At 36.0% G+C, this 72,089-nt stretch overlaps 1 protein-coding gene and 4 pseudogenes across 1 annotated transcript; 3 read left to right on the top strand and 2 right to left on the bottom strand.

The window, feature by feature from the left end:
- Positions 1 to 7,153: 7,153 nt before the first annotated feature.
- LOC134477533 (olfactory receptor 8B3-like) lies at positions 7,154 to 8,079 on the top strand (annotated as a pseudogene).
- Positions 8,080 to 13,041: 4,962 nt separating this feature from the next.
- On the top strand, positions 13,042 to 16,754 carry LOC100731113 (olfactory receptor 8B8-like). The gene is made up of 2 exons (XM_003472738.3): positions 13,042 to 13,065; positions 15,825 to 16,754. Exons 1-2 carry the CDS (start codon positions 13,042 to 13,044, stop codon positions 16,752 to 16,754), a joined length of 954 nt encoding a protein of 317 aa, XP_003472786.3.
- Positions 16,755 to 23,519: 6,765 nt separating this feature from the next.
- On the top strand, positions 23,520 to 24,296 carry LOC101787106 (protein Jumonji-like; annotated as a pseudogene).
- Positions 24,297 to 31,636: 7,340 nt separating this feature from the next.
- Positions 31,637 to 36,073, bottom strand: LOC100726026 (olfactory receptor 8B3-like; annotated as a pseudogene).
- Positions 36,074 to 46,895: 10,822 nt separating this feature from the next.
- LOC100726304 (olfactory receptor 8B8-like) lies at positions 46,896 to 50,039 on the bottom strand (annotated as a pseudogene).
- Between the last annotated feature and the right edge of the window lie 22,050 nt (positions 50,040 to 72,089).

Here is a 72,089-nt window from a genome sequence, read left to right as displayed (position 1 = left end):
ATATGAATAACTAATATTTCATCCCCATGTTGGTTACTTTTCTCTTGTTTCTCAGAGAAAATAGTTGTCTCCCAAAATGAAGGAAGGAAAGGTTTATTGAGCTTACAGTTTATGAAGGTCTTTGACCTTACTTGCTGGCTCCAAGGCAGGGTGGCACGGCTGAGGGGAAACATTTTGGGGCAGTCACAAGGAACAAAGCGACAAGGACAGAAGAGAAAAGTGCACCTCCATCCCTCCCTTACACTTTAAACTGTGTCCCCAGGCCTGGGTGGGTGCAGCACTCACACTCACACTGCTAGACTCAGCAGCCTTCCAAACGCCTTGTCTCGTGACCATATGGGGCTTTGATGAGCATTTAAACACAAACCATAACAATCCCAAAAGCAAACTGAAAATTTTGGAACACTTTAGATAGTAGGGATTAATAAATTCCACAATTATTCAAAGACAGCCTAGCAGTAATGTCTTGTCATTGGTATCTGTTTTGGCCTTTTACTCAAGCTGCTATATTTCTACAAAATTATTCCTTCTATAGATTATGTGAGGCATATCAGTTGCCTGAAAATAATATATACAAACAATTCTGCCCTACTCAGCTTAAAAATTATTCGTGTAAAATAGAGAAGCCCAGAGAATGTACAACGCTTCTTTTGAATCCAAGGAAGCCAATAGCTCTTAGAACAGAAAGATGTAAAATTTACATGTCTGATCATAAGACTGGTGCTTATTATAAGTAACACATTTATGGACCTTTATAACAACTCTGCAAAGTATATAATATGAAGCAAAGGTACCATTTTTATATGATGACAACACTGGCTTGAGCTCAAAATATATCCTGCTTTCAAGAATTAGGATGTGTGTTTCGTATAAGATAAGATTTTTGAGATTTTATGACTCACACAACTTTAGAATTATTTTTTCTGTGCCAGGCCTCAGTCAATACTGTAAGAATTCCAGATGGAATACGTGATATTCAAATTAATCTCAGAGATTCTATGTTTCTGAAATTCTCTGGTAGGCTAAAGCAAATGTCTCTCAAATACATCCATGGTACTCAGGAAATCCACTTTATATGAAAGAGGGCAGAACTTTCCAAAAGTACTACAGTGAGGATCTTGATATAGAGAGATGTATGATCCAGATTGGCCCTTAATCCTAAATGTAGTCATGTGCATCCTTACAATTTTGCATAGTAAATTTCACTCAAAACTGTCTCTTCTTTTGAGATAGCAAAGGCAGAAAAAAGAGTGATACAACTACAACCTAAGCTGGAACAGACAAAGAATGAATGATCTGTAGGTCTTCCTGAAGGAATGAAAATGAATCAAAATTTTACTGTGGGCCCATTATCTCTATTGTAGGAGAATAAATATCTATTCGTTTAAAATACCTCATTAGTGGAAATTTGTTCCATAGAAAATTAATAAAGAGTCCAATATAATGGATTTTCATCAGCACCTGGAAGGAAGAATTTCCCACACACTGAGTTATAAGTTGTGTGGAGCTCATGACACTGCAGGCTAAGACTGGAAGCTGTATGTGATTTCATCCCAAATGCTTATGGTAGGAGAGATCACATATATGGGAAGTGGTTATAGGGTCCTAACGATAGAAAGCTCATCTGTGTTTGTCTACTTGAAGCAGTGAAACCAATCAACTAAAATACACTATTCCATACTTACAGTGAGGACCACTTTGCATTTTTGTTAATTGACTAGACTGATGCCTTAATGTTCTTTTAACATTTAATCTAAAACTTGCATTTTGAAGTTTTACAAATTTATCAAAACACTTTTAATCTCAAAAACTGAATCAATCAAAAGTGCATACATTCTTCAGGAGAAAAACTTGTATGAATATTTTAAAACTAAATTTATTTAGACATCATGAGATTAGTCAAAGTTATCCTTACACTATATATTTACAAAAGATGGTGACATGGTGGCCATTAGGTCCCAGACATTTATTTTCTTCTGAAGCATGTATACATTTTTTACACTCTGTGTACAGTATGATTACATTTTATCTTTTAAAAAGTGTACCTGAATTTTAATTAAGGACCTAATTCTGCTTAATTCAGAGGCTTTCCCAAGGAAGCCAAATCCCGTTCTTTTGTACAATGTTTTTTTTTTTTCAAATTGAATGAATCTATACAGCTCTCCATGGAAATTTAATAGTAACTCAAAGTGTATATAATTCATTCAAATACATTCTTGTCCCAATCCTCAGGAAAACCCTCCTATCCATTTAACTATATCAGCTCTGGTTTCAATCAGGAAAGAACAATATTGTCATTATAATAATAAAATCTGTGATATTTACTCAAATCTGGTATGTCTGATGGTATCACATCTGAGAGTATAGGTAACTACTCTGAAGATGATAAGATTCACTAGGATACCCATTCTGGTTTGACTATTACCTGCTTTTGAAGTCTTATAATGTCTCCAATGGTTTGTTTTTATTGATATTGTTATGTACTGTTTGTTCATTTATACTATGCCTTATGATATAGACAATTGCCTGTTATTGAAGACAACCAGAGACGTAATGATAACCATTGTAGATTATCTTGTATTGTGGTTTTAATATTGTGCTATGTCCATCCTTTTGTTTTTGAATGACACCATTTTCTTCTTTCTCATTTGATTTTATTCTTTTCAAAATAAAATTTTAAAAAATAAAGAACATTATGCCTGTTACTATTTTATGAATTTGAAAATTCAAATTTACTTTTAGTTAACATTTAAAGACATAAAATTGTATATGATTATGGAGAAATGTATGTAATATAATATTTCAGTCAGTGTGAATACACTGCTAAACCAGTTTGCATTTTTTTGTTGAGAATTGTAACATAAATTGATTTGTAGCTTCATCAAAATCAAAATATGTGTGCTTTTCCTGAATTTTATAGTCTGTTCACTGAGCTGTCTGTGCTGCTGCCAACCTTACATACTCCTCATTGTTATATCAGAGTTTTAAAACATTGTATATTGCTCTCCAATTTTGTTATGTTGGAAAATTATTCTCAATATCCCTGAACCTTTGGTTTTTAATATAAATATGAGAATCATTTTTCTTATAAAATAACCTACTTAGAATTTAATATAATTGTATGGATCATGATGGGCCAGTTACATAGTTTAGTGGCACAGTGCTTGCCTGGCAAGCTGGAGGTCATGAATTTGATTCCTATTATCAAAAAATCATATTGGATACATTGGTAAGATCAAGTACATTTAACCTATAAACATAGGATGTCTTTCTATCTCTGCAAGGTGTGGTAAAAATATTAATGTTTAAATGAAAAAAAAATTTACTCCAGTAAATGATGTATTGCCATTAATCTCCCTCAAAATATTCCCCCTTACTATGCCATCATTTCTAGAGCTTCCTAATGGAATTCTGGAGGCTCTCTTCCATGAGAATATCTTTTATATTTAAGTCATATCTTTATTTCATGGTATACATATTGCATATGCTACATTATTACATTTACTCCTAAAATTTTATAGTTGTAAATGGTATTGCTTTACAAATATTTAAATTTTCAATTGTTCATTGTTAATTAAAAGAAATAATACTGACCTATCTGGATTTTCTGTCTTCCCCAAAGCTCATGTTGAAACTTATCATAATAGTGTGAAGTTAGCACTTTAAGAAGTGGTTATTCCATAAGTGATGCCTTCATAAATGGATCCATGTAGGTAATATGGGAATGGGTTGCTTATAGGATTACTTGTTTGACTCCTCTTTTGATTTATTCTTAATCTTAATATTCATTCTTAATCTTCCTCACCCTTGTTCTCAGCTACTTTTGCTTTTTTTACTATGCGATACCAAATATTACTTTATTGTGCTGTAAGAAAGCTATTGACAATAGTTGATCTCTCATCATTGGATAGACTGAAGAACTTTCAAAGACTTTCAAAGACTGAAGAACAGAGCACTACTGAAATTCTTTTTCTTAAAAATTGCACATCTATATGATTCTATTTTTTAAACCAGAAGTGGACTGAGACAGATCTGATGTTCTGTAGCATTCTAAATTTATGTTTAACTTGGAGTAGAATCAATTTTTAGAGTACCTTGAATTTTTATGTGAACAATCAGATTAGTTTCTAAGAAAGTTATCTTGTTTTAGCCTTTGCAACATAACTGCCATTTATTTTTTCTTGCCATATTACACTATCATCCCTAATCATGATGTAGGTATAAGTATGGAAAACCATGCTTTCTTTTCTCATTGTGAGGTTAAAGAATGCATTCTTCATTGCTTTACATTCTTTCTCTCACTAAAATAATTTTAAAAGAATTATTTCCCTTGGTTCCTAACACTCAGGAACTCATGTGGTTCTCAAAGTGACAGCAGGAAATGCAAAATGAAAGGGCAAAATTTTTCTCAAAGTTTTCTTCCATGAAATCATAATTGGTATGACTGCATTCATGAATCCATACATGCCTTTTACTTAAAATGTTATAAAATATATAGTTTATAGAGAAACATAGTATTTAAAATTGAAATAGAATTGTGATGACTGTTAGAATATACTTGAGAAATGATCAGAACATAATTACAGATCGTCTCCAGGCCAGTGGTTCAGCTTAGAAGGCTCTGCCTGCACAATAGTGTGAGAGTAGCAAAGTGTGTAGGTGCTGCACTGTGATTCCTGAATTTCCACCTGTTCTTTGGGTAGTGAATTTTTTTGGCTCATTCCTATGAAATGCATTTTGATTCTCAAATGTTGACATTTTCTTTGGTGTGATACTATTACAATGCTTTAAGCTACTATAAGCAATCTGAGAACAGTTAGGAATGATTAGGCAAGTTAAATTGTTCAGTAGCTAGGATGTTTTCAATTTGTGATGAATTCATTTGAACATAAATTCTTTATACATGTAGGACATCTGCACTTGAATTGATATTTCACTGCTTTACATATGTACAAATTTATTTTGATTATTTCTTTATCTTCTTATATAATAATCCCAACAGTCCAGTGAAATACGTGTTACTTTTTATATTCCTATCTTGTGAAGGGGAAGCTATGGCACAGACATGCTGCTACTTGTCCAAGATATTGTAATTTGAAAATGTGGAGCAGGATTCCAACACAGAACTTTTAACTCTATATTTTCATTTTGTCTATGAGGAATTCAGAAATTTCTAATTTCTAACTACACTACTAGAATGTTATATTTAAGATCTTAGCAGGACACTCAGCAACCATTTCCACTAAGTGTATAAAGATCAAAACTCTAGTATGGATGCAACACATTAAAAGTCTTTTTGGAACTACTTCTGGAAAAACAAAACCTAAGGTGAACTACTGCAGTCCTTCACAACTTCACATAAAAGAATAAGGAAGCCTAGATATAAACTCCATGGAAGATAAATATTAAAAACACAAGAACAAACAGCAGTGAACCAAAATGATGAAATGACGCTGATGGGGAGATGAGAGTTTAATTTTTTCTCGCCAAGGGAGATGCACAGTCCCTGAAGAGAAAGAACAACCCGACTAAAATATTGAGTGTCTAGGGAATTAATACACATCATGCATAAGAAGTAAACACAATCCCCTCGTTTACTTTTTATATCTAGAATCTGTGTCTTAGGAAGAGACTGAACAAGCTATTTCCTTGTTCATAAACAAACTCATTATGTCATTAAATTCATGTTAAATCTTCTATTTCATCTAGTGACAATTGTAATAAGTAGGGCTATTTATTTTCTTCCAAAGCTGTTGCTTCACAGGAGATAACATTATCATTATAAATTATGACTGCTAATTCAGAAGGACCTTGTGTAAATGTAAAAAATTAAGCTTCTGTTGTATCTTATTAGAATGAAATCAGTCAGTGACAAAACTCCTACACTGTCCTTAAAGACCAGAGGATAAAATACGAGTGATCACCAAGGTTTTCTCTCCTAAGAAGGGTAAATTTGGAAATCCATTCATATTAATGTCTTCCAGCTTATTTAACACCTTTATTGAGTATCACAAACATGCCAAATTTTATATATATATATATATATATATATATATATATATATATATATTCCAAATTGATGTGATGTCATACACATTGTAAAATAATTTGAACAATGGAAATAGTTAACATATCCATTGCCTCTATATAGTTACCCTTTCATATTTGTGTGATACACATAAAGAGTATAAACATTAAAGATTTATTTTGTTATCAAATTATGAATATATGAACTAGTATTATTAACTATTTATATCATGATTTATATTGGTTCTCCCTGTTTTATATAGCCTGAATTTCTCACTGACTAGTAACAATCAATATCTTACTGTCTTATTATGTGAATGTACTGTTTTAGATTTACGCAGGCATACATGTGAGATCTTACATTATTTCTCTTTTTGTCTCTTATTTTACCAGAGTTATCATGATTACCATAGGTCTCACATTTTGAGGTGAAGTCCAGGAATCTGATATAGGTAATTTTCCTCCATTTTCTTGTATTCTAAAACTCAAGAAGAACACGCTTGAAAGGGAAGTAGATGATGTGTGTAGCATTGTTGAACACCGGCAGGGTGCAGTATTTTAATCATTAAGTATACCTTTCATGGATAAATTATCAGCCTTCTGACCATGTATTTTCCTGTGCTATTAGACAGTGACTGAACCATTTATTCCTAGAGTCTGGTTGCTGTGTTTAGATGAGAAGAGTTTTCATGGTTCCAAAACACCAAGAGTGTGATCTGCATTAAAATTTAATGGCAAGATAAAAGACTTCCGTCTCCAAGTTTACTAGTGGAGCAGATATCCAAACAAGGGAGAAAATGATGAGATGATGCTGTCTAGTCCTGTTATGTTCATTTTTTTTAATAGCAGCTTTGCTTTCATGTGGCAGCACTGGCCCTGGCTCTATTGGCTAAACTGAAGATGCTGATTTTTTTTAAACCATATTTAACTTTTAAAACTTCAGTAGGGGGAAGACAATGTCATGCAACACCAAATAATATTAGAGTCAAGCACTATGGCTTTAGGCTGGCCATGTTCTGACATTTCTGGCTTGTTCCTCACATTCATAAAAGAAGGGATTTTAAGACCACTTGTGTGTGGTGAGTGTAATTCTTCTTTCCTGTGTCCATAGACTCTACAGAGACGAATGGCTCCTGAAAATGGCTCTTTTGTGACTGAATTCATTCTGATGGGGTTAACAGAAAGACCAGACCTCCAGCTCCCACTGTTCTTCCTGTTTCTAGGAGTGTACGTGGTCACTGCGTTAGGAAATTTATGCTTAATAACTCTGACTGGGTTGAATTCACATCTTCACACTCTCATATACTTTCTCCTCTTTAACTTGTCCTTCATTGACCTTCACTATACTTCTGTATTTACACACAAAATGCTAATGAACTTCTTATCACAGAAGAATGTTATCTCCTACAGAGGCTGTAGGACCCAGCTCTACTTTTATTGTTTTTTCATTGTTTCTGAAATCTATGTGCTGACGTCAATGGCTTATGATCGTTATGTGGCCATCTGTGATCCCTTGTTGTATAACACTGTCATGTCCCCTAAAGTGTGTTGCAGCCTTATGCTTGGCTCCTACTTGATGGCATTCCTGGTGCCATGGCCCACATGGGATGCATGCTGAGACTGAACTTCTGTGATGCAAATGACATAAACCACTATTTCTGTGACATTCTACCTTTGCTGGAGCTCTCCTGCACCAGCACCTATGTCAATGAACTATTGATATCTATTGTGGGGGATATTAACATCATTGTGCCCAGTGTCACCATCTTTTTGTCTTATGTGTTTATTCTCTCTAGTATATGTAAAATACCCTCCATGGAGGGCAGGTCGAAAGCTTTCAGCACCTGTGTTTTCCACATAATTGCAGTTACTTTGTTTTTTGTATGATGTGCATTTATGTATCTGAAGCTGTCCTCTGCTGGGTCTATGAATCAGGGAAAAATCCCCTCCGTCTTTTACACCAACGTGATTCCTATGATGAACCCTGTGATCTATAGCTTGAGGAAGAAAGATGTGAAAGTTGCTCTGAGAAAATCTTTGGGCAGAAGATAGCTTTGATCAGAAACAATCTCTGTCGGTGCCTGTGCTTACAACAAAAATTAATTCTAAGATTTTATAAAATGTTTCTCTTCAAAACTTCATCACCATATTTCTTTTTTAGCTTGGAAGGCAAGGTCTTGTTTGCCAAAAAATTTGTAGCAGTATGTTTTCTCTTTTTCTTTATCATTTGCACCTCTCACCATTTTTCCTTTTATGGGTGACATGAAATGCAAATAAAAAAAATGAGGTTGACATTGTAATCTAGAAAGAGGGGAAGAACTGACATCAGAAGACTAACAGTTTGTTTTAGGTTTTTTCTTCTTTAAAGAGCTATGGGCGTTAAATTATTAACCTTTTGGAGTTTCACTAGCCTTTCTATTCAATAAAAACATTAATAATCTAATAAGTATAAGTTATAATTCACAATTTACAGTAAATAAAGCTGACTAAAAGTATAATGCATGGTGTTTACAAATGTGAAAGAGAGTGTACTTGATGGACTATACAGAAAAATCTATATTTATAAACTGCTAGCATAAGCAACACATATAGTCCTACCCAATGTAAGCCTAGCATACACATAACCTGTGGGATTCAAAATTCATTAAAAAGTGACAAATAAAAGTTGTCCTGTCCAAAAACACAATATCAGCATTGTGTCATTTTATTTATCATGTGAAGAATCATTCATTATTTTGGAAGAAAGCTCTCATACTGACAATGAAGAAGAGAAAGAAGGTAAGAAACAGAGAGAGAAGCAAAGAAGGAAGGAAAACAAGGAAGGAAAGAAGCAAGGAAGCAAGGAAAAGTTATAGAGTATATAGAACTTTTTCTAAGCACCCTTGTGTTAAGTTTTTGTACAAGTGAACACCTTGATGGCATTTTTTTGTGTGGCTGTGTAGATTAGACATGATTAGCGCAAGTTGGCAACAGAAATTTCTTGAGAAGGAGAAGTAGAGTTAGTTTTCATTCTTTAATGGAGACAGGCCAGGTACTAATGAAACACACTGTTAATTAGTAAGAGATCTCTGTTTGAAAAATGAAAATTACATATTTAAAAGCTTTTTAGAGTGATCCCATATCTTGCACTGTAGAGTACTCTAGCTATCCTCAACTCTTCATAAATGTTTGGAAAAATCTTTGAATCAGAATTGACATACATTAATATTGTTTTGAGGAATGAAACTTAGCATACTTGTGGGAAATCAGAAAGAAAAAGATAATTTCCAGAAATAAAATAGTGAATGTCAATTAAAATTCAAGTTTAAAGAAGGAATTTAAAAAGTCAAATAATGGGAAAATACAGTCTGTTATTCCCTTGTCTCTTCTTTGGAAACCCATAGAAAGTTAGAAGTAGATGTCTCTGGACATAACACAAATCTGGGAATTTTGGTTTTAAAGAAAGATTAACCAAGTGGGCAGGAGGACTTGGGAACAGCTAAATCACTCATGTTTTGGATGATTTTCATGTGCTATAATGCTTTGGAATATAAGGAATGAAAACCTGATATTTCAGCTGAGAGAGCCGTGAGAATTGGTAAACTCCTTTGTTGAGTGAATAAAATTGTCATAAATTATCTTCAAGAGAAGGATGATATGTAATTTTCCCTTTTTGAATCCAGAGTCAATGACTATTTAAAAATTCCTACCCTGATGCACAAGGTGACAATTTACATAATTTGTAAGATAACTGTAATAAGATATACTCTTTTCCCTTTTAAAGAACTGTCAATTCAGTGTTTGAGTACTGTAAAACTTAACATTACTGGTTTGCTGGATTGTATGCTTCATATTCATAGCTTTGCTGAGTTTTTCATTGAAGGCTTGAAGTAAACACTTCTCCCCATCTTTCACTGCAATGTCAACATATTTGTCATTTCTCCATAAGTCTTAGCTATCTATAATTACTGAACTTGGTAAACGATTTGTTCCATTTCTTTTGCTGTTCCTGTGGTTACAATTTTCTACGTATGTACTAAAAGTATATTTAAATAAAAAATAACATTTTTGTCACTTCATATCCTTTGACAGCATTGCAGAGACTCTGTCTGCACCTTGTATCTTTCACTGGCACTTGAACTGACTGACCAAGCTGTATTAAATCAGATCACTGAACTTTCATTTGCAGAACCTCAAAAAATCTATTGTTTCGAAAGTTAAAAATCTTAAAATTTAAGCCAATTTTTGAAAATTAATTTCAAAACTTTAGTTTGTGAATGTGATAATGTATGCAAAGTTCTCAAAAAATCCCTTTAAACAGCAATGCAATTTGACCCTGTAATTTCTCTTCTAGAAATTGTTCTAAAGTCTTAAAGAACTTAGATTAATCAGGCATGCACACTTGAGTTTATATCTGCCCAACTCTGATTGCTAAATAATGGACATGCCCTTCATGTCCATCAGCAGCTGAGTTGGTAAAGAAAATATGTTTTATATTTTTAACACTATTGCTTAGCCATGCATAAGGATAAATTTGAGTCATGAGTAAAAAATAGATGCACCTTGGCACCATAATATTAAGAGAAACAAAACACGTTTTCTCTTATATGAAAAACACATAGTACAAATTATTTAAAAAAAAAACAAACTTAAAGATAGATGACAGGAAACAGGAGATAGGTCTTTTGCAAATGGGAATAAGAGGTAGAAATTTATAGAAGTAGAGAAGAGTGAGGAAAGAGAAAGATGTACAAAGAAGTAAGATGTGTTGTGTGCATGCACGAACTCCCCACCACCACGAATGTGATCACTAGATACTGCAAATATGTACTAATGAAAAAGGTACTGTGGACCTTGGCATTCAATGGGGATCCCTGTGGAAACTTACCAGGGAAGGGAAATGCGCCGATTCCACTAAAAAGTGACACGGAGGATCTCTGCTTCAGGACCCTCCCACAGCTCGCCCCATGAGTCTCTTCACATACATCTAATAAAAGTGTACTCATAAAAATGCAAATCTAAGTCTTTTAATAGGACTTTAGTGATGGTTCATCATGGATTAAATTTACATTTCCCTAATGATGAATGATTTGAAGACCTTTTTCTCTTTAGATGTTATATTTCAGAGTAATTTAGATTCATAGTAAATTTGATGAAAATATATACAAATTTCCCATGTAACTCCTGCTCCTACACATTCAAAAACTCCTTTGTCAATAGATTTTCTATCAGAGTAACAAACATTTTACAGTTAGTGAACTCATCTTGATGGACTGTAAGCACCTGAGCTCCATAGAGTGCAGTGGTGTCCACACTTGGTGTTTTAGATTCTATGAGTTTGAGCAGATAAAGGACACGTATAAACCACTAAAGCACACACAGCACTTCATTGCCTTCATTATACACTGTATTTTCATTTTCATTATTTATCTATTTTTCACTCCCTTATCCTCTACGTCCTAGAAAGTACTGGTCTTTTTACTGACTTTATTTTTGCCATTATTGGAGCACCACACAGTTGGAATTATATGCATGTATCATTTTCAAATTGACCTCTTCTATTTGGGAATACATATTCAATATTTATGCTTTTTCGTGGCTTAGTAGCTCTCTTTTACTGATGAATAATATTTCATTGAATACACCACTATTTATTTACTCATTTTGTAAACTCAGAAATGAATTTATACACTCATTCTTTATAGCTGGCTTTTTTCATGTTTTCAAAATTCATTTATTTTGGAACTTACAAGTATGCATCATTTCCAAGTCTTTGGTTGAATAGTAGTAAACTATTTAGATATATCACTTTTTATTTACACATTAACCAATTGATGAACATTTAGAAGTTATCTATTGTTGGTTATTATAAGTAATAATATTCTTAACATTCATGTACATGATTTGTGGGAATATACATTTTCACTTTCCTTAAACATATAGCTAGGAGGGAAATTATTTGTTCCTACTGAAACCCCCACAACAGGTCTCAGTCCAACCCACCCTGCAGTATGGTACACAGGTGCAAAGGAAAGACAAAGAGAAAAAGATCTGCAGTTGAGGGACTCCAGGATAACGTGGTGTTCTCTGGGGTACAAAAAGCCTCATCTCCACAACTTCACAGTTTTATTGCTATCAAACAGGGAAATGGGTGGGGGTCACCACAGAGTGCTTAGGGAAAAGAAACTTTGTACCCATTGGTTGTAAAGTGAAACAGAACAACATTTTACCAGGCACAAATACCTTCAGTTATCAATATAAGGAAATTTGATTTCTGAAAGGCTGGCACTTTTACTAGCTGGAAGACATAATGCTTTCTGAGTTCCACGGCCTCAGCTTGATGTTGTCTTCAGTTTTTGCCCTACTAATCTCAGAGTCGCCTACACCAGCCCCCATCCCAACCTTCAACACAAAGCTATTCTAGTGTAAGCATTGCTCCTTTGCTGTTAATGCCATCAGGGTGCCTCAGTCAAACTCCACAACATTCTTTTGGCCAATTAAGGGAAACTTTGCTTCAGTGTAGCCAGCTGCAAGTATTTCATTGGATAGAGTGAAGGAGAGGTCAAGGACAGATTGCAGCAAGGGCTTTGTTTCTCAGGAGAGAGCAGATTGGGCTCATCCATTGTTTCCAACTGTAACTGTGTTCCCAATCTTCCAAAAACAATACATTTTTTATAAGTGGCTGAAACCATTAAACACTCCCATCTGTAGTGTATGAGAATCCCAAGCTTTCACACCTCTAACATTTGGCATTTGTTGTTATCTTTATTAAAACCATTCTGATGATCTCGGGGTGGTCTTTATGATTGATTTCTATTTTCTTTATTATTAGCAATTTTGACATCTTTTTTAGTGTTTTGCATATCTTCTTGTGAGAAATGCATGTGTGTTCCAATATGTTGCCTATTTTAAAAAGACTTGCTTTTCTGAAATTTTATACTTGAAGGAGTTATTAATGAACTTGGAGTACTAATGCTTATGCTATATGATTTGGAAATGTTTCATTCTGTAACTCATTCTTTCCTTCATTTAATCATGTTGATTCAACTCAAAAATTTAATTTTGATCAAATTCAATTTTTCTTTTACTTTTTTATCCTTGAAATATAGTACCTAAGAAATCACTGTTCATCTCAAGAGCAAATATATTTACTCTCATTTTTTTCTCTTAATGGTTTTATCATAAAATTTCTTACATTTAAATCTACGATTCACTTTGAGTATTGTAAGTTTAGCACCAAAGTCACCTTTTCCATGTCAATAACCACTTATCCCAGCACGTTTTTTTTTTTTTTTTTTTTGAAAAGACAAGTCTTTGTAAGTTATCTTGATAGCCCCATTGGAAATAAAAATGGTCATGAATTGAGGATTTATCATTAACTCTCAATTTTATTCCACTTGAAATTCATGTTTTATACATTTATTTATCAGAATATGAATTCCCTCAAATTGGCTCTATGCGTGGCTTCTTTTGTTTCTTTCACATGTTATGAGTTTTTTACATCCCATTTCTACATTTTTAAATTCCCAATTTAACACATGAAAGTAAAAGAAGGATAGTGTAAAAATGCTTTCAAGATACTATTTCATAATTTGTGATCTTCTAAGACTCAGAAAAGTGTAATGGAAAGAGGAAAAGTCTTTCTCCACATTCTTTTCTCATAGAAGCCCTGCTGGAAATAACTGGTACCTTTGACAAAGAGCAAAACAAAAAATAACTAATAAAAGCTGAGTAGAGATCTTTTACAGATGGGAAGATCTAGAGGTGAAGGGATGAAAAGGGAAGGAGGAGAAAGGAATAAAAATGAGGAAAGATGGGTTCCTCATCTGTACATGCACATCCTCATATGTATATGCACCAGGGATCTGAGAAGAATATGATCGTTATGGTACAGATATAAAAAATTGAACAAAAATAAATAAAAAGAATGCACGTTTCTCACAGGAGGAAATGAGATCACAGATTAAGTACTAAATTTTTCAGTATTATTATTTCCTGCAAGTTTAAGAATTAGAGGTATGTATATCAAGGATCCTAATTGTATTTTAAATGGTTGTTTATGGCTTTCATTTGATGTATTTCTTAGAGGAATTTTTAATGTTAGTACTCACCTAAGTTAAACTTCATATTAGAAAAGATGGCTATCTATGTTAAAATTTATGCATTAATTTCAAAATGGCAAAGTTTCCATTTTTGGTAGGAATCTACTTAGATTCCACAACTATATATGTTAATCCATAAGAAAGTTTAACAAAGATTTACTTCCAGCAGGAGAGTTACATATGAATTTCTAGTAGTTGTTCAGAAACAAACACTTAACAAAAGAGAGCTGGGTGTGATTACACATGCCTGTAATCTCAGCACTCTGAGAAGCTGAGGAGGGAGGATAATACGTTTGAAGTTCTTATTTCAAAATTTAATAAATAAATAAATAGGCTTGGGTTGTAACTCAGTGAAAAGACCCTAAGTTCAATCTCCAGTACCATAAGCAAACAAAAATTTTAAGACTGTAAAAATAGGTTTTATAAAGAAGATATTCAATAAAAAGGCAACTAAACCGAGGTATTTCAATTCTTGTAAATTTTCACATGAAGAAAAGAAGATCCAGGGCACAAGACAGGTAGGAAACTTTCATTTAGAATGAAGGAGGAAAGAAAAACAAAGCAGTGTATTTCCCACTGGGCATCAGAACACAGAGAGTAGAAAACATTTTTGGCTCTGTGTTGCACCTTGTACAAGCCCAAGGGTAAAGAAAAAAACTGAATTCATTTGTGAGTCCCTTAGGAACTAAGGCAGATCACAGCCCAGGGAGTAAATACAGTTCCTACATTTTACTTTTTTACAGGTCGAATCTGTTCTCTGGGGAAGAAATTTGGCAAGCTCTTTTCCTGTTTATTACCAAGCAGATTATGTCACTTATTTCACATTAAATCATTTGCATCATTTAAAATTGTAAATGTGACTATAATAAACACTGCTTTTCTGTTTTGTGACAGGACTCAGAGTCTGAATCTGAAAACCTAAGGTATAGTTATCAAAAATTTCCAGGTCAGTGAAGATTCAGACTATACTGCCTCTTCTCAGTATCAAGGAATCAAATTCTAAAAGCCTGAAATTCTCATTTCAAGCTTTTGATGAGCAAGTAAAAAGAAAAGGAAAACAACGACATTTTCAGGTCTAAGGAGGGTGAGTTTGTAATTTCTATGCCTATTAATGTCCTTTTAGATGGCAGTTCAGGGATCTACGTTAGGGTGGTTTTCTCCCATTTTGAGCATTTCTGAGAATAGAGTTGGCAGAGAAATTTGTTCAGAGAAGGAGCAGAAAGTGCTCAGACATTTTGCAGAGTTCACAGTATGCACATGGTTTTGGGTGGTGCATTCATTATTCAAGGACAGAGCTCTTCCTGCTCTAAGAGATTTAGGGCTTTAATTTTGGGACATGATTAGTGACTCACCTCTCCTGGACTCTGGTTCCTCACTTCTAATTAAAGTCAATACTTCATTTTACACTACATGAGAGTCTAACCTGCCTTAGAGACCAGGACCTGGTTGCTAAGACTTCTGTTCAAATATTATAGGTGAAAGAGTGGACTCAAGATCACTTAGTGACACACTTCAATATTTTTAGTTATTAAGACTCTAGAAAGTGGATACTCCTGGGAGAATCTTGTCATCATGAAGATCAGTTCTATGGGGTCAGATTAGGTGAGATTTTGATTTTACTGGTATATTCTATTCTAGTGCGAAAAAAATAATGCAGGAGAAAGTTGTCTGTCTTTTAATGTGACCCCAATTGCCTGAGTCCACAGACTCTGCTACAAAAGAATGGCTCTGGAAAATGGCTCCTTTGTGACTGATTTCATTCTGTTGGGATTGACAAACCGGCCAGATCTCCAGCTCCCACTGTTATTCCTGTTTTTAATAATGTATGTGACCACTGCTCTGGGAAATTTGGGACTGGTAACTCTAATTAGACTGAATTCACATCTTCACACTCCCATGTACTTTTTCCTCTTCAACTTGTCCTTCACTGACCTCTGTTATGCTTCTGTGTTTACACCCAAAATGCTCATTAACTTCACATTAGAGAAAAATGTTATTTCCTATAGAGGGTGCATGACCCAGCTCTATTTTTACAGCTTTTTTGGTATTTTTGAGTGCTATGTGTTGACGGCAATGGCCTATGACCGCTATACAGCCATCTGTAACCCACTTCTGTATAACACTGTCATGTCCCCCAGAGTGTGTCTCAGCCTTATGCTTGGCTCCTACCTGATGGCATTTTCTGGTGCCATGGCCCACACGGGATGCATGCTGAGGCTGACCTTCTGTGACACAAACACTATCAACCACTATTTCTGTGATATTCTTCCTGTGATGCAGCTCTCCTGCACCAGCACCTACGTCAATGAATTGGAAGTACTCATTGTGGCGGGGATCAACATCTTTGTGCCCAGTGTCACCATCTTCGTCTCTTATGGTTACATCCTCCACAGCGTCTTCCACATCAGCTCCGCTGAGGGCAGGTCCAAGGCCCTCAGCACCTGCAGCTCCCACATAATCGCAGTTACTCTGTTCTTTGGGTCTGGTGCATTCATGTATCTGAAGCCGTCCTCCGCTGGATCTATGGATCAGGGTAAAATCTCTTCTGTCTTTTACACCAACGTGGTTCCCATGATGAATCCCTTAATCTACAGCTTGAGGAACAAAGATGTGAAATTGGCACTGAGGAAATCCTTGAGCAAATGAAAGTTTTGGTCAGTAATTTAATTTCTATATGTGTTTAGCTATAAGACATGAAACTTTTTTTAGAAGTTATTAAGTTTATTCACACATTTTAAATATACATAATTATCACATTCCTCATTTCAGTAAATGTCACATTGTTTCTTTGGTGTCAGAAACCAAAAGTGTAAATAAAATCTGACGTGTATATTAGTGTGAAATAGGAAGATATGCAGTCTATTTTAATAAAGGAGGAGGAAGTATCTTCTCCTATTGTTTCTTTTCATGATAATAATTTTATGACCTCCCTATTTTTCCAAATTTTATTAATAGTGATTTTCCCCATCAAGTACATTTTTAATCTTGCCATCATTTTTCTTACTTACAAATAAAATTAAGAAAACTTTCATCTAGGCATTTTCTCATTGTCACTATGGACTTTCTTTTTTCATTTGGTAAAATTAAAAATTTTGGCAAGTGAATGAACAAATACAGGATGATGTGTGTAGCATTCCAAGGGAAGTGTTTCTTTTCTTCCTCTTTTTTATTCTATTAGAAAACGAGTCATATTGGCTCTACTCTTGTCTTTCTACCTCCACTGGGCAGGAAATATCCCCTTCAAATTCCAGTACTACACATGCATTGGTTCACAAGGACCACTATACTGAACTCGTTTGGCAGGTACAAACCATGGGCATTCATCTTACAGTATTCATATATACTTTGTTCAGCAAACTACTTTGTGGTAGAGAGCCAATATGTATGCATTACTTACAAGCTAAAGCTCAGCAAATTTAACAATTGAAACACTCACTGATCTTTAATGAGAAGGCATAGAACAAGCAAGTAGCCCATTTACTTGGAGTCTCTTCCTGTTTCTGATGTACTTTCCACTTTTATTAGTTTTATGATTAGTTATAAACATGAAAAATACTTCTGCTTTTATAGCAGGCTATGCCTTGTTTCTAAATGATATATATAAGACTTAAATGAAGGTGTTTTTATTGCTGTTCAGGAAAAAAAATTATGTTTTCATTTGTGGGAAAGAAGCTTGCTGAGCTAGGAGAGTGGGGAGATAGTTGGCTCAAGGGAGATGTCAGTGATGTATAATACCTGAAAGAAAGATTGGAAATATTTCCAGGCAGTTGAAATTTAAGAATAAGAAAGGACCCCAGCAACATGTCCTTAATCCATGCCCCTGAAAGGCACACAGCTTGTAATTAGGAGTTTGTGGAAATGAATGTAATTGAGGGCGCAAAATCTGCATTTCAATGTGCATTTACACTTACTCCATAGAGTATTGGGATATACTTCTCCATGAGGAACCTTGATGAATCCTGTAATCTACATTGGCCATACATTAATAAATTTGGAGGAATGGATATGAAAAATACATGACCACTTCTATGGGAAAAGGGGAAGAGAAAGAATGGCAAGCTCAGAGGAGGAAATGTGCGTGGTAATTGAAACAGAAGGTAGGAATTTGGAAAGAAAAGATGGAAAATTAAAGCTTGTACAATAGCTATGACAATTAAATGGAGTTCTCAGGGTTTTCTGTGTAAGAGGAGTCTTAAATTATTTGGTTTTAAATAATGTTAAATCAGTAGTATATTTAACATTTTTAAAAGTTTGTGCTTTCTTTGTTTGTTTGATCATTTTTATGCTCAAATCCTGTAATCTGTACAAACTACTTTTTTGATAAATGATATGCAATATATTTACAAATGTAAATTCCTTACTAAATTTGTAAAAATTCTATCATTTAAATTTAAATTTTGTTTTTGAAATTTAAAAATGTTAATTCAGAATGTGGAAACATATGAGAACTGAATAATTTCAGTTTTGTAAGCTCCATCATGCTATCCTCATACTGACTCTTAGACATTAAAATATCATATGCCAGGAGGGCAATTTAATAGAACACTTTAAACATTTTCTAAAAAATCTGTAATATTTACTATTTTACCAGTTTTCTAATCTTTGCTTCATATTTACCTATTGTGAAATTTATCATAAGTGCATTATTGTCTTGTACGTTTGTTTTCAGATGTGAACCCTTGTTAAATCATTGACTTGTGGTCCGACTCAAACACTCATGTTGCATCCTCTAACCCCAGTATCAATTTACTTGAATTTTGATCAACAAAGTTCTACTTATATAAAAGATTTGATCTTCTAGTTTGTTTTGATGTTTTTAACCTACTGTTTCTTTTTAATAAAACAGTTCTCTTATTGAATGAGAAATCCTTCTAAATACAGAAATTTTTTTGTTATTTATGATGTTTTGTAGACATCTTGAAGATTCACTCTGTCACGTATTGTATCACTAAACGAATTTGTTCAAATAGATTAAACTGGATCGCTTAACTTTCATTTGACAAGCCTCAAAATAAAAATAAAATGTTCCATTTTAAGAAACAAGAAAATCTTTAAGATTTTTTGTGAAGAAAAATAATGTTCAAACAGACATCAAAACATTACAAATTAATGGTGGCAAAGATAAGAGAAACTTACGTCGATAGCTTTTGCTCAACAAAGCTGTTATGGTTTGTGTCTGAAAGTTCCCCCTTACCCCCCAAACCCAAAGCCTCATGAGGTCAAGGGAGTGGGCTTTTCAGAGACCGCTGAGTCTAGAGTATGTGACTGGTTCATTGTCTATTGCTGGAGTAGTGGTGTGACTGCTACACCAGTCCGAGAGCCCTCACCTACCTTCAACATAGGGGAGGGAAAGAGGCTGGCTTTTCCTTTCATGCTCTTTTCTGCCTTCTGCCACTGTGAACTGCTGCCCCTCTGCCATGTTCCAGCCTGCCTTGGAATCAGCTAATTATGGACTGAAAGCTGTACAAACTATTAAATAAGCAAATTCTTTCTTCCTTAATTTTGGGCATCAGGTATATTGTCTTAGCAATGAGAGAAGAGTAACCAAGACAGCACCTTTATGCATGATATTTAAAGGTTTATATTTCAAATGAAGTGAAAACACAAATAGTATAACAATATAATATCCACATCTGATATTTAGAAAGTAAGCCATGGGATCCACCTGAGTCTGCATACTTCAAAATGAATATTTCTAAATCAGTGGTGAAACTTGAACTTTTTGAGTGATCATTGAAAATAAATTTTCCAGAAAGAACATTGCTCGTTGCAGTTGAATTAGCTTAATGTAAACTTTCTCTAAGCAGGTTGTTGGTCAGGGTCAGCTTGCAGTGACCATAATCAGAGTGCACGCTGGTTAAAGGTGACAGTAGCCCTCAGGAGCAGGGCTGGGTTTCTATGTCCCTGCACTTCCTTAATCTCCGGTTTTGATTGGCCTTCACTTTGCGTCCATCTTCACACTGCTCCCCATAGAATTACATCCACCCTGTGAAAAAGTGATAAGTTTGTCTTGTCTTGCCTCTAAAACTGCTAAAAATTGATTGTGAGTGCTAATGAGAATTTTTTCTATATTCTAGCACTGCTGGCACATTTCATGGTTAATTCAGTCAAGCATTAGATGAAGTAGTTTATTATTGGGTCCATGTCATACCAATTAGTCATCTTTCCACATTAAAATCTCCATGTTGGGAAGCTTTACTTCTGACACAGAAATTCTATCTTCCTCAGGGTGTGGGAGCCTGGTGGAATCACCTGCATGGTTCAAGGTCTCTTTCAGGCATGAAGCAGAAAATCTATCTCAGACATCAAGGCACAGATCTTCACAGAGTCGCACTAGCTCAGAGCAGCAGTGCTTGGTGCACTGCCCCTCCATCAGTCTCCGTGCTCCACAGTAAGAACTAGAAGGGCAGTAGAGGAGGGAATCTTCATCCTCATCTCATAGACAATGGGTCTGATGCTCACAGATGTTTCTGGTCTGCTCCAGATCACAGTTGGAAGTGGTTGGGTAGACACTGTGATAGGCATTTTGGCTCTAAATCTACCTTTTCTTAATGATGAAAATTTTAAGTATTTTTCTTAAAAAGCTAGTGTGATACGAACAATAGCTCTTAGGCAGATACAGTGCCTAAAGCATAAATAAGAGCCAAATACAGAAGTAAAACATTAAGAAGGCAGCCTTCAGAGATCACATGTCATAGCTCTATTGCCTTATTTAGGATGTGTGAATCCTTTCATAATTGTAATGGCCTATATAATAAGTGGAAACAGAAGTGACCTGTTTTATAATTCTTCTTTTCACTCTCATGGTCAGCAATTAATTCTTGCATTCAACCTCTTACTCAATCTCACATCAGCCACATTTGAGAGGCACCCATAGGAGCAGCTCATTGAGGCAGGGGTTGTTGCTATACAGTTCCTCCTCCAGAACACACACAGTCCCCATCTTTCTCCCAGTGATGTGGCACGGGCCAGTTCTGGAAAAGAAGGTTACATTTCAGGTCTGTGGTGTGCCCTTCGCACACTTTCTTAGTCTTTTTGTAACACATGTGACCATGAGGTCCTCTTTAGGTGGGGAAACTGAGAGGCAAAGAAAAGTCAGATGGTGATTTTAGCAGAATCATGAGGGAAAAGGAAGTATGAGCGGAGTCATATACAAGACGGGACATGGAGAGGACCTGGCAGTGTTCAGTTTGTGGGTCTACATGGTGCTTTTAATATGGCCATTTAAAAATAAACAGAAGTCTGTGGAATTTAACAGCTTTATATTTGTATTTATGGTACATTTCTGAGCATAATAAGCTTTTAAATCGTTGATTAGATCTTGACATTAAGTAAGCAATATGCTAACCCATAAACAGAGACTAAAAATAAAGCCCTGCTCACAGGAATGATTCCCTGGTGTTAACTCTCTCCCCTAGGAGAAGGTGAGCAAATGAAAGCAGATAACCCTCCCAGGTTAGAATATAGAAGAGCCCGTTCCCACCCCATATGTAGAATTTCACAAGAGTTCTACAGGAGAATGAAAGTCAATGTAGGATCCAGGTGTGTGGATTTGTGTTTTGCTTAAGTCCTTACTCTTAGATTAGTGGGATCATAAAAAGTATACTACCCAATTTTATTTTCTTCACTCTTACAAGTCTTCATCTGTCTTTGCATAAGTAACTTCTTCAGACAGTACTTATAATTGCTCTTTCTTCCCTTTTCCCACTGATGTTTAAAATTTTTGTTCAAATACGTGACATAAAATGTATCATTTTAGCTATTTTCAAATTTACACTTGGTTGGTATGAAACAGGATATTCTGCCACCATCACTACTAGTGAACCGTAGAACACTTTATAGCTTCTAAAATTAAGACTCTCAGTCCATTAAACAGCCACTCACAGCTGCTCTCTCCCCCAGACCCACATAACCACCGTTCTGTTTTCTGTCCGTATTTGGCCTCTATAAATGTGCCACATGAGTGGACTTATAGTATGTGTCTTTCTTTGGTTAGAGTTTTACATGTAGCATAATATCTTCAAAGCTCCTTGGTGTTGTCACATGTTAAAATTGCCTTATTTCTCAGATTGCATAGTATTGCACTGTGTCTATACACCACACTTTGCTTATCTATTAAATTGCTGTAAGACACTTGCCTTGCTTCCCATTTTAGCTTTTGTGGGTAATGCTAGCTGAATATATTTCCACACATGTCTCTTGGAATTTCTTTTCTGAATTTTTTTTGCATATATACTCAGAGTTGAAAGGATGGTTAATGTAATAATTCTACTTAATTTTTTGAGGAACTTTCATATTATCTTCCAGATGTGTCCATCATTTTTCATTTCTTCTAACAATGTACTGGAGTTCAATGTTTCCAAGTCCCTGACAACATATGTTACATTTAATTTTAAAACTTAGAGTAACAAGATCCAAAATGTATAATAGGTATTGTAATAGTGAAAGGGAAGGAAAGTGCTCTACAAGATATAACTGTATGGATCTTTAAGTGTCATCGTTTGATTATCGAATTTTATGCTTTGATTTTGTAACTTGAACAAGTACTTCTAAAAATACAGTATGTAATTTATCAACTAGTGATTTCTTACTGCTTTTTGAAAATTTGGTATATTTCTACCCTTTTTGTGTTTTGCTTTTCTTTCTCTAAATAATAAATAAAAATAAATAAATAACATCAGTCATACTGGGATTAGGTAGCAATTCATTGTAATTTTAATTTGTGTTACCCTGGTAATTAATGTCATTTATGTTTTCCATGTGCTTTTTGGGCATTTATATATCTTTGTTGGAGAAATGTCAAGTAGAATCGTCTGTCTATTTTGAATTATTATAATTATTCGTTGATTTATTTTATAAGTTCTTTATATGATCCAATTATTAATCTCACTTAATCTATGAATCATACATATATCCCCAATTTGTAAGCTGAATTTACTCTTAATTTTGTCTTTTGAAGCACGATATTTATATGTGTTCATTTGTCAGTTTTTCTTTTGTTTGAACCATTAGTGCCACACCCAACAATTTCTGTGAATCTAGTAGCATAAAAACATAGCCTGGTGGTGCTTGGAATTAAACCCAAGGCCTCAGGTGGGCTAGGCAGGTTCGCAACCCTTGAGGTGCACCCAGCCCCACTGGAACACTTTTGAAAATGATCTGATATTGTTAATTACTTGAATTAAAAACCTAAAACAAGATACTCCGGAGGCTAAGGGAGGAGGATCATTTAAACCAAGGCATTGCAGGCCAGATTGGGTAAAATATTTCCCCCACCTCAAAAGACAGGGCCACATTAGTAATAGGGCAGTAGGGCAGCATGGGAAACTGTGTGGACTAGACTCCTGTTTGCTTTTTGCTATGCACATCAGCATAGTATCTGTCTACTGTTACTTAAACTGAATTCGACATATGATTTCTGGATTCCAGATCCTCAAAAGGGCCAGGCCCAGGCTGCAAGCACAAAGGGAGTCTGCTCAATCTCAATCTCAGCTGAATAGTCCCAGAACAACTCCAGGGAAGATAGTAAAACCTTTCCTATACCCACCAGCCACTCAAATTTCTGACCTCTCTAAAAGGAAGCCTAAGACAGAAGACTTTTTTCCTTTTTCTGCCTTGGAGGTTTTCCTGCGCTGCCCAACAATATGGTGCATTTTGAAGCTCTTAGGATCAGGAGGATGTTGAGGAGGAAAATGATGAGACAGAAAGTGTCAAAACAGCAATGAATGATTCATCTTCATGCCAGTCCACCCTCAGGAATGGGAAAAGCCACAAGCATGTGCACAATGGGAACGTTTACAGTGGCCGTAGCAGATCAGCACGGGAGAAAGAACCTGCTCAGAAACACAAAAGCAAAGAGGTGACTCCTGCCTAGAAGCACAGTGATCAGGAGGCCAACAAGACATATAGCCTACAGTGATGCCTTCCCTGGGCTCCTCGGCCCAGGGGCTAGCTGTCCACCACCACCACCCTGCTATGCATCAGTCCACTCAAGACTCACAGAAACAGGTTTCTAAGGTAAACGGAGTCACAGGAATGCCATCTCTGGGTGCAGGAGCTACCAGCACAAAAATGATCCACAAAGTCAGAAATTCCCCTTTCAAAACTGTGATATACACGGCCCACTACCTGCTCTCTAAGGACTCCCTGTCACCCGGGAGCACAGGCAGCTGGAAAAGGAGGTGCTGATGGAGAAGGAGACCATGGTGAAGTGCAAGATGCTGCTGCAGGGCCACAGGGAGAAAGACCACTATAAGTTCCACCCTCTGCCCCACTTGGAGCCAAGTACAGGCTCATCCATGGCATGTCACCCGGCCAAGGCTTCCACAGCAAGGAGGCAGGCCAGGGCCCACTCTCGACAGGCCAGGGGTGACTCTTCGCTGAGGAAAAGGGGGCAGTCAAGAGGAGAACTGCCACAAGTGCATCCACAAGGGAAATGTTGCAGCTTGGCACAACTGATGCCATCTTGTGCTCTGTATTTGACCCAGAAGAGTGAAAAATTACTCAGAGTACAATTCCTTGAGAAAAACAGACTGAGATGCACCCACAAAACAAAAATTAATCTGCTCAACAAAGAACTAGGATACATAGGTGTCTATGAAAAATTAATGTAAGATTCGAGCTAAATTGTTTCCAACAGAATGTCTTGCTTTGTTGTTTTCTGTTTTTAAAGCTCTGTAGCTTTCCATTTCAGGGCCACTCAGTGGGACTCTGAAACAGGGTCCACAGTAGTCGCTGAGCTCAGCTAATAAAATTCCAAGTTTAGCAATTTGGCTGCGTGGATTTCTATATTGTTCACGAATCCACCTCAGGAAAGTGTGTTGCTCTAACAGCTTCGTATGGAACAGCAAGCAAGATCATGAATATTTGCTTCAGCAAGGAGCCTGCACCAGCCAAATCCAGTGAGAGTACTGGAGGAGAGAGTAAGAGGACTACAGGTGGCAGTGCACTGCCTCAATGCTCATGCCATGGATTCCCAGTGCGAAACACAGAGCCCCTATCAAGACATGGATGGAACCTCACTGCCCTCACCAATAACACAGGGTCCATCCCACATTGCCTTGGTGCTGTGTCTGGATTGACTATTCCCTGGCTAAACATCGGCATGGTCTTTTCACCCCACAAGGGCAGCAGCACAGACACAAATGGGAGGGAACAGCCCAGAAAGTGGCTGCAGCTGGAAGTGGCAGTGAGCTGGTATCAGCTCTGCCATCAGCTGTGCTGCCTGTCCTGGGCAGTGCAGGGGGAGGACAGTGTCGTGTTCCACCCAGAGTGTGCCCTGGGCCACACAGAGGAGCAGAACTCCTGGTGCGGGATGAAGTTGATGTCCCCCTACAACGAGGAGCAGATCAGCAGTCTCCTCGGTCAGATGTGTCACAGAGTCCCTTCTGGCAAGAACAGCGGCCCTGAAAACAGAATCAGAAAACCCACAGCAAAAAGAGGACCCCCAAGATAGCCACTGTGGAGGTACTGCTGTCCCAGCTGTAAGCCCCGGGGAGTCCTCCAAAAGTGCTTAGAGCTCATCACAAAGACGCCAGCCCCATGGTCAATTTATATATAATATACGTGGAGGCTGGGGATTTAGCTCAGCACCATAATCACCTGCCTTGCAAGCAGGCAGTCATGAGCTCGATCCCCGGTACCAGGAAAAAGAAAAAAAAAAAAAAAAAAAAAAAAAAAAAACCAGAGACTATATATATATATATAATATTTGATATTATATATATATAATTGATATTATATATATATATAATTTATATTATATATGTATTAATTATTCTAGTTTGCAAAACTTTACTGTAGGGTACAAGCTGTCTTTGTGCTAGCTCTAAAGAAGATTTTCTTCTTCTTTTAGAGAACTAATTTTCTCTTAGCATTACACTGCTGGAACTTTTATTTGTTTATTTTTGTATTTATTTACTTTTGTACTTACAATATCTAGACACTGGGATCAGATTTTTGAAACTGCCGTATATTCACTGTTTTAAAACCCCTTAGAGGGGCTGTATTAATTTGTGTTGCCCCTATATAGATGACAGAAGGCCATTTTGTTAAAATTTTTTTAAATAACTGTTGGGAAAAATAACTTTTTAATCTATTTTTCAAGAGAGGGAAGTTTTAAATCCATGAAGTCACGTGAGCAGATTTTGCAGATCAGAAAAGGGGTACAAGACACACAGAGGAAAAAACTTGAAAAGGAATGGTTTCCCTTTGGCTGTCTTTCCTTCTGTCCTGAGAGGAAGAGCTCGAGAGCTCATTCTGATCTAATCTGCTTTGTTATGTCTTCTTTTGTCTTAATCTCTTTAAAATAAAATTTTCATAAAAAAAGGAAGAAGAGCTCGTGTTATGTGTTATTAGACCCGAGAGGCCCACGTCGGTTACAGCCGCCCCAGGTGGAGGTTGAGTGACCTGGTACCTGAGAGCAGCTGGATCACCATGCATCAGGGGACGGAGACAAACTGCCTGCCTGGAGAGTCGCTGGCAGAGACCTGTGCTGGTTTCACTAGGAAATCCAGTCTGTCATATTTTAGGGCTGTTGGCTCCTCTATCACAAAAACTCCTTCAGTAGCATCCTGAGGGGAAAACCAGTGGGAGCCATGAGCACTTCTCTGTCGTGGCCACACAGTCCTTCCGACCTTCCACCTTCATCTCACTGCTTTGTTTCACATCTTGGAACGTCAGGATTGATCATTGTTTTTAATTTGTTTTGTTCTGTTTATAGTCACATTTAGAGAACTAGAATTTAGAGCCACTAGGAAGTCTGCAATTCATTTTGAATATGAAAATGCATTTGTGTTCATGTTATCTATTTTTTCTGTCCATGTTGCTATAAAAAGAAAAAAATCCCATCCCTTCTGCACATTCGCCTGTAAATTGTTTTCAAGCCTTGAGCCCTTCTCAGTGGGGAGGGAGGTGAAAGACAGATGAGGAACAGCCTTACACATCAATTTCTTCAGCAGGTGGATCAGAAGCTTGCAGGTTTTTCTTGTAAGGTTTATAAGCGCTGCTTAGGTCACTGAACAACAAAACAGAATAACAAGGAGGAGCTGTTGTCCTTCTCCGGCGGTGTGTACTGTATGTGTGAATAAATAGGAGGAGCTGTGTTCACAAGCTGTTCTTTGTTTCATAGCTGGATTCATTGACCCCGTAGCTACCCATGAGGCACTGAGCTTGCCGGTGGTGACGGCCAGGACCATCCTAGGATCCACTTTGTTGGTGGTTGTTGTGGAAGACTGAACTGTTTTTGGCATATTTAACAGTCACATAGGTAGTCAAGTGTTGTCCAATGTGTTTGTCCAGTTTCTATGGCCGTGCTGTGTACTTTTCCTTCTTCTGACAGTAAACTTCCGTTTATGGCTCACAGTTTGACATTTAATTTGTTAGCGCTTCCCTTGGGCAGGAAGACTTCATGTGGTGGCTTCTTGCCAGTCTTTGTTTACTTTTCAGGTTTTATGTAAAGGTTTAATAAATAAAAGAAAGTTTTTTGGGGAAAAATGTAACCTATCTATCCCCTTAATATCATTAGTTTTAAATCTTATACTTATGGCTTTGATATAGTTTTTAGCTAATATTTTATATGCTGCTGGGTAAGGATTCAAATATGCTTGGTTGTACATGACACTTATTTTCTCACCATTGTTGAAAGGGCTCTTTCTTCCTCAGTAAAGCATGTTAGTATACTTGTTAAAACTCACTAGAGTATATGAATGAGGTGATTTCTGATCTTCTGTATTCCACTGATACATATCTGTCTGTCTACTGGTACCACACATTTTTTTGTTACTTTAGCTTTATAACAGGTCTTGAAAGCAAATGTATGAATACACTGGCTTTCTCTTTTTAAAAAAAAAAAAAAAAATCATTTGGGCTATTTAGATTCCCCACAGATTCTATTTAAGTTTTAGAATAGGCTTTCTATTCTTGTAGAGAACCTGGGATTTTGCCAGAGATCGCACTGATTCTGTGCAACTACTCCATACTTTGACTCTCCAGAGTGTGGACCGCTATTTAGATGATCCCAGTTTTGAGCCTAAAAGCTAAGCTAAAAAATCACCCTTGTGTAATTTCATATATTTAATCTCTTCCAATAGCAAATATTATATCAAATAAAGGAAGCTAAAAACCTTTCCTCTAAAATCAAGAAGACAAAATGTGCATTATCATCACTTTTGTTCAAAGTAATTTTAGAAACATTCAGAGCAATCAGGGAAGAGAAAAAAATAAAATTAATAAGTATGGGAAAGAAACAAATCGTGTAAGGCTACCACGACATGTGTAATGGCAACACAAAATTGAACACTTAAAATAATCAATGTAGTGAAAGATCTCTACAACAAAACTACAGTACTCAGAAAAGGAGATCAAGTAAGACATCAGAAAATGGAAAATTATCCCATGTGGCTGGATAGGCAGGACCAGTACTGTCAAAATGACCATATTCCCAACGTTGACATACATATTTAATGCAACTCTCATCAAAATACCACTAGCATTGCTCACAGAGCTAGAGAAAACAGTTCTAAGATTCCTAATTCATATGGAACCAGATGACAATCATAATAGCCAAAACAATCCTGGGCAATCTGAATCAGAACTCACACTTTTAAGTTATGCTACAAAGCTGTAGTGATAAAAGCAATGTGGTTTTATAAAAAACAAACAAAATAAACAAAGGAAAAACAAACAAACAAACAAAAAAAAAAAACAACCAAACAAACAAAACAAACAAATAAGGTAGATAAATAGAATACAATAATAGGTACAGCAACAACTTCAGGCTTATTCCGCTGCATGATCTTTGACAAAGGTGCCAAAATCATAGAGGAAAGACAAACTCTGTAATACAAACAGTCCTGGGAGAACTGGCTACTCATATGTAGATGATCAAATCTAGACCCGTATCTTTTACCATGTACTAAAACAAAATAAAAATAAATCAAAGATCTAAATGTTCAAATGGGAACAAGCTGCTAGGAATTAAAATACGTGAATCTGTTGAAGGCCTGTCATGGCAAGGGCTTTTAAATAGAATTCCAGTTGAACAAGCGGTAACAGCAGGAATTAAGAAATGGTGTTATATTGATTTTAAAAGTTTCTATACAGCAAAGGAAACAAGTAAAAAGATAGCTTACCCAATGAGGGAAGCAGGAATTTCTTGCTATTCCTCAACCTGAGTACTAATATCTAGAATATATAGGGAACTCAGTTAAAACACTCAATAATAAGTTAACAACTGAAATACTAGACACTTTCAGGAGAAGAAATAATAGCCAATAAATCCATGGACAGTGCTTAATATGTCTGATTATTAGAGAAATACAAATCAAAACAACACTCAGAGTTCACCTTTGTCCAGAGAGAATGGCTATTGTCAAGAAATGAAATAACAACAAATGCTAGAGAAACTGAGGGAAAACAAAACCATTCCACATGGTTCGTGGGACTGACTAGTACATTTATTGTTCAAATTAGTATAGAGATACTTCAAAAAAGAAAAGCTATGAATTCCACTTGACACAACTATTCCTCAGAGATTACCCTAAATACATTTATGTAGCTTCTTATTTTGTTCATTGCTGTGTTATGTAAAGGTCTGAATCTTGTCCTAAGTTTTTTCTATCTTTGGAGATCATTATGCTTTTTTTCTCTTTTTTTTTATTAGTGTGATGTGTCACATTGTCTAAATTTAGAAAATTGGCTTAATTGATATATCATTCTAAATGTTCTCTTTTATACAGTAAGATGATAATTAGTATGTTTGTAGAGTTTTAAAATATCACTGTATGATTTCAAAATATTGTTACCACTCATTAAGAAGTTCGGTACCTAATTGCAGTTAATTTCTATTCCTAAACTCCAATGATTTACAGGCCCAGATATGCATGAATCTTTCCATTTGCATGGCTTTCACTGTTCTGGACATTTAATAGAAATGGAATCATAAAATATGGAGGATTTTTGTGACTGCCTTTTTTATGTAACATGATTTTCAGCTTCTATTTTTGAGAGCATATAAGCATTTCATTCTTTTTTAAGACTTAATAACATTTTATTATATGACTATACTAAATTTGCTGACATATTCACTAGTTGTCAAACATTTGAATTATTTTCATTTTGTCCACTGTGAAAAATATTTATGTACTGTGCAGACTTTTTTTTTTTTATTTACAATGCTTTTGGCGGTATAATTGGAGGCAGAATTGCTTGATCATATGCTAAATCTTGTTTTTAACTTTTTGAGGAACTTTCAGGCTATTTTGCATAGTGATTATTGAGTTTCTGATTTCCCACTAGCAACGACACTGGCTCTCTAACACTGGCTGTTCTAAATAATTCTGTTTATTCAGAATCTCAAAGGCCATCCACCTATTGTTCTATAGCTCACATATATTATTCACTAAGCAATCACTGAGAACAGCTAATACTATCTTTGAATTCATATAAAAAAATCACAAATAGTCTAGTCCCCCTTTGTATTCAATACCATTTTTAAAGTGAGGGGAATATTTTTATTTGTAGAGAAAAGTTGTGCTTCATTTATATCCTTCCATTGAAAAGCCTTCTCTCCTTTGGATATGTGTCCAGATATAAAATAGCTGGATCATATAGTAGCATTTTGAGGAACCTCCCTAACCTTATCCACAAAGGTTGTATTAATTGACATTCTTAAGGCTTAGTAGTGAGCAGTAAAAGGTCACTGGATTGGAACAAGGCCTGTTTTATCCATGTATGGAAACATCATGCCGAACCTTATTCAAACAAGCAGCTAATTGAAATTTTAAAATTTTGTCTACATACATCACTTACAGCCATACAGGCTCAGCAGTTAGGATTAGTGAAGACTATTTGTGTCTATGCTTTCTGTAACTTCCTCCAAATACGGTATTAATTGTATTCACTCCTCTCTTCATTCTCACCAGGAAACAATTGCCATTAGAATGCTAAATTCAGATTGAAATCAAGGCCATTTTGCTTTTTCTTAACAACTGCCACCCAGATTGTCAGGAGAGGCAAAACACACTTAAGTGTGCACGATGAGGTGGAGAAAAAAAATCCCATGGCTCTCTAACAGAAAACTCTAAAGTCAAGTAAAACACTCCATCATCAGACTAAAGCAGTTGCACTTCCATGAGATCTTATCTATTGTTTTTTTAAGTCTTTTCTGTTGTGTGAGATCATAGTGTCTCTGAATAAACTCAAAACCCACAGAAAAGTGTCTAGAGTATTACTGACCAGAGACATCTTCTTGTCCTGTTTTCCCCTAGAGGGTGCAGTGGGATCTCTGAACCTGTCTCTCCCTCTGCAGGTTGGGCTTTGTTTCCTTTCAGCTGCTGTCCTGAGGACATGGCTAGTTGCAGGCTTTTATCTCTATCTTATGATTAGATAACTTCAATTGTGCCTGAGCTGAGAGCAGTGTGAGTGCCCCTGTTTCCAGATATTGGCTGATTTCCAAAGGGGTCTTCTTGATCTCTGCCTCCCTCCCTCCATGATAATTACTGCAGCTGCTAATGTCTGCACTTTCTATCTCATTCCAGGTGAGCTTGAAAGAAATCTCCCCTGGCTCTTCCATCTCTCTCTCGATATCTTCCAATGCGAAACTCTAAGATGGGAGGGTTCCAAGGATTGGGGACCAGCAGATACTCCATGAGCACAGAATCACCAGGTTTTGGGGGAATGATGCAAGCATACCTATTTTGACACTGCTGCAGTGTCTTTTCCACTGGATCACACTGGTCATTACCTCTTCCCACTCCTTGGCAATTACATCATAATAGCTGTTCTTAAAAGTAGTTATTATAACCCTTCTACACCATTTAAGTTCCCTTGAGGACAATCCAAGAAACGATTAGACCTGCAAAACATTTATTATGGCACATGCTTTGCAGAATACAGTGTGAGGCTGTAAATCAATAATGAAGACCTTAGACTGAGATGAATGTCTGACATCTAAAGAGACAGAAGTGGGAAAAGGTATGGGAAAATCTCAGACTACAGTGAAATTTAAAAGGTCTTAATCACAAAGAGAAGTCTCAAAGCAAACACTGCCTACAAGAATAGGCCAGTGTTAGGCAGAAATTGGCTAGATCTGGTAAGGCCTAACCACCATGCTCAGTCATTGGCTGGGGAGATCCATACTAAACATTATGATACACTAAAGGAATACCAGCTATGGAGTTTTGATAACTGGGCTCCTTGCAGCTGATTATCCTCAAGGCTAGGTAGCATCTTCTAATTCTGTCACAGTTCATCTCCAAACCACAAATTAATCTCCCCAAATTTTCTGATGGGTTACTCACATTATCATCTATACATTTTTTTTTTTTTTTTTATCGGTACCGGGAATCGAACTCACGACCGCCTGCTTGCAAGGCAGGTGTTTATGCCACTGAGCTAAATCCTCAGCCTCTCACCTATACTTTTTACTGATAATTCTTATATAATAGCATATAACTGACATTGATGTTATTTAAATAGGAAAGTGCTACCCAACTGATCTTAATTGCATACATAGATTTCTAACATTCTAAATATATAGATGGAATATATAGACACAAAGAAAGAGAAATTGTCTGAAACATCTTCTATGTTAAAGTACCTTATGATTTTTTATGATATAAAGTTTACAAAATGTTCCTAAAAATAAGATTATTATTATTCCTGTGCATTTATTTTTCATAAAGCTCATATCAGTAAAAGATTAAGTGCCATATTTTTACTGACTTAATACAGAGTTTTTGTGTTATTGATAAAAGTAAATATAGTAAGAAGTTTATGATTTTTTCCAAATATTTGACAACCTATAAGAGAGAAATGAATGCAAGTTTTGCAACACAAACCACCATATTCGGAATAAGCATATGTTTTTGTAAGAATTATTCTCTGTGTCTTTGGGAAAAAAGGAGTTATTATCTCATCAATAATAAATAGATGACTAGAGGATCTCAGAAAAGGTAAGATGTAATAACATTTTGTCATTAGTCAAAGGGAACCAAAGGAATTGTGAGCAAAGGAGTAGGAAAGATATAAAAATGCACAAGACTGGGGAGATATGATGTGGCTTTATATCAGTCCTACTGCATACACCGGTAATGATATCAACAATGATATTAAATTTCTGTTTCTTTGTGTGAAGGCCAAAATTTCAATGATTTATCAGTACAAAAATTATATATTTTCAAATTAAGAGTATACAGGAAGACAAAAATACAAAAGAAAAATTAAAAAGTAAAGTGTACGTGTGGCTTAAATATTCCTTTTGTTATTTACAAACATTATGAGAAGTTCTAGAGACACACAATCAAAAGTTGATAGAAGATAATTACAAGAGAGAAGATAACAAAATGTACTAAACTAAATTAATATTATCAGTAGCATCACGTAAGTATGGAAAATTTTTATTCAGGAAAAACTGGCAAAAAAAATTATGTCCTTCAACTTACTTAACTTTATTAATGCTTGGGATAAGAACATGTCTCTTCTTTGAATTTTAATCATGAAAGTTTTCAGAGCAACTTTTACGTCTTTGTTCCTCAAACTGTAAATCAGAGGATTGAGCATGGGTACGACATTAGTGTAGAATACAGAAGATATTTTTCCCTGGTCCAGAGGTCCAGGAGAAGAATGTTTAAGGTACATGAATGCTGCTGACCCAAAAAACAGAAATAGCAATGATGTGAGAGCTATAGGTACTCAAAACTTTGAATCTTCCCTGTGTAGATTTGATGTGCAGAATGTTTGTGATGATGAACATATAAGACACTAGGATGGTGACACTGGGGACTGTGATGTTAACACCCACCACAATGAGCACTACTACCTCACTGACATAGGTGCTGGTGCAAGAGATTTGGAGGAGGGGCAGGATGTCACACAAGTAATGGTTGAAGACATTGGCCCTGCAGAAGGTCAGGCGAAGCATGCAGCCTGTGTGAGCACTGGCTCCAGCAAAGCCCATTGCATAGGCAGCAAGAGATAGCCCAGAACAGACCTGCTGGGACATGGTGACCTTATATAGCAGTGGGTGACGGATGGCCACATAGCGATCATAGGCCATTGTGGTCAACATGTAGCACTCAGAGATGACAAAGAAAAGAAAGAAAAACAACTGAGTCATGCACCCTGCGTAGGAGATGCCATTCTTCTTTGAGACAAAGTTCATCAGCATTTGGGGAGGGAAAACAGAAGAGTAACAGAGATCGATGGAGGAGAGGTTGAAGAGGAAATAGTACATGGGGGTGTGGAGTTGAGAACTGAGAGCAATCAGAGCGATCAGTCCTAAGTTGCCAGCCAATGTGACAGTGTAGATCAGCAGAAACAGGTAAAAAAGGGGTGTCTGGAGCTCCGGGCGATCTGTTAGTCCAGCGAGAAGAAATTCAGTCACTGTGGAGTCATTTTCTGACAGCTTCCTCATTGTCAAAAATCTGGGAAGATGGAGGAAATTTTAAACAGAGAATTCAACTGTCTGCTCCAAACTCTCCTTCATAATGAAGGAATTGGGAGAATTTTAAAGAGTGTCTTTTTTTCATGGCATCTGCAAATATTACCACATCCTCCCCATTGATATTTCGATTACCATGTATTCTCTGTAATTAGCTAAATGTGATAAACATATCCATCTGTCCTTATGAGACAATAAAGAGATAAAGTGTCTTAGATATAACTAGATCACAATCTTAGTGCAAATAGTGCTAGCAAATCTCCCTCTCACTCTCCTTGACTTTCACCTTTGATTCCTGTTAACATTTCCATTATTCTATCAGACACCTCTGTTTCTCTAGATAGCCAGCCTTTGAAAATGCCCTATGGCAGAGCTGCACCACGTTCTATCACTCTGCTTCATAGAAGGCAGATACTGTAGTCTGTACATTTACCAGATGCCTTACTGCAAGAACTCATAAAGTCAACGATTTAGTTGGCAATTATGGGGGATTCCGTGACACCCTAACATTTATGATTAATCATAGCTCAGTGTGTTTCCTCACATTGTCTTCTGCTTTATCCAAGAGAGACAGAGGGTGACAGAGAATGTCACATGTGATTTCAAAGATCTTGTTTGAGAGAATGAAAGATACTTGTTTAGGTACTTGTTTTATTTGCTGTCAATTTTGAAAAGATTTTCCAGTTATATTCTTTAGGGCATGTAAACTCACCACATATCACTGATCTCTCTCTCTCTGTCCTGTTTCTCTCTCTCTCTCTCTCTCTCTCTCTCTCTCTCTCTCTCTCTCTCTCTCTCTCTTTGTCTCTCTCTCTGTCTGTCTCTCTCTGTCTCTCTCTCTCTCTCTCTCTCTCTCTCTCTCTCCCTCTTTCTCTACCCATCTCTCTTCCTTTGAGGAAGACCTGAAAGCATCTCCTTTCCCTGCTGCTGCTGTGTTCTTTGTCTTTTGAGGCTGGCACAGCTCATTACAGCCACATGGTCAATGACACCAACACATCCAGGAAAAGATGAGACAAATGCGGCCATAGATAAAGGCAGAGTCCCACACTGCTGAGTTTATCACTCTCATTTTTCAGCCTCCAGAAGAGGAGAAAAGGTAACTGGAGACTGACTTTACTCACCTTCTTTCTACTTAGTGAAAACGTGCTGGTCCTCTGTGTAGGTCTCACCTCCACTGTCATCAAGTGGATGCAACCTCAGAGCTGTGGGAGCAGATCAGATGCAATCACAAAATCTTTCCTAGAAGGACAAAAGCATCACTGGCCTATCTAACAGTTTGTGTGTCCCAGGAGCCTTTTCAAAGCATATGTCACACTTCTACTGTACACTCATCCAGAGAGAGTGACAGAAAACCACAGACTTGACACCAAAGTCAAACTGTCATAGAGCCCTTGGTACATATTCAGGGCTTTTGAAGCTTTTGTACCTAATTAGAAATCCAGGGATATTTGTTCCCTAGGGCTTTCCCATAGTGATAAACAAGAAAAGAAAAATTGCTGGTGTCTGTGTTCACACTCTGCTTCATGATAGCAGATACAATCTTCCCACCAGGGACTGTACAATCCCAAAGCATAGAAGGATGAGCCTTCTGCTGCTAATTATATATAAGTACGTAAATATCAGGGAAATTACTCACTAATTATACTTATGAATAAAATTTTAATTTAGACAAATATTTGTTTATTGTTCATTATACTCTCTTGATAGTTGAAATATCTTTAAAGATACTGCATATATTCTGTGATATATACATATATTCTGTATATCCTATATATATCCTTTTTTGATTAAGATCAAAATATGATAAAAATAGTGTATATTATAGTAATTATTACTAATTCTATGAATATTTAATTACTTTGTGTTTTAAGCTCAGTATGTTTTTTCCTTTAAGTGATTACAATCAAATTTATCAGAGAAATTACTATTTATGGACTGTAATTTCAAGACAATAGGACTAGATTTTCCCATACAAATGGACACATGCAACTATTTATGAGAGGTCATTATTTTTTATTTTTTAAATAAAACCAATTTATCAAGGCATATTTGATACACAATAAAATTCCATTGTGCTATGTGTACACTGTTTTTTTTATTTAAAAAAAAAGATTAAGATAAAACAGGACATAACAACCCAGGTCAGAATAGAACAATTTAAGCAACATAGTGTTTCACAAGACAATCGAACATAACAGTAACTACCATAGTGTCTCTTTCCTTGAAATATTTGAGTATAACTTCATATACTATAGTATCAAACATAAAAAGACAGTGTAAAACCATTCAAGAGAATGAAAGTATTACAGGATATTCAGAACCAACTATCAGAAAACCAACAATGGTTACTATATTATCTACTTGTCTATAAAAATTTTTGTTTAGAGTATCACATATAATAAAATCCAGTGAGATACAAGATGATAAAACTGATGTAGACAGAAGAACATAAGCTTGGTGGGACTTCAAAACAAGATGATATTAAATCATCACTAAGTATTATAATGCCTTGATTTCTTAAAAATAACTGTTCATACCATCACAGACAATAAAATCAAAGACCCCAGAATAAAACCATCTCACTTAATGAATGAAAACATTATAAGCAGTATAATGGTGATTCATGATTACCATATACTTTTATGTATTCTTACCATTTCTTACATTATACATGTGAGTTTTATGTATTTCACTTATGAGTAAGGTCTCAAACTGCACCCATTAACTTATAATTATCTGAATGTGATCATTCTTTATAGCTGAGTAGTACTACATTGTATAAAATACCACAACTTTTTTATCCATTCCTCAGTTGATGGACACTTTGATTGTTTCCAAGATCTGGCTATTACAAATTGTGCTGCTATAAACATGGGTGCACACATATCACTGTGCTATGATGTTTTAAGCTCTTCTGGGAATATTCCTAGAAAAGGAATAACTCTAACAAATGGGACTTCCAATCCCATCTTTCTGAGGACTCTCCAAACTGACCTCCACATGGTTGCACCAGTCTACACTCCCAAAAACAGTGCAAGACAGTTCCTTTTTGCATCACAGCCTCTCCAGCATTTGTTGTTGGTAGTTTTCGTGATCCTGACCATTCTTTCTGGAGTGAGATGGAATCTCAGTTTGATTTTAATTTGCATTTCTCTAATGAGTAATGATGATGAACATTTTTTCATGTATTTATTTGCCATTTGTATTTCTTCATCTGAGAATTGTGTATTCATCTCAGATGCTCATTTTTGGATTGGATGCTTGAATTTTGGGGGTCTTTTTTTTAATTCTTTATATGGTTTAGAAAGAACAGTGTCCCTTTGTCAGAGGGACACTTCACGAAGATTGTTTCTCAGTTTGTAACTTTTCTTTTCACTATGCTAGAGATTTCTTTTGAGGTACAGAAACTTTTTAATAAGACATGATCCCAGTTATTGATTCTGGGAAGTATATCCTGTGCAGTTTGATTCCTGTTCATGAATTCTCTACCTATCCCTGTGTCTTCAATGTTTTTACCTAACTTGTCTTCCAACAGATTTAGTGTTTCTGTTTTAATATTCAGATTTTTGATCCATTTCGATTTTAATTTAGTACATGTGACAGGCATGGGTCTAGTTTTGTTTTTTGGGATATAGAGATCCAGTTTCTCCAACACCATTTATTAAAGACACTGTCATTCTTCCAGTGAACCTGTTTGGCCCCTTTATCAAACATAAGGTGGTAGAGTGGGTTTGTAATTGTGGTTGTATCTTCTAATCTATTCCATTGATCTTCAGCTCTGTTTTTGTTTCAGTGCCATGTTGCTTTTACTATAGTTGCTTTGTAGTATAACTTCAACTCAGGGATTGTGGTGCCTCCTGCCTTGCCTTTATTGCTTAGAACTGTCTTTGCTATTATACATCTCTTCTGGTTCTAGATGAATTTTAGGAGTGGTTTCTCTAGATCTATGAGGTAGGTTGATGGTATTTTTATTGGGATTGTATTGAATCTGTATAACAGTTTTGGGGGAATGGTCATTTTCACAATATTTATTTTTCCTACCCATGAGCAAGGGGCGTATTTCCATTTTCTGAGATCCTCTTCAATTTCTTTTTTCAGTGTATTATAATTTCCTTATATACATCTTTCACTTCTTTCATGTGAATAATTCCTAAATATTTTGTTTATTTGTTTGCTAGTGTTCAGTGTGTGGCTTCTCTTATTTCTCTGTGATTTTCTTGTTAGTGTATAGAAATGCTATTGAGTTTTGAGTATTGATTTTGTATCCAGCTACACTGCTGAACTGATTTATTATATCTAAGAGTCTTTCAGTGGGTATTTGAGGATCTTCTTTGTAAAGTATCATGTCATCTGTAAATAATGATAATTTAACTTCTCTTCCTGTCTTCACCCCTTTTATTACTCACTCTTGTCTAATTGTTCTGGCTAATATTTCCAGTACTATATTAAATAGTAGTGGGGATGAGGTACATTCTTGTCTTGTGCCTGATTTTAAGGTAAACGCTTTCAGTTTTTGGTCATTTAGTATGACATTGGTTATTGGTTTGTCATAGATGACCTTCATCATACTGAGGTAAAGACTATCTATTCTAATTTTCTATAAGTTTCTTATCATGAATCAATCTTATCATGAATGAAAAAGCTTACAAAAGCTTTTTCTACATCTATAGAGATTATCATGTGATTCTTACTTTTGGATTTATTGATGTGGTGGATTACATTTATTGATTTACATATGTTGAAACATCCCTACCTGCCTAGGATGAATCTCACTAGGTTATGGTGCATAATGTTCTTGATGATTTGCTGCATCTTATTTGCCAATATTTTATTGAGGATTTTTGCATCTGTGTTCATTAGGGAGATTAGTCTGTAGTTATTTTTTAGGTGAGTCTTTCTCAGGTTTTGGTACTAAAATAATATTTGTTTCCAGGGATGAGATAGGAAGGATTGCTTCCCTTTCAATTTCATTGAAGAATTTGGGGAGTTGTTGGCATTATGTCTTCTTTGTATTTTCTTGTAGAATTCCACAGTGAATCCCTCTGGGCCTGGACTCTTCTTTGTAGGTAAGGATTTAATTAAATTTTCAATTTCGTCAATAGAAATTGGATTATTCAGCAGTTTTACATCGTCTTGACCTAGCTTTGGTACTTCATATGTTTCTAAGAATCTGTCAATCTCTTCTGTATTATCAAACTTATGAAAGTAGAGGTTTTCAAAATAGGTGATGAGCTTCTTTATGTCTACAGAGACTGTATTGATTTGTCCTTTTTTCATTTCTTATTGCATGAATTTGAACTTTTTCTTCTGTGTTTTTAATAATGTTGGTTAGGGGCTTATCAATTTTATTTATCCTTTCAGAGAACCAACTCTTTAATTCATTGACTCTTTGTACTCTTTTCTTAGTTTCTATTGCATTAATTTCTGCTCTGATTTTATAATTTCCTCCCTCTTTTGACTTTGGGCTTCGCTTGTTCTTTTTTTCTTTCCTAGATGTTTGAGGTGTAGCATCAGGTTATTTATTTGTATTTGTTCTGTTTTCCTGATGTGGAACTCAGTGTAATAAATTTTCCTCTGAGGATGAATTTCTTTGCATCCCACAGATTCCGGTAAGTTGTATTTGTATTTTTGTTTGCTTGTAGGTATTGTTTAATTTCTTCTTTAATTTGCCCTGTGACTCACTGACACTCAAGAGTGTGTTATTCAGTTTTCATGTGTTTGTGAGAATTTTGCAGTATCTTTTATCATGAATTTTTAGTTTCATGGCACTATGATTTGATAGCATGCATGGGATAATTTCAACTCTTTTGCATTTATCTAAAATATGTTCTGTGGGCTAATATATGGTCTACTTTTGAAAATGTCCTATGTACTGCTGAGATAATGTACATTCTGATGTTATTGGATGGAATACTCTGTATATGCCTGTCAAGTACATTTGTTCACATGTGTGATTCAGGTCTGTTATTTCTTTGCTGATTTTCTGTTAGTTGATCTGTCCCTTGGTGTCAATGGTGTGTTAAGGTCTTCTGTTACAATTGTGCTATTGCTAATTTGTTTTTTCATTTCTATTAATACTTGCTTTATATAACTGGATGCTCTGGAATTTCATGCATATATATCTAAGATAGTTATCTCTTCCTCTTTAAGTTTCCCACTAACCAGTATGTAATGACCTTCCTTATCTCTTCTCATCATTCTTGGTTTGAAGTTCACATTATCTGCAAACAGAATAGCTACCTCCACTATTTGGGGGTTCCTGTTGCATGAAGTATTGTTTTCCATCCTTTGAATTTCAGTCTGTGAGTATCCTTCTGGGTTAGATGGGTTTCCTGTAAACAATATGTGGTTGGATTTTGTTTCTTGATCTATTCTGCCCGTCTGTTTCTTTTAATTGGTGAATTGAGACCATTTACATTAATGGATATAATTGTTGTATATTGGTTTTTGTTGTTGTTGTTGTTGTTGACATGTTATCTTTCTGCTGTTGCATCCTTATGTTTCTGTTCCGTTTCATTGTCTGCTTTGCTTAGTAGTTCTTTTCTAAAAGTATCTAAACTGTTTTTCAGTGTTCTTTGCAGAGTTGGCATGATGATCATGAAGTTCTTCAGCAGTTCTTTGTCGTGGAAGTACCTTATTTCTTCATCGATTCTGAAGGACAGTTTTTCAGGGTACATTAGTCTAAATTGGAAATCATTTTTCTTTAGGATCTGAAATACTTCATTCCATGCTCTTCTTGACTTTATTGTTTGTTCTGAGAAGTCTGCTGTGATTCTGATAGGTTTTCTTTATAGGTGATCTGTCTTTTCTTTCTGACAGATTTTAATATTCTATTCTTATGTTGGATTTGTGGGATGGTGATTATTATATGTCTGGGTGTTGTTTTATTTTGCTCATGGCTATTTGGTGTTCTATATGTTTCACTGATCCTGATGTCAGTTTCCATTCTCATGTTTGTGAAATTTTCAGCTATTACTTCTCTGAATATCTTCTTGACATCCTTTATGTTGTCCCCCCTTTTTTTTTCATTTATCCCTATCAATCTTATGTTGTTTTTCTTTGCATCATCTTATAGCTGTTGAATTGTTTATGTCCTGATTCCTTGTTTTTTTTTAAAACATCTTTCCTTTCCTGTTCACTAGCTGTAATCTTGTCGTCAAGGTCTGAAACAATATCTTCACTTTCATTGAGGCGAGTTTTACAACTTTCAATGGTATTTTTCATTTCCTGTGTATCTCTTTTCATCTGCTTCACGTATTGTGTTTGTTTCTTATATTGTTCATCTAGAGATCTTTTGGTTTAGTTCCTCCAATTTTTAAACTATGTCTTCTTTAGATATGTTTAGCATCTCTTTCATTTCTTTTATCATTTCTTCTTTCACCTGGGAGATTATTTCTAGTTTGAATTCCCTTCTTTATTTTAGTTTCTATTATTTCAGGGTATGGCATATGTTTTCTCCCATGTACACAGCTCCTAAGTTTTCTTGGGATGGGCTGGAGGCTTGAGATTGTATTTTGGTCTTATGTTTTATCATTTTCCTATACTTTAGTGTTTCAAGTGTTATTCCAAGTCTTCCCCCTGGCTTTTTGGAAATCCTCTTCTATGTTCTCAGCTTCTGGGACTCTGGCCACCCAGTTCCCAGGAATGAGAGAGGGTCACTGGGGGTGTGGCAGGCAGGTTAAAGCCCCAGGCCATCCAGTCTTCAGATCTGAGGGTGCAGGCAGGCAGGCCCAAATCCCTGGAGCTGGCTGAGCATGGCTACCATAAAGTTGGTGTACTACGTGTACACTTTGATAGGTCTCACAAACAAACATGAGCACCCCTGAAATCAGGCAAGAGCTGAGAGAGGGAGCAGACCTGCCACTCTTGAAAGCTTTCCCAAACCTGTTTGTCACCTGCCACTCATCCCAGCCAGGCCGGTCTGCTTTCTGTCATCACAGACTACTTTGCAGTTTCTGGTATTGTATAGACATGGAATTGTATGGCTTGTAGTTTTCTTTCTTAAAAATATATTTAGAACTAAATGTGAATGTGTGTGTGTGTGTGTGTGTGTGTGTGTGTGTGTGTGTGTGTGTGTAGAGAAAGGTAAACAAAGACAGAGGGAAAGGTAGGGAGAGTGAGAATCTGAAATATGTTTAAGAAACTGCTCACACAATTGCACTGCTGGAAAGTCTTAAATACATAGGTAGCATCAGTAGGCTGAGACACAAGAGTCATTGATGTTTTGAGAAAGAATTTCTTCATTTCCTAGAAACCTTGTTTGTAGCTTTCTAGGAATTTAACTTTTTCTTTTCAAAACCACATTCATAGCAATAATTAAAACCTTAACATGTCCAAAGAAATGGAACTGACTTTAAATTTTTAAATGATTATGAACTCACAGAAAGTTTAAAAGGTGATACAGATTCTCTTGACTTCTTCACATATTTCATCCTACAGTGACATCCTCCATAGCTAAAGGATAAGAGCATGACCAGGAAAATTAGTTTTGTAAACAATGGTAAACTACACTACAGAACTTTTCCAGTGTTCAGTGGTTTAACAGATAGGTGTGTGTGTGTGTGTGTGTGTGTGTGTGTGTGTGTGTGTGTGTGTAGATTTATGAATAATGTATGCAACTCAGTCCTAGGTAGGTATTCAGGTAACTGTCACATCCCTCAGGATACAGAATTATTCTACCACCATAAATGAGACCCTCTACTACCTATCTGAAGTTAGACCAGTAATGTTTTTGCTTGTTTGTTTGTTTATTTGTTTGTTTTGATACCAGGCATCAAACTCACAACCTCATGCTTGCCAGGCACATACCTGTGTGGTTAAGCTAAATCCATAGTCCCTGAGGTTATAGTAGGACCCTCCCTTTCATCTCTGTCTTCTGATTACCTCTAATCTGTTCTCTATCTCTGTAATTCACTTAGGGTATAGACTCCTACAACAGGTACCTTTTGAGATTGGCTTGTTTTGTTGTGTTTTTCAAGGAGCATAATGGCCTTCAGGGTTACACAAGTTGCACATTTATCAATAATTTGCTCCTTTTATAGCTGGGTAGTGTTACACTTATGATGAAACATTTTTATTTAGCCTCCTGTAGTAACTTCACTAATAACTAAGACCTACTTTTTTTGTTTATAAAAAAAAACAAAACATGTTTCATGGACAGGGCTTAGCAGAGCACAGTGAAGACTGGCTTTCTCAGAATTAAGTAGAGAAGATTTCCATTTTTAGACTCCCGAAAGAATGTCTGTAACTTCAAGACTTACATAGGTCTCAGGATATGGCAAAAACAAGGTGAATGCAGAATATGTCCCACCGTTACTCTTCATGAAAGTGTGCATCATAATTATCACTCATAACAAAGTAGACCCATTAGCATGACTATGAGCAAATGCAAAGTTGCATAACAGTAATCATTAGGGGAGACACTAAGCCCTTGAATGCTAATATATTACTGATAGGAATATAAAACCATAGAGTCTATTTTGATCATGCTTTGATAATTTCATAAAAGGTTGATCACAAACTTTCCTCTTGCTCTCCATTAGCTCACTCTCTTTAAGCATAAAGTCACACATCAATGCCTGGTAGTGTTAGTTGTATGTTACCCCTCAGCAGTACTGCTACTTCTACATATATACATTCTGGTTGGTTTTTCTTAACTATTAAATATCCTTTTTAATGATGTCAAAATAATAACATATTCAAATGGCACTGAACATGTTGTCCAAGGCCTTTAGTCCCAGCCACACAGGAGGCTGAGGCAAAAAGATCACAAGCTGAAGACTAACCTGGACAACTTATTGAGACTCTCTCAAAATGAAAAGATATCTAAATATATTATCATTGTAAATCAGATCAATAACACATACTGCATACAAAACTTAGAAATATTACTGGCTTAAAAGATAAAAGCCTAATGTTATAAAACAATGATTAAAAGGTGAGACTTTACTCACCAATACTTCTTTTGTGTACTCACTTTAGCAATGTATACACTTACAATGAAATGATGTGGACAAGGTTAGCCTGGCTCCTGTGCAAGAATAACCTGTGAACTTGGGAAAGATTCCATAAGTTTATAAAGAATGGCTGTGAGATGTTTGGAACACTATGAAGAAAACAAGTTTTCACACTGTATGAACTTCAAAAGATGGTAGGGAGAAAAGCATTGAAATTCTCTTTTGTAAAATAGTAACTGAAAATTTCCTAAATCATCAAAGGTATATGCAGCTAGATTCGACTTACATAAACATTTACCGATGTATAGTACGTTCAAACTGTCAAGAGTGTCAAATGTGGTGCCACATGCCGATAATTCTAGCTCTCATGATTCTGAGGTAGGAGGATTGCCATGAATTCAAGGCCAGCCTGAGCTACACAATGAGTAATGCTAACCTGAACTATGTAGTGAAACACTGTTTAAAAAAAATCAAAAGTACAAAACAGAGATGAAATTCAAATATCAGCAAGAGAAAATCATCAAATAACATAAAAGGTAATGTCCATTAAACCCACAATAGACACATCTTGAATACATTTCAAGAACACTTCTCCTGAACAAACAGACTTTGTTTTTCTCCAAGAAAGCTCCTTTGGGCTTAAATAAACTCTGTTCTCAAGCTTAGTTTTGCCCCTTGACTTGCCTTTTAGTTTAAGTTTGTTTCAAATTACCACAGCGTTCCTCATAAATATGTGCCGTTATGTTTCAGTTAAGAAAGTAATGATCCTTATATATCTTCAATTCTTCCAAAGTTTGATAATTTGAGTTTTTACGTTAGATTTTTCTTGTCCTGTCATTTTATTTTTGTAACTGTATTCTTAACACAAAAATTTTCTTTCACCATTGTTATGGACCTTCCATAACAAAATACTACAAATGAGACGGGAAAAACATGAGAAATTTATCCTCTTACATCTCTGGATCTGGAAGCCTGTGAAGTATGTGACAGCAGCTTTGGTTTCTTCTCAGTGCTTCTCTACTTGACTCCCAGATGGCTAACCTTGTGCTGTGTAGTGGGTCTTTCCTCTGTGCATCTGTGTCCTGGCTGTGTATTAGCTCACATTTCCTCGTCTTATAGAGCATCAGTTGTGCTGGATTAGTGCCCACCCTAATACTGATGATGTAATCATCATCTTAAAGATCCCAGTATCGGGCATTAAGAAATGAAGCACCTATCATGAGTTAACAGGAACCCTATTAAGCTGTAACAACCGTAACTGGTCAAACACAGTGAAGGTAATAGTGAATCTCCCAGATAGATAGATGCCAATATTCGTGAGAAAAGACATATCATTTTGTATTACCAAAAAATTAAAAATAAAAATCACTGCTGACCATGTGTTTCCCTGAGTCATTTAGTACTTAGAATTTCTGTTGTATACTTAATTAATGCACTTTCTTAAAAGTATCTACAAAATTTGGGGGCTGGTGATTTAGCTTAGCAGCATAAGTACCTGCCTTGCAAGTAGGCAGTTGTGAGTTCGATCCCTGGTATCGATAAAAAGAAAAAAAAAAGTATAAAAGTATCTACAAAAATCATGCAACTAAGAATTCAACAATTTGTCCTGCCTTCAGGTACATGGCTTTGAATTTGTAAGCCATTATTTTGTATGTGTCTCAGGGACGAAATATAATCCAACTTCATCAACTGGTAGAGTTCTTGCTTTCTTAGAATTTACAAAATATTTTATTGATTTTATAATACATAAATGAATAAATAAATAAAACTGTAATCATTCCACTAATAAATTCTTAATTTTTCTAAACTGTATTCCCAAAACTATTTTTTCTAAATTTTTCTGTAACTATGTCAGTGCCATATTACAGCAGAAGTTACAAATATAAAAAATTAAAAACTAAATTTATACCTATGAATATATATATATATATATATATGCATACAGGTAAAAGAATCTTAAATGGTAACAAGCTAATTAACTCTATACTTGTATTCCCACTCAGTCTCTGAGTAAATTGCGGTGACAAAAATCTCTGCAGCTATAATCCAGTTTGAACAGTCACAAGCCACAACAGACACATCATGACTGACACAAAGTTAACAATTGTGAGAAGAAAATACTGTAGTTGATTAACCAGCAACCAACTTGTAGCACCCAGCTAAACTGAATCAGCTTGATTCTGGATGTAGAAGACCCACCTGAGGATTGTTGCCAACAGCATAAAAAGAGAACTAGAGGGGAAGATGATGTGGGGTTGATTCTCCAGAACTGTGTATATACATATATATACTGTATATATATATATATATATATATATATATATACAGATAAAATGTATATAATATATATGTATAATTTCTCATCTTTATCTTGGGTCCATACCTTGAGCATCACTTCCTGGCTCCAGTGCAGATCACTCGGCTTGGTGGCACAGATTCTTTACCCAGCTGGCCTAGACTTTCCACCTTCCACCACTGGCCTTTGGACCTTTCCAGTGCATATTCTTGATACAGACTTGCATGAGCTGCTGCCATGCACTCTAGACCTCCAGCTGGGCTCAGGGAGGACATTGCCACGGGCTGTAGATCTTCAGGTGGACTCTTTGGGTCTCTAGTGTATGAAAAGTTTTCCCACACTCTTCTACATTTGACTCTTTGGGTGAATATGATAAAATAATTCTATAAATTATGTGCCCTGTATTCAATATATTCCCCTGTAAAACCTGATTACAACCAATACTGAGTTCTGAGAAGTTACATGGAAAGATATGTCCATTTTAGAATTACTCTTACATTCTTAACAATATTTTATAAACTGTATCATTTTATTTAATTTTAGCATTAGGTATGTAGGAACTAAGATGGAAAGAATGTACACACAACATTTTCAGAGTCTAGACTCAAAACCGGAATACATGGCTCCAATTTTGGACTCTTCCCAGGTTTCCAAAGACAGAATTAAGGGGACTCTCACATTCTTCTGTGCCTGCTTCAGTTGAGATTCTGCAGCCTCTGACTCATCTTTCTTGGGTATATAAACTTACAACATAAATGTAATCCTCCTTGCAAGACATGGCATTTTGATTTTATTGAAGGTATATTGTCCCATTGATTTCAGTACAAATTGTTTGTGGACCCTTACCCTCTCCATGGGCACATGAAATGGAAATAAAGCCTCAAAATAAAGGAGAAGAAAGTGCTTGTTTCCAGGTATAATGTCACACTGATTTTTTTTATTGTGTTTTAATATTGCCCACTCATTTACCCTCCAGGGCCCTTATACTTCAAATTGTTACTAATTATATTCTTAATCCAATTCTTATTCTTTCACTACACCACAAATACTGACCTCTCTTTTATTACCTTTCTCATAAAAATTACTTCCCCCTAAGTACTAACTCTTAGTTCTGCCTAAAAAGCTCAATCTACCTGACTTTATGTTATCAATTAGGTCTCAGCCCATGTCCCACTATCTCAGTGAAGTCTGTCCTTACATGTAAAGAAAGTACAATTACTCTCTGTATCACCAGCTAAAGTTAAGCTTTGGCATAAATTTTCAGGGTGTGTATGTATTTTATTATTTTCTCATCATTTCTGTTTTCCTCCTAAACTCTATCACTACTCCTGTTTGGAATCAAAAAGCTGCATGTAATGCAGCTTCCCTTCGTACTGTCTGCTCTAAATAGTTTACCTTTCTGTCCTTAGAGCAGACAATTAGGATTTTTGAGGGCAAGATATTTACTGTCTTCTTCATCACTACATTTTTCATATTGAAAAGTTCATGTCTAAAACAGGATACTTAGCCTGTATTTGCTGATCACATAAACTACATTATTCACATCATGCAAATCTCTAAGAAAAAATCATAGTGAAAACAGTAAAACAAAGAGCTACTAACAAATTAAATAGTAAAGTGTGTTTGAGAAAAAACCAAAGTTCTTCTACTGATAGATGCTAAACATTTGTAGCAAGCTGTTTTTTAAGCAAGACATAGCCCCTTCTCATACCTGCTCCTGTTTGGAATCAAAAAGCTGCATGTAATGCAGCTTCCCTTCATACTGTCTGCTCTAAATAGTTTACCTCTCTGTCCTTAGGAACTGTAACCAGCCTCTCTTTACCTCACACCTTAAAGACTAAAGTAGGAAGAGAAATTAGAGTATCTCAGTTTTTAAAATACAAAACACTCTCCGAAGATGAAAGTTCCTAAAACAGTCACTAAAGGCTTACCAAATAAATAATTAAGTTACAAAACTAAAGTATACAAAAACCATTACCTATATAACACAGTGGCACAGGAATTACACATGTGTCTGAGTTAATTATCACAATGCACCAATTCTAGATTTATTACCATGTACAAGCTAAAAATAAACAGAATGATAGACAAATTAATACTCTCTCCTATTGAAGAGAAAAAACACTGTTCTTCCCCTTACTTGTAATGTCTTGCTTTGTGAACTGATTTGTATGTCTTCAATTTTCTATATTTTTAAATAATTTACATAGTTTCATTTCTTGCCATTCTGTCCATAGCTTTATATATCTATTAAACTATATATTTATTAATGAATATGACAATATATAGCAAAAATAGTTTCTATTTAGGATATATTCCTTTACTTCAAAGTCTTTAATACAGACATCCTTGTTCCTCAAACTGTAAATGAAAGGATTCATCATTGGACTCACAATAGTATAAAAAACTGTGGATAATTTATCTTGATCCTGAGCCTCAGTAGGAAAAGGCTTAAGGTACATGAATGCTGATGCTCCAAAGAAAAGAGAAACAGCAATGATGTGAGAGCTGCAGGTGTGGGAGGTTTTGGGCCTGCCTTTTCTAGAATGGATACAGAAAATATTGGAGAGAATCAAAGTATAAGAAATAAAGACCGTAAGACTTGGACCTATGACAATGACACCACAACAAACACCACTATTTCATTGACAGAGTTACTTGAGCAGGACAGCTTTAGGAGAGGAGGGATGTCACACATGTAATGATTGATGACATTGCTGCCACAGAAGGTGAGTCTCAGCATACACACTAGGTGGGCCAAGGCACCCACAAAGCCCATTGCTTACACACCCACTGTCATCATGAAGCAGACCCAATGGGACATGATACTCTGTAAAGCAGGGGCTTACAGATGGCCACATACCTGTCAAGGACCATGGATGTCAAAATGCAGCACTCATTAATTACAAAGAAAGCAAAGAAAAAGAGCTGAGCCATGCACTCAGCATAAGGGATGATGTTTTGATTCACAAAACTCATCAGGATTCTAGGAGTTATGACTGAGGAGTAGCAGAGATCGATGAAGGAGAGGTGGAAGAGAAAGTAGTACATGGGAGTGTGCAGGTGAGGATTCAGACCTATGAGAACAATCAAGCCCAGGTTCCCCAGCACGGAGACCACATAGTTCCCAAGAAGAGGAGGAAGAGAGGCAGCTGGAGCTCTGACTGTTGTGTTAAACTCAGCAGAACAAACTCAGTCACTAAAGAGCCATTGTGTGAAGCCATTCTTCCCTGGGCCATTTCTGTGAGAACAAGAGAAGAAGCACACAGTGACACTAAAATGAGACAACTCCAAACAAATCCAATGTATGAGAGCTGATTCAGGGAATAGGAGGGTGAGCTCGAGCCCATCCTTCCCTAGGCCCTCATTTTCTCCACTGTAGAACTAGACAGAGAGTGTATATAAAGATAAACATCATTCAGGATATAGAAAGCAATTTGTAAAAAAACGGGTTTCAGACACCCAAGGACCACCACCTACTTTGCATTATCTCTTCACTTCTGCCTCAAAGACTTCCACCCACTCTCAGAGTCAGCAGTGATCTAGGCAGATGGTGATGAGACATTCTCAGGGTTCCCTGGACCCCGCAGGTCAGGTTTGTAAAAGGAAAAGCAGAAAAGATGCAATTCGACACTTACCCTTTGGCATCATGTGTTCAGGGAATGGTCTTGTTAATTCTCATTTTTCAGTGAGTTAAGAGGCTCTGATAAATTTCAGAAGTATACAGTGCAGAAGAAAGATTTTCCTTTTGTCATGATTGCTGTTGATTGGTGAAAATTTTGGACTGAGAGAACCAGAATAGTCCTCAGTCCTCCAGGCTGTGAGAAGCCATGAGTTATTGATCATGATTTCTAGGGATGGCTTTGTTCAAAATATCCTGTCTACAGAAAGGAATGGAAAATCACATATATTAATGGCAAAAGAACCACCTTCTAGCATGACCCAGCTGGTTTTTATTAGTTAAGAAAACCTAAGAACCAGATTAAAAATCAAAAGGCCTATTTTTCCTAGTATTTTCTCCAGAGATTCTGTAAAGGAAATTACCTGTGTTGCATTTGCTAGCTAATTAATGATAATGACATTGGCTCATTAAAACAATACCATTTAGCATATGTTTTCATTTCCTTCGAAATATCTCCAATTAGAAAAGCAAGAACTCTTGTCTTGTATCCATAACAGATTTTCCATAAAAGCTATTATTAGTTCAGGTAGTATACATTTGTTTGTGTCTGCCCTCTGTACATATACACATAATTTGATCATAAACTTCATAACAACAGGGATTTGTACATTTTCTTCAGTGCCCTTTCTGCACCTCCCAAAGCAATAAATGACATGTATGGTAGGTGCTCAAAAATGTGTATAATGGATCAATGAAAGCTCCTTTCTCATTTCCTCTGTAGTACACACTGGATGGTACGCAATCTCTTTGTCCCATCAGGGAACACTTATGTTGTGCTAATGGTTCTATTCCTAGGTAAAAATACAGGACAATAAAAATCTTAACAAAACATGTAGGAGTCACTGTTAGATTCTCAAATACCAAATGACAGCAACCTGTGTCAGAATTACTGAACTCATACAAAACACAAGATAAACAATTATAACACTAATCTCTGTTAGTTCATCAAAAAGTATGGCTTGTGCTGTAACATCATATTTTATGCCTATGTCTTTTAATCTGAACAACAACTTTGAAGATAACAATATGCAATATATTAGCCATTGTTAATTTCCTGTTGTGTTGTTTTGAAGTTCTCTACCATTGGTGTTATTTTGTTTTAACATAAAATATAGCCTGCACTATAATTTTCCTCCTCATTGAAAGTCACTGAGAACTTGCGCAAGAGCTAGGAAAGGGCCAGTGTCTCTCTCCACAGGACAGCAGCATAAACAAGAATCAGAGACATACTTGGACCAGCACAATGAAGGAAGCCCACAAATGCAAAGCCTGTTCCCTGTGGAAGAATATTGGGAGAATATTGGAAGTCATTCATGATTTTTTATTTGTTATTTTGGAGAGAATTGAAGCATTGTTTGTGCTGAGTTAGAAATATTAATATGTTAGGGGCTAACAGGAGAGATTAGACTCAGTGAGATAAAGGTAAAGTGAACTGCCAGAGGAAATCCTAAACATTAATGAATGACTCACCTAAAAAAAAAAAAAAAAAGAAGAAGAAAAGGGAAACTGCTATGAATTAACATTGGAGTTGTTAGTGACTCAGAGAAATAGTTGCACACAGAAAGCATACCCAGGGAAGATTGATAAAGAGGATAGGAATAGATGATAAAACTTCTCAAGTTGCTAGCCTGCATGCTACTTTAAAGAAAATTAAGAAAAAATAAAATATTAGTAAAAATTATACATTCAATTTTGAATGAATACGAATCTAAGCAAAGAATTAAATAGGAAAACGTGCATAATGCTAAAGAAAATTCAAAAGAAAGGACAGAGGTTGATAAAAGTATTTGAAGGTAATTTCCACAGGTATTTAACCAATGGGGATAGAAAATTGCATGGAAAAGGTAAAGAAAAAAAAAAAAAACAGAGGGTAAGTAAAAGGATTTCAAAATCCCTTAATTATAGCCTTTATATTCTAACAACTGCTAAAATTTGTTGCAGTTAACATTCTTAGACTTCCCAAAATTACTAAGGGACCAAAAGTCCCTCAAGGCAAACTTAAAAATATCATGAGCGAGAGACGGGCAAGCCAGAAAGAAAACTAGCCATCATCTTCCATAAGCTTACCAGTGCGTGGGCTGAGAATGAACATCCCATTCCCCTATTAGCAGCTGGGTGGTGTTGAGGTCATCCACAGTTGATAGCAACTAAGGCACAAAAAGCAACTAAATGCCTGTATTGTAGGGTTGATTATGCTGACCTGAGCATCTCTTGGGAGGATGACAGCATGCAGTATAGCAAATATGGGGGATTTCCTTCTGTCTTCTCTTTGAAGGCAAATATAGTTTTCACTATTTTGCATTGTTGTGATTAATTGTTATGCTCTATTCTATTTTGATAAGTTTTTTTTTATTTAAAGAGAGAAAGAAAAGAGAAAACTAGAAAAAATGTAGAATAATAAAGAATTCAAAAAATTAACATCATAAAATTGCTAGTTGATACATTACACATTGTCATCTTAAAAATAGTTGTTAAAGTTAGAAAACCAAAGCATAAAAAGTGGATACACATGCAAACATTAACAGTGTAAACCCTTATGTTCCATGATCTAACAGAAATTTAGTAATATGATCATCTATCTTACACAATATACGTAGCGTTATATCCTTTAGAGCACTTTCTATCTCTTTAACCTTTATAATATTTACTATACATTTTGGATCTTTTTACTCTGTTAGTTTTTATTATTTTTTACACTAGAGAGACAGTGTGATATTTACTAATGTGAGTCTCATTTATTTCACTAATGAGGATATTCTCAAGTTTCCTCCCTTTACCTATAAAGGCCTCAAGATCATTCCTTTTATAGCTGAGTAACATTCCATTGTATAAAAATACCACATTTTTCTCATCCACTCTATGGTTGATGGGCATTTTGGTTGTTCTCAAGATTTATCTATCACAAATTGTGCTGCTATGAACATCAGTGCCCATACATCACTGTGACACGACTCTCAATTTTTCTGGGAAAATACACAGGAGGAGAATAGCTTGATTGAATGGAACTTCCAATCCTAGTTTTTTGAGGAAGCTACCAGAATGATTTCCACAGTGGTTGCACCATTCTACACTCCCACCAACAGTGGAGCAGTATTCCTAGATCTGTCAGATATGCTAATGGTATTTTGATTGGGATTGCATTGAATCCGTATAATAGTTTTGGGAATACAGTCATTTTCACAATGTTGGTTCTTCCTAACCAAGAACAAGGAATATCTTTCCATTTTCTAAAATTCTCATCAATCTCCTTTTTTAGAGTAGTATAATTTTCAGCATATAAGTCTTTTATGTTCTTAGTTAGTTTGATTCCTAAGTATTTCATTTTTAGATGCTATTGTGAAAGGTGATATTTCCATAATTTCTCTCTCAGGCAGTTTTTGCTTGTGTACAGAAATGCTATTGATATTTTAGTGTTGAGTTTGTATCCAGCTATGCTGCTGGATTTATTACCTCTACTAGACTTTTTCTTTTTTTAATCGGTACCCGGGTTCGAACTCATGATCACACACTTGCAATGCAGGCACTTATATGCCGCTGAGCTAAATCTCCAGCCCTGCCTCTACTGGTCTCTTAATGGAGTTTTGGAGTCTTCTATGTAGTGTATCCTGTCATCTGCAAATAATGATAATTTAACTTCTTCCTTTCCTATTTTTACTCATTTTTCCCTCTTTCTGAATTCTCTGGTTAATATTTCTAGACCTATATTGAATAGAAGTGGTGATAGTGGACATCCTTATCTTGCTCCTGATTTTAGAGCGAAAGCTTTCAGTTTTTGCCCATTTAGTATAAGGTTGGCTGTTGGTTTGTCATAAACGGCCTTAATGAGATTGAGGTACATACTATCTATTCCAAGTTTCTATAATTTTTTATTATAAACAGGTGATGGACCTTATCAGAAGCTTTTCCTCATCTATTGAGACAACTGTGTGATTTTTTCTTTTTGGCTCTGTTGATGTGTTGTATTACATTTATTGATTTGCACATGCTGAAGCATCCCTGCATTCCTGAAATAAATTCCACTTGGTTGTGATGTGTAATCTTCTTGATGATTTGCTTCATTCTATTAGCCAACATTTTATTGAGAATCTTTGCATCAATGTTCATTAGTGAGATTGGTTTATAGTTCTCCTTTTTGATTGGATCTTTTTCTGGTTTTGATATCAGAGTGACATTTGCCTCCAAGAATGACACAGGGAGGATTTCTTCTCTTTCAATTTCAATGAAAGTTTAAGGACTATTGGCATTAAGTTTCTAAATTTCTTGTAGAATTCAGCCATGAATCCATCAGGACTTGGGTTTTTCTTTATTGGTAAGTTTTTAAACACATTTTTGATTTTAGTAGCTAATATTGGATTATTCAAAAGTGTTATGTTTTCTTGATTGAGCTTTGGTAGAACATGTGTTTCTAGAAATCTGTCCATTTCTTCTGTGTTTTCCACCCTGTGTAAGTAGATATTTTCAAGGTAGATGTTCATGATCTTTTGAATTTTCATGGGATCTGTAGTAATATCCCTCTTTTCAGTCCTTATTGTGTGGATTTGAGTTTTTCCTTTCTTTTTCTTGATAAGATTGGCTTGAATTTTATCAATTTTTTTCTCTCAAAAAACACAAATCTTTGATTCATTAATTCTTTGTATTTTTTATAGTTTCAATTGAATTAATTTCTGCTCCAATCTTTACAATTTCCTGTCTTCTATGAGCTTTGGATTTGACTTGCTCTTTCTTTTCTAGAAGCTTGAGATGTAGCAGTAAGTTATTTATTTGTGCTCATTCCATTCTCTTGATGTGACTATTTATTGCTATATATTTCCTTCTTATGACTGCTTTCATTGCATCCCATAGATTACGGTATGTTGTATCTGCATTTTCATTGTATTGTACGTGCTGTTTTGTTTGTTCTTTAATTTCATGTGTAACCCTCTGGTTATTCAGAAGGTTGTTATTTAATTTCCATGTATTTATGCAGGTTTTGAAGGTTTTTTTTTTGTTTTTTTGTTTTTTTTGTCATTGATTTCCAGGTTTAGTGTGGTATGGTCAGATATTGTGCATGGGATAATTTTGCTCCCTTTGCATTTAATTAAGAGTGTTTTGTGAGTTCATAAATGTTCTATTTTGGAGAATGTCCCATGTGCATCTGAGAAGAATGTATATTCTGATCTGGTTACAACACTCTAAACATTCACTAAGTCCATTTGTTCATAGGTATGTTTCAATTCTATTATTTCTTTGTTGACTTTTTGTCTAGTTGATCTGTCTCTTTGTGAGAGTGGGGTGTTAATGTCTCCTATGACAATTGTGTTCTTGTGTTTTCTTGTTTTTCATGTGCATCAGTATTTGTCTTATATAATTGGGTGCTCCTCTTTGGCACATATTTATTTATAATTGTTAGTTCTTCCTCTTGTATTTTTTTACTTACAAGTATGTAGTGGCCTTCTTTATCTCTTTTGATTGTTTTTAGGTTTGAAGTTCACTTTGTTTGCAAACAGAATAGCTATGCCTTCTTTTTTTCTGGGTTCCTGTTGCATGGAATAATTTTTAATCCTTTGACTTTTAATCTAGAGTTATTTTTCAGTAAGATGTGTATCTTGTATACAAAATATTGTAGGATCCTGTTTCTTGATCCATTCTGTCAACCTTTTTCTTTGGATAGGTGTATTGAGCCCATTTACATGTATGGATATCACTGATATGTACTGGCTTGACTTTGCCATGTTGTTGGTTTCCTGCTTTTCTTCCTTGTTTAATTTCTTGTCCAGTCAGTTAATTTCTTTCTGTTGTTGTCCTGGAGATTGTGGTCATTTTTCTCTCTATCTAGCGTGTCCTTCAGTACTCTTTCTAGGGTTGGTTTGGTGGACATGAATTTCTTCATTTGTTCTTTGTCATGAAAGTATCTTGTTTCTGAATTAAGTTTGACAGACAACTTTACTGGGTACATCAATGTGGGTTGAAAATTGTTTTCTTTTGGGCTTTAAATACTTCACTCCAAGCTCATCTTACCCTGAAGGTTTGTGTTGAAAAATCTGCCATGATTCTAATAGGCTTTCTTGTTAGATGAGTTGTGTCTTTTCTCTAACAGCTTTTAGTATTCTATTTTTATGCTATATGTCTGTGATCTTAATTATTATATGTCTGGGTTTAGATCTATGTTTATTGTGATTGTTCAGTGTTCTATATGCCTCACTTATCTGCATATCAGATTTTTCCCCATGTTTGGGAAATTTTCTGTTATTACTTTCATAAAAGTTTACCTATGTCATTTGCATTGATTCCTGCATCCTACTGATGCTTATCAATCTTATATTGTTTCTCTTGGCATCATCTTGAAGCTGCTGGATTGTCACTTCACGCAGCTTTGTTGTTTTTATAAGTTCTACCATTTCCTGATCACTATCTGAAATCCTGTCCTCAGTGTGTGAAATTCTATCCTCAGCTTCATTTAAATGGTTTTGCCAACTTTCAATAGAAATTTTTGTTTCTTGGATATCTCTTTGTATTTATTTCATGGATTCTGCTTGTTTTCTACATTGTTCATTCAAAGTTTCAATCAATTTCTCATGCTCTTGTTTTTTTATGTATTTCTTCTCTAGCTGTGCTGAGCAACTCATTTACTAAGGTTGTTATTTCTGACTTTACATGAGAAATTATTTCTAATTTGATTTCCTCTATAGCCACATAGATTTGCTTCTTTATTTCTTTTGTTGTCTTTCCAGAGATTTTTAGTGAATGACCTTTGAAGTCCTCTATTTCACTGTCACCTGTTCTTGCTCCTGATGTATTAGGTGTTTGAGATTGCATTTTGCTTTTTTGTTTTGCCATTTTCACCCCCTGGGCCAATATCTGTTATTCAGTCCCAATAGTCACAATATCTGCAATGTATTGCCTAGGGTCCTACTATATGGTTGATGTCCACTGGATTGTTGGGTACATAGTGACCAGAATCTGCCATAATCCTCCATTTAGGCGAGGAGCCACCAAGTCTCCTGTCCAAACAGCATGGCCAATCTATTGCAGTTCAAGGCTCTGGAGGGAGTGGGAGCCAAACATTCAGAGCAGTGCTTGGTCTAAGAGATGAGGAGGGTAGCTAACGGCAGTAGGCCAAGCCAGCTGGGTGTGGCAATTCTCTGGGCTGGTGCATGGGGGGAGCACACCGGTGGAAAGGTGTGATATGGTAGTCCCTTGATAGATTTTATAATGCTCTGTTTTTGGTTTGATTTTTCTATACCAGTTTGAATAGTCAACTGTTGTGAAGATAACAAGATATACTGTAGTAGTTATGTTATCCCAGTATACCAATTTCACTGCATTGTCTCAAATGGCTTTGTTATGTCTTGTTTTGTTGTATTTTACTACCCTCAAAAGAAAAAAAATATCACCCAAGACCACTTTCCTTCAGTGACAGCAATGGTGTTAAGATTCTTGAAGTTAATACTTGTGTTTTTATGGAAATAAGAATTTTTATTTAAGTGAGGCAAGAGCATGAAATGCTCTCTCAAAGGTCCTATTATATAGAATCACATTGCAAGAGCAATTTATGTCAAGTCCCAAGCCAGAGCTCAGAATGAAGGTCATTTTCACATCTCATACTGCCAGTGTCCACAGGACAAATATGTAATGGAAATAGAATGACTCCAAGCTTGTCCTTTTTGTCTTTGCAACATGGTCACATTGGCCTAATTCAATTGCAGCAAAGCTTGTGTGTTGATCATACTCCTACTAAATATCCAACAGTTTCTTCTGCTCAGTCATTAGTCTTTCAAGTCCAACAAGTTTGATCTTATCAAAATAAGTGATAATTTAACTCAGAAAAGCTTTATTTACACTATATTTTCATAAGGATGCAGAAAAGAAAAATATATTTTTAACTAAATGAAATTTTGATTTGAAGGATTGTGTCATGCTGAGCTAAACTGTTATAAATGTCCAGAAACACTAGCTCACGTGTTTTTAAATTTGAATACACATAATAGAGATAAAGGGATAAAATTCAAACTCCAAGTATGAAAGAATGAAGCAAAGAGAAAATGCAATTCCGTATATTGGCCTAGGGACTGACATTCTAACAACCATTTGTAATTAGCTGCCAAGTAAGTCCAAGGTGGCTCCCAGGTGACTGCACCTTGAGAAGAAGGGTCAGACCAGCCTTTGCAGCTTACTGAGTTATTTCACTGGTGTATGTCTATGGGAAGGTAGACAGAGCAGTACGGTCGGGTCTTAACAAAGATGCCAGGGCTTCAGAAAAGCTAAAAGAGCCAAGAAACCCTAGCAAATGAAAAGGCAGTGAGAGAGGAAACAGGTGGGAAAGGCAAGGAATCGAACCTCAGCTGAATGTCAGAAGACCTCAGCAGATGCTATCTATGCAAGCCTTGGCTTTCAGATTTTAAAATTAATAAAAACTTGCTGATGTGTTGATATGAATGAACATTTAAAAACACATGCTTTTGAGTGAAGAATGAAGTTGTAAAAGCACAGGCATGGCATGCAAACATTATGTAAACATGCTATGTAAATTTTTCAACATATAGAACTGTATTGATTATAATTTATAGGCACGAATAAGGATTAAAATCTTAAAAGTACTCAACAATACATGCCAAGTAACAGAGCTTATCTCCAGTGAAAAGACAGAATAAGAAAGGGAGGCATGTGAGGGAGAAAGAAACAAGGAAAGGGAGGAGAGAAGAATAGATACAAAGTTCATCAAAAGATACTTTATTTGATACTGAGCCTCTCTAATGTATCCAGCATGGTCACAATCTCTTAGACTCAGTGATCCACCTGCCTCAGCCTCCCCTAAAGCTGAGATTACAGGTGTGTGCCTTGAATCCAGATTTCTTAATTTAACTTTAGTGTGTAATTTATTTTCATTTCTAACCCCAAAATACAGCACTGCTAAAGATTAAAGTTACAATAGTTAATTATAAGAAATTGGAAAGCACATAAGAGTTCACAACAAAGCTGGAAAGAAATGTGGACTCTAAATCTAAGCTCAAACAGAGGTCTCCTCCTTTATTGCTGAATATCTGTACATTTCATACAGATCTTTCTAACATTTAATATGTGTAGACTAGTGATGGTAAACCTTTTAGAGCTCTCAATGATACAAACAGCCCACTGCAGCGTGCATGCCAGCTGTGGCTTTCCACCACTGGTCCAGACCTTACCTGAAGCTAAGTGGCCTTCTGTAAACTGGAGGAAATGGCATGTCGGATTGTACTGTTAAACATATAATTTTAGACACAGTGAAGGCATTCCAGAGGTTTACAAGATGAAAGATGACATGTAAATAGACATTGTTTAACCACATTTGCTGCCTAGACTCTTTTTCCCCATCCTCAAACTCCTGGACTTCCCTCTGTCACTCTGATAGGGCTATTTGTCTTCTAGAAATTTGACACTGTCAACTTTGACAGTGTTCCCTAGTCTGAATAAACTTTTATGCTTATTCTAAAACCTATCTTGATTAAATTTTTTGTATTATTCATATCATCAATCCTTCATGGACTTTTCCAATGTTATTATCCCAATACCAATAATTTATTTAATGATACATTCATATTACTTCAAATTCATAGATTCTCATTTAATGAAATGAATTATAATCTCATGGTACCTTTTGCCCAGACTTTTCTAACTGGAACCTCTTAGCTGTTACATCTGACCAACTGGCATCTCCCTTCAATGTGGTGTGTGTGTGTGTGTGTGTGTGTGTGTGTGTGTGTGTGTGTGTATGTTTTGTTTTGTTTTGTTGTTATTTTATACACTCCCTTTTCTTTCATAAGAGACACTTGAATTATTGTGGCTGGTCCCTTCCCCAGCCTTTGAATCAGCTATTTCTCCAAAAAGCTCTAATTCTTTTTTTGTGAGTAGCAGTAAGGTAGAATAGAAATAGATTGATAAGCAAAATTGCAATTTTATTTCTTTTTAAATTTTATTTAGAAGGAAAAAAGAAAATTTCAAAACAATAAGAAAGAAATAATGGTAGGGTAACGTTGGACCAGTGGTGGCAAACCACAGCTGGCATATCATTTTCTTTAAATTATTCAGATTACAGATATAAAAAATTAAATTGCCCAAACAATATTAAAATATTAGCACAAACTTTTCTCTTCAATAAACATAAATTAGTAGTGTAAGTATCTTAAATAATCTTACATATCATATTGTGTGTATATATATTTTTTCTTTTGATTTCATTTTATTTTTCCACCACTCTGGTTTTTCTTTCCATGTGAATAGTTTCTTCCCATTTCACAGTATCTCTTATACATTTTGGAACTTATTTATTCTTTCAGCTTCTCACTCTAGGGATACAGTATGATCTTTACATGTGTGAGTATGATTTATTTCACTTATGAGTATGGTCTCAATTGTATCCATTTACCTATAAAAGCCTCCAGTTTAATCATTCTTTATGGCTGAGTAATACTCTATTGTATTAAAAAACATAATTTTGTACTTGTAACTTTAGATGATACTTTTAAGAAAAAACTACAACATTAGGATTCAAAAAAGTTACAAAGCCTTTTTCTGTGTGTGTGTGTGTGTGTGTGTGTGTGTGTGTGTGTGTGTGTGTGTCTGTGCTACCAGAGATTGAACTCATAGCCTCACACTTGCCAGGCAGGCACTTATGCCACTGAGCTAAATCCCTGGCCCCTTATAAACCCTTTTTCCACTTGAGAAAATTCATTTCAAAAAATTTCCTAAGGGTCTTAAATACACAGTAAGCCTGTAAACTGGAGCACTCAGCCTGTGTTTTTCATCTATAAAGTGTCCTCCCCCAACACACTATAGGTAGCAACATTAGTGTGCCGGCATGTCTCTGTTTGCATTCCAATGTAGACCACCACATGGGTAGCAAACAATGTGAACACATGCCCTACATCACCCAACTGAGGGTACCTCCAAGGCCACATAAACCCCCAGCCTCAGATCTTAGTTTATCTCTTACTCAAGCACCTACAATGTGAGTATGTAGTTTTAAAATTCTGCCTAATAACCTGCTCTGTGCCTTTTACTAGTATGTCTTGACAATCCTTTTTCTGTGACAGAAGTCAGAAAATCTATGTCCTATCTATGGGTGGAGTGGATTAAAGCCCCCATCTTCTATTTCAGGGTCCTCTCCAGACTGTTTCCAGTGACAGTAGTACTGGGAGACCATATCTTACAGAAAGATATGCTCATTGCTATAATAGTTTCATTTCTTTAGGTCCTTTCAATTGACCAATGAAAAGTGTTCGGTTTCTAACTCATGTAAGCATACATACCTGTAAGAATTTCCATATGGGACTATCTACACATGTGAATTAAATAAACATGAGTTTTAATATTTTCAACACTGATACTACATACGTTGTTGAAGCCTCTTTCCTATCTGTAGGTTTGCTTCAATAGTTAGAAGCCAGACTGACAACTTCTGCCATCTTTACTTAATTTCTCACTTCCACAGTAGTATCAGAATTGTTGATTTGTACCCACAAAGGAAAATATTCATTAACTAGGGGCAGTAACTTGGGTAGTTATTTTTTGTTTAATTTTATATTTTTTACACATTTGCAAAATTTCTGATGTCAGCATGTAGTCTTCTTTTTTGTTCAGTGAAGTTGTTTCTTGATTTGCAAGAGTTATTCTCTTTTCACAATGTGTATTTCTTTCCAAGATCCCCTCCCTGATCTTGTTATTTTAAATTTGCTTATGTTAAGAATCATTCTTTATGCTGTAAAGTTCTATGTATTTTGAAATTTCCATTCTGTCATGTGTCCACTGTTATTTATTCCTTTCCTCATCTCTCCAAAACTCTAGCAGTCACTGATACTTTAATGTCTAAAATTTTTCTTTTGAGAGTGTCATCCAATTGGAATCATGTGTACCAGACATTTAAGGCTTGCTTTTCCACTTATCCATAGCCAATTAAGTATCTTCCTGTGATCTTGTATTCCCATATATGATCATATCATAGCAGTTGTTTTGAGTTTTTCACAAGTCTGAACAAACATTCACATACAAGTTTCTGCACAGAAGTATATTTTTCAAGGCAAATTAGTAAATATCTTGGAGCAGATACATCATAAGACCGTGTTTCCCTTTATGAGAAACTGTTAACTTCCTATCCAAAACTATCATTTTTCATCCTCATTAGTAATGGAGTCTTTATAGTTTTCCACCCTTTTGCCAACCCTTAGTATAGTTACTTTTTAACTGTTAGCCCTTCTGATGGGTGTGTAGTAGTGTGTGTAGTTTTAGTTTAGAACTCCCTCATGACCAATGAAGGTCAGTATATCTTGGATCTACTTTCTTCATTATATTTTTTCTATTGCTATTGGTGAGTTATATGTATTCTTTCCATATTGTCAATGCAAATCTTTGATTAGTTATGTGTTTTGCAAATATTATTTCTTTTTATGAGGCAATTTTCATTCCCTTCAAAGTATTGCTCCTGAAGGAGAATTGCTTAATTTTATTAAACTTCAATCTGTCAATCATTTCTAAGTTTTGCTGTATTATTGTGTTTTCATTACCAAATCCAGTGTTACCTAAATCATTTATTGTAAGTTCTAGCAGTTTATGATTTTTCATTTTATATATAGGTGATGATCTATGTTACCTTTCTCTCATTGCTGAGACAAAATACTTAACACTCAAAGTTAAAGGATGAAAGCTTTATTTAGGTCACATTTTGTAGAGGTTTCAGTCCATAATCAGCTAGCTTCAAGGCAGGGTGACATGGCAGAGGGGCAACAGTTAATGGTGGCCAATAACAGAAAAATCAAGAGAGCAAGAGGGAGAAGCAAGCCTCTTTTCTTGTCTTATATTCAGGTTGCCATCCTTAGGGCAGGTGTAGCATTCACACAACCAATCCCAGCTCTAGTGAACCAATCACAAACTCTGGATTCAGCTACCTCAGAAAAGCCCACCATCCATGATCGCACAAGGCTTTGGGGGAACATCCAGATACAACAAAAAACAGACTATTTTAAATGTTTCCCCTGCTTGTCTGATATAGGGATGTGTATGTCTGGGTGTGTGCACAGGTGCACGCATGTGAGAAAAGTTGTATGTTCGTTATGCTGCTTTTGGTGAGGAGATTTTTGTTTTTATTCTGTTTTGGTACATACACCTCCAAGTTTTCAAGTACTATTTATTTTTTTCAAAACTATTGGCTTTCATTGAATGGCTAAGCTTCTTGCCAAATACTGGTTGACCAGCTTGGATCTGTTTCTTCTCTTGCTGTTCTGTTGCAATGATCTAGATGCCAATCCTTTTATAAAACCACATTGTTAGAATTACTGTAATTGTATAGATAGTCTTGAATTTGGATAATTTCAACCAAGCATTCTTCTCCTTTCTGAGTATAGTGTTGAAATTACGAGTCTTAATTTACCCATATAACCTTTAAAAGCATGTTTTTGATTGTCAAAAATATAATACACTGAAATTTTGGTTAGGATTGATCACATATCAAGTTGAGACGAATTGGCCTATTAATATTATTGACTTTGAAACTCTTAAACAAGAAATTTCTTGGAGTTCCCCAGGCTTCCAGGTGCAGTGAAGGGGAGAGGTGGGTTTGAGGCTTCCACATCAGCCTCCCCATTCCGGTTGCACTTGGAGAACTGCTGAGCTCCCGACGGGTGGGCGGGCCCACACTATCAGCCAAGCCCAGCCTGTTGTGCTGCCGCACCTGGCCATCGGTGTACAGAGGAGGAGCTGGGCGGATCTGGGGTGCCTGCATCGGCCTCTCCATGTGTCTGGAGGACTGTGGATATCTCTGCAAGCAGGGAGGGACCACAGGTTCCTGAGGCATCAAGGCCTGTGGTGAGTACCCTAACCCGGCTGCGATTGAAGAACTGTGGAGCTTCCAAGGGGCAGGTGGGCGCACAGTGTCCCTGAGGCCCAGCTTGTCTGGAACTGTGGAGTTCTGAGCAGGCAGAGGAGGGCCACTGGTTCTGTAGGCCCAATGGCTTGGAGTATCGTGGTGCCAGAGTCTCAGTAGCTGCAAACATAGAAGGGGATTTTCAACAGATCCTGAGGAAGCTTTCAAATAACACTTGAAACACAGAAATATAGGAAAATGACAAAACGAAAGACCAAATTACAACCTCAAACCTCCAGCCCATCTCAAGAAACCCTAGGAGCGATTTATATAGAAGAAAGTATATCCCATCCACCTCATATATCGGACACAATAGCTACTGAAATTGACAAGCAACTCCAGGAAGCTTTAAAGAAATTCAAACTCGAAATAATCTCCCAGATAAAAGAAGAAATGATAAAAGAAATGAAAGAGATTCTAAATATATCTAAAGAAAACACAGATAAAAACTTGGAGGAACTAAACAAAAAGATAGAATCCCTAGACGAGCAATATAAGAAACAAACAGAATACATAATGCAGATGCACAGAGATATACAGGAAATAAAAAACTCCACTGAAAGTTGTAAAAACCACCTTAATGAAAGTGAAGATAGAATTTCAGACCTTGAAGACAGGATTGCAGCTAGTGAACAGGAAAGGAAAGATCTTTTGAAAATAACAAGGAATCAGGAAACAACAATTCAACAACTGCAAGACGATGCAAAGAAGAATAACATAAGAATGATAGGGATTAATGAAAGAGAGGGAGACAACATGAAGGATGTCAGGAGGATATTTAGAGAAGTAATAGCTGAAAATTTCCCAAGCATGAGATCAGAAACTGACATCAGGATCAGTGAAGCATATAGAACTCCAAATAGTCATAACCAAAATAAAACTACACCCAGACATATAATAATCACCATCCCAGAAATCCAACACAAGAATAGATTACTAAAAGCTGTCAGAGAGAAAAGACAGATCACTTATAAAGGAAAACATATCAGAATCACAGCAGACTTCTCAGCACAAACGATAAAGTCAAGAAGAGCATGGAGTGCAATATTCCACATCCTAAAGCAAAATGATTTCCAACCAAGACTGATATATCCTGCAAAACTATCATTCAAAATAGATGGTGAAATACGATACTTCCATGACAAAGAACAGCTGAAGAACTTCATGAACACCAAACCAACCCTGCAAAAAAATATTGAAAGACAGTTTAGATACACAAAGGAAAAAACCACTAAGCAAAGCAAATAATTAAACAGAACAGAAAGATAAAGATGCAACAGCAGAGAGATAACATTCCTACAATTAACCAGCATTTAACAGTAATAACCATTAATGTAAATGGTCTCAATGCACCAATCAAAAGAAGCAGACTAGCAGAATGGATCAAAAAACAAAATCCAACCATATGCTGTTTACAGGAAACCCATCTAAACCAGAAGGATACTCACAGACTGAAAGTCAAAGGATGGAAAACAATTCTTCATGCAGCAGGAATCCAGAAAAAGGCAGGAGTAGCCATTCTGTTTGCAGACAACGTGAACTTTAAACCAACAGTGATCATAAAGGACAAAGAAGGTCACTACATACTCATAAAGGGAAAACTCCAAGAGGAAGAGATAACTATCTTAAATATATATGCACCAAACTCCAGAGAACCCAGTTATATAAAACAATTATTAACAGAAAAGAAAACTCAAATTATCAGTAACACAATTGTAACAGGAGACCTTAATACGCCATTGACACCAAGGGACAGATCAACCAGACAGAAAATGAGCAAAGAAATAACAGAACTAAATCACACCTGTGAACAAATGGGTTTGATAGACATATACAGAATGTTGGACCCAACAACATCAGAATACACATTCTTCTCAGCAGTACATGGATCATTTTCTAAAATAGACCATATATTAGCTCACAGAACATATTTAAGCAAATGCAAAAGAGTTGAAATCATCCTTTGCATGTTATCGGATCATAGCACTCTGAAATTAGAAATTAATGATAGCCTTTATCTGAAGGACTGAATACTTCTGCAAGCAGGGAGGCATCGCAGCTTCCTGAGGCACCTCAGCCTGTGTTGAGTGACCAGCACAGTCTGCCCAAATCTCAGACTGTTCCGGACCCCCCAGGCTTCTGGGTGCAGTGAAGTGGAGCAGTGGATTAGAGGCCACTACAGCTGCCTCCCCATCTCCCCCCCTCCCCCCCCCCGCTACACTTGGAAGTCTGCTGAGCTCCTGACGGATGGGCGGGCCTACACTAACCCCCGAGCCCAGCCACGCCTAGCCATCTGCCTGCAGAGGAGGAGCTGGGCGGATCTGGAGTGCCTGCAGAAGTCCCTTCCTTTGCCTAGAGGACTGTGGATATCTCTGCAAGCAGGGAGGGATCACAGGCTCCTGAGGCACTGTGGCCTGTGGAGAGCACCCTAACCCGGCTGCAATTGAAGAGCTGTGGATCTTCCAAGGGGCAGGTGGGCGCACAGTGTCCCTGAGGCCCAGCTTGTCTGGAACTGCAGAGTTCTGAGCAGGCAGAGGAGGGACACTGGTTCTGTAGGCCCAATGGCTTGGGGTAGTGCGGTGTCAGAGGCTCAGTAGCTCCAAGCATAGAAGGGGATTTTCAACAGATCCTGAGGAAGCTTTCAAATAACACTTGAAACACAGAAATATACAAAATGACAAAACGAAAGACCAAATTACAACCTCAAACCTCCAGCCCATCTCAGGAAACCCTAGGAGCAATGTATATAGAAGAAAATATATCCCATCCACCTCATATATCGGACATAATAGCTACTGAAGTTGACAAACAACTCCAGGAAGCTTTAAAGAAATTCAAACTCGAAATAATCTCCCAGATAAAAGAAGAAATGATAAAAGAAATGAAAGAGATTCTAAATATATCTAAAGAAAACACAGATAAAAAATTGGAGGAACTAAACAAAAAGATAGAATCCCTAGACGAGCAATATAAGAAACAAACAGAATACATAATGCAGATGCACAGAGATATACAGGAAATAAAAAACTCCACTGAAAGTTGTAAAAACCGCCTTAATGAAAGTGAAGATAGAATTTCAGACCTTGAAGACATGATTGCAGCTAGTGAACAGGAAAGGAAAGATCTTTTGAAAATAACAAGGAATCAGGAAACAACAATTCAACAACTGCAAGACGATGCAAAGAAGAATAACATAAGAATGATAGGGATTAATGAAAGAGAGGGAGACAACATAAAGGATGTCAAGCGGATATTTAGAGAAGTAATAGCTGAAAATTTCCCAAGCATGAGATCAGAAACTGACATCAAGATCAGTGAAGCATATAGAACTCCAAACACTCATAACCAAAATAAAACTACACCCAGACATATAATAATCACCATCCCAGAAATCCAACACAAGAATAGATTACTAAAAGCTGTCAGAGAGAAAAGACAGATCACTTATAAAGGAAAACATATCAGAATCACAGCAGACTTCTCAGCACAAACGATAAAGTCAAGAAGAGCATGGAGTGAAATATTCCAGATCCTAAAGCAAAATGATTTCCAAAGAAGACTGATATATCCTGCAAAACTATCATTCAAAATAGATGGTGCAATACGATACTTCCATGACAAAGAACAGCTGAAGAACTTCATGAACACCAAACCGACCCTGCAAAAAATATTGAAAGACAGTTTAGATACACAAAGGAAAAAACCACTAAGCAAAGCAAATAATTAAACAGAACAGAAAGATAAAGATGCAACAGCAGAGAGATAACATTCCTACAATTAACCAGCATTTAACAGTAATAACCATTAATGTAAATGGTCTCAATGCACCAATCAAAAGAAACAGACTAGCAGAATGAATCAAGAAACAAAATCCAACCATATGCTGTTTACAGGAAACCCATCTAACCCAGAAGGATACTAACAGACTGAAAGTCAAAGGATGGAAAACAATTCTTCATGCAGCAGGAATCCAGAAAAAGGCAGGAGTAGCCATTCTGTTTGCAGACAACGTGAACTTTAAACCAACAATGACCATAAAGGACAAAGAAGGTCACTACATACTTGTAAGGGGAAAACTCCAAGAGGAAGAGATAACTATCTTAAATATATACGCACCAAACTCCAGAGCACCAAGTTATATAAAACAATTATTAACAGAAATGAAAACTCAAATTATCAGTAACACAATTGTAACAGTAGACCTTAATACGCCATTGACACCAAGGGACAGATCAACCAGACAGAAAATGAGCAAAGAAATAACAGAACTGAATCATACCTGTGAACAAATGGGTTTGATAGACATATACAGGATGTTCCACCCAACAACATCAGAATACACATTCTTCTCAGCAGTACATGGATCATTTTCTAAAATAGACCATATATTAGCTCACAGAACATATTTAAACAAGTGCAAAAGAGCTGAAATCATCCCTTGCATGTTATCGGATCATAGCGCTCTGAAATTAGAAATTAATGATAAAAGATACTGCAAAAATCCCACAAACACATGGAAACTGAATAACACACTCTTGAGTAATCAGTGGGTCACAGAGGAAATTAAAGAAGAATTCAAACAATACCTAAAAGAAAATGAAAATACAGATACAACTTACCGGAACCTGTGGGATGCCATGAAAGCCGTCCTGAGAGGAAAATTTATTGCACTGAGTTCCCACATCAGGAAAACACAACGAATACAAATAAATAACTTGATGCTACACCTCAAACAGCTAGAAAAAGAAGAGCAAGTCAAGCCCAAAGCCAAAAGAAGAGAGGAAATTATAAAAATCAGAGCAGAAATCAATGCAATAGAGACTAAGAAAACAATCCAAAGAATCAACAAATCAAAGAGTTGGTTCTTTGAAAGAATAAATAAAATCGATAAGCCCCTAGCCAACCTTATTAAAAAAAGGGAAGAAAAAGCTCAAATTCATGCAATAAGAAATGAAAAAGGAGAAATCACTACAGACCCAATAGAAATACAGAAGATCATCAACACCTACTTCGAAAACCTCTACTCTCAAAAGTTTGATAACACAGAAGAAATAGACAGATTCTTAGAAGCATATGAAGTGCCAAAACTAGATCAAGAGGATGTAAAACTGTTGAATAACCCAATCTCTGTTACTGAAATTGAAAATGTAATTAAGTCCTTACCCACCAAGAAGAGCCCAGGCCCAGATGGATTCACTGCAGAATTCTACAAGAAATACAAAGAAGACCTAATGCCGACACTCCTCAAACTGTTCAATGAAATTGAAAGGGAAGCAATGCTTCCTAAGTCGTTCCTGGAAGCAAATATTACTCTAGTACCAAAACCTGAGAAAGACCCAATTAAAAAAGAGAACTATAGACCGATCTCCCTAATGAACACAGATGCAAAAATCCTCAATAAAATATTGGCAAATAGGATCCAGCAAATCATCAAGAAGATTATACACCATGACCAAGTGGGATTCATCCCAGGAATGCAAGGATGGTTCAACATACGCAAATCTATAAATGTAATACACCATATCAATAAAGCCAAAAATAAGAATCACATGATCATTTCTATAGATGCAGAAAAAGCCTTCGATAAGGTCCAACATTTATTCATGATAAAAACTCTACAGAAAGTTGGAATAGATGGTCTTTACCTCAATATAATAAAGGCCATTTTTGACAAACCAACAGCCAGCATCATACTAAATGGCCAAAAATTGAAAGCCTTTACTTTAAAATTGGGCACAAGACAAGGATGTCCTTTATCACCACTCCTATTTAATATAGTACTGGAAGTACTAGCCAGAGCAATTAGGCAAGAAAGAGAAATAAAAGGGGTAAAGATAGGAAAAGAAGAAGTTAAGTTATCATTGTTTGCAGATGACATGATACTCTACATAGAAGACCCCCTAAACTCCATTGAAATACTCTTAGATACAATAAATAAATTCAGTAATGTGGCTGGATACAAAATCAATACTCAGAAATCAATAGCATTCCTATACACGAACAACAAAATTACAGAGAGGGAAATAAGAGAAACTGGACTATTCACATTAGCAACCAAAAAATGAAATATTTAGGAATTACTCTTACGAAAGAAGTGAAAGACTTATACAGTGAAAACTATAATACACTGAAAAAGGAAATTGAAGATGATCTCAGAAAATGGAAAGACATCCCTTGCTCATGGATAGGAAGAACAAACATTGTGAAGATGGCCATTCTCCCAAAACTCTTATACAGATTCAATGCAATCCCAATAGAACTACCATCAACATACCTTATAGATCTAGAGAAATCACTCCTAAATTTCATCTGGAACCAGAAGAGACCTAGAATTGCAAATGCAATTCTAAGCAGCAAAGGCAAAGCAGGAGGCATCACAATCCCTGACTTGAAATTATACTACAAAGCAACAGTAGTAAAATCAACATGGTATTGGAATCAAAACAGAGGCGAAGATCAATGGAATAGATTAGAAGATACAACCACAACTACAAACACACTCAACCACCTTATCTTTGATAAAGGAGCCAAGCAGGTTCACTGGAAGAACGACAGTCTCTTTAATAAATGGTGCTGGAAAAACTGGCTCTCCATTTGCCGAAAACTAAAGCTAGACCCATGTCTTCACCATGTACTAAATTAAAATCTAAATGGGTCAAAGATCTGAATATTAAAACAGAAACACTAAATCTATTGGAAGACAAAGTGGGTAGAAACCTTGGAGACATAGGAGTAGGTAGAGAATTCATGAACAGGACTCAAACCGCATGGGAAACACTTCCCAGAATCAATAACTGGGACCACATCTTATTAAAAAGTTTCTGCATGTCAAAAGAAATCTCCAGCATAGTGAAAAGAAAACCCACAAACTGGGAAAAGATTTTAGTGAACTCTCTCTCAGACAAGGGACTCTTGTCTAAAACATATAAAGAATTAAAAAAACTCAGACCTCCAAAATTCAAAGATCCAATCCAAAAATGGGCATCTGAGATGAATATGCAATTCTCAGATGAAGAAATGCAAATGGCAAATAAATATATGAAAACATGCTCATCATCATTGGTCATCAGAGAAATGCAAATTAAAACCACACTGAGATTCCATCTCACTCCCGAAAGAATGGCCAGGATGAAGAAAACCAACAACAACAAATGCTGGAGAGGATGTGGGGAAAAAGGAACTCTCCTGCATTGTTGGTGGGAGTGTAGACTGGTACAGCCTTTGTGGAGATCTGTCTGGAGATTTCTCAAAAAATTGGGACTGGAAATCCCATTTATTCCAGCTATTCCACTTCTAGGCATATTCCCAGAAGAACTGAAAGCATCATACCACAGTGATATATGTGCACCTATGTTTATAGCAGCACAATTTGTAATCGCCAGATCTTGGAAACAACCCAAGTGTCCATAAACTGAGGAATGGATAAAAAAGTTGTGGTATTTCTATACAATGGAATATTATTCAGCTATAAAGAAGGATCACATTGAGATATTTATCAATAAATGGGCGCAGCTTGAGACCATACTCATAAGTGAAATAAATCAATCTCGCATGTATGAATACCCGAATAGTTTCCCTAATGTAAGTAATGATTCAAATATATGAAAATATGTGGCAATCATGATTCCCAATTATGTGGCCTTGAAGCCTTATAAAATTTTCACTTATTAATTAGAAAGGCTTTATTCCGGGCTTCTTGATATGGAAATATTTGAAGCTATAGTATATGAAGTTTTA

Source organism: Cavia porcellus, unplaced genomic scaffold (genome assembly GCF_034190915.1).
Source record: "Cavia porcellus strain 051 isolate PalLab524CR breed Dunkin Hartley unplaced genomic scaffold, mCavPor4.1 scaffold_9, whole genome shotgun sequence".
NCBI classification, from domain to species: Eukaryota; Metazoa; Chordata; class Mammalia; order Rodentia; family Caviidae; genus Cavia; species Cavia porcellus.
This window is presented reverse-complemented; position numbering and strand designations above follow the sequence as displayed.

What these genes read in the sequence shown, in the direction of transcription:
- LOC100731113 (XM_003472738.3), top strand. Translation starts at nt 13,042, where the DNA reads ATGTTGATTCAACTCAAAAATTTA. An exon ending in TGATTCAACTCAAAAATTTA is followed by an intron (nt 13,066 to 15,824) that starts ATTTTGATCAAA and finishes AGACTCTGCTAC; the next exon opens with AAAAGAATGGCTCTGGAAAA.